Genomic DNA, 72,089 nt, shown 5'->3' on the forward strand with positions numbered 1-72,089 from the left:
CAAAACTCCCAGCATGCATTGCAACATGAATAAATTATGCAGCTGAATTGTCCTATAATTTTGTTTGATTCTAAATATTTGCTTTTATTTTTTGCTGTTGTTTTTGTTATGAATTATTAGCTTTTCAGTGATGTTCTGAATTAATCTGTTTATCTGAATATTTGTGATTGTCACCATTGTTGAGATTCATACGCTGATTGTTGATGTCTGTGTGTGTCATATTAAACTGACTTTTTCGTGCTCATGTTTGATAAAGTCTTCTAACTTATTGTTATTATATTGCTGGATCTCATGCTGCAGTAACACAGGGTTTATGATGTAACAATATTACTGGATCAACACAAGTGTTAGATTCCAAAGACATCAGTGAAACAGGCTAATTCATGATGACTATAAAATCATCACCAGGTAACCATCATCACCTGATCTCATTTCACTTTAGCTTTCTTTGCTGCTGCAAATGTGTTTCACAAACACACTGTCACAGCTGCCAAAAAAGACAAAAGATATAATAAGAGTTAAGAGCCCAACTAATGGAAACACTATTCACTGTTATGGTGACTTCAAATGAAACACATTAGAGTTAAACCTCTGTTAATTCTCAATAAAACTTGTGTAGACGTCTGACAGAAATAAAGTCAGTCTGGTTAGTAATAAGTGAAGCTGGTAATGCTGTTTGTGGAGTTGTTTAATCCTCCTCTGCTGAGATCTTCACAGATTTAATGTCTTCTTTTCTCTTCAGTTGATTTTATCTGAGGCTGTGGCTGAAGTCAGTTGTAGTTCTTGTGTTTCTGCTCGTCTCTTTTTCTGTTCTCTTCTTTCCTTCAGTGATTCTGCTTGTAAACAGACTTATTAAGGCTGAGATGACTTCATATTTAATATACACAGACTTTGTGGTTCAGATAAGGTCCAGTTCTGGTTTATTTCTTTGCTCTTGGCTGACATGTGGCATTGCTATGGCCTGCTTGTGGCCCAGATGTGGCAAACAGGAGCGGTCCGCCCAAGTGCCGTCATTCCACGCCGCATGTGGGCCAGATCCGCATTCCACAAGTGCCAGATGTGGGCCGGATCTGGGCCGAAACAATGTTGCTATCTGGGTACAGATATCGATTTCCTGAGGGCTCCCCCAGAGGGGAGGCTCTTTGGGTTTCGTTCTCGACACCCTGAAGCGGAGGACCGGCAGGGAATAAATCGAAAACAGTTCCGATGTGCGAACGCGAACACTGCCTGGCCGCAAGGCTTTTGGGCGGGCACTACAGCGTGCATTCGCTGAAAACCGATGTGTCCCGAAGCACACTTGAAGCTGGATACAAACATCGATTTCCTGAGGGCTCCGCGGAGGAGCGATTCTCGCTCATCCCTCCACGGGGGGGGACAGCCATCTTCGTCTCGTTTTCGATACCCTGAAGCGGAGGACCAGCAGGGAAAAATCTAAAACGATTTTCGACGTTCGCTGCTCATCATTTTAATTCCTCAGAATTAAATGCAGCCAAAAACACTCGATAAGTGAAACACGGTCTGGATAGGCTGAATTAAAATATCTAACTTCTTAAAGTCAGATAATATATTCCATCATTTCAATTCCATCATTTTAATTCATAGAATTGAATGCAGCCATAATCACCAGACAATACTGTTTTAATATTTATTTATCCGGTCTCGTAATCTACACGCTGCCTCGGCAAACGCGAGATTCGAGCTGTTATAATATATTTGGCTTTCATCCCTCGAGAAGAAAGTCATCAGGTGCGAGGTTGAAACATCCGAAAGCGCACGGATTGCACGCGCGCCGATATATTTCTCAATGAACGCTGCCAGCACCCTCAGGAGCTGATTGTGAATGCCTCGCACCCAAACAGTATTATTTCACAGATCGCGTGTGTCCCTTTTATTGCAGACTCGTAATCTAAGCGCTGCCTCGGCAAACGCGAGATTCGAGTCGTTCACAATATATTTGGCTTTCATCTCTTCGAAAAGAAAGTCAACGGGCGCAAGGCTGAAACACCCGAAACGCACGGCTGTGTGCGTCGAAATATTTCTTAATGACCACAGCCAGCACCCTCAGGAGCTGACTGTGCATGCCTCGCACCCACACAGACTCTTTATTGCAGAGTAGCCGTCATCTACGCGCTGCCTCGACAAACGCGAGATCCGAGCTATAGATTCTGTATTGCAATGTAGTGGGACAATTCTTATTTTTGGGTTACAACAACACCGGCGAGTGTGACTCATGTTCCTCGTTCCCGATGCTGAGCACATCCACTTCCTCAGAAGCAGATAGCTCGAGCATCGGGCACTCGTCACGGGCAGAAGAAGCCACATCGCGGGCTTCTGCGTCGTGAGCGAGCGTTATAGAATCTGCGGATGATGAACAAGAAAGTGCCTCGGCAGTCTCGTTCTCATCCGCGGGGATCGCGAGCCAAGTGGGAGCGCAGCACTCTATAGTACTTTCACAGTGTTCACAGGCAGCCCCCTCGAGAACTGCCTGTGCGTGCTGCGCTCAACAGTGTACACACAACTGATGCGTGTCCCCACCCGTGAGAAATATAGGGCAGGGGTGCACACACTTAGTGTATCTTTCACTCGCCATAATACAGAGGATTTCACTGACAAACAACATCAAATAAGACAGACAGTTTCACAGAGAGCGCTTGCTGAAGAGCAAAAGCTAATGTGTGTGTGTGCCAGTGTCACTTTTATGCATCCGGTTATGCCGTCACATGTTACGTCATGACGCAACACCAATCAGGATTGGATTAGTTTCATTCATACTTCAGAGGCGCACGCTAAGGGAGCGTCCCCAAAGTGTCGTTTTCAACGACGCAGTGCGAGTTCCCTCGAAAGGGAACAGAAGCTGATAATATTCACCATAAAATGATAGAGTCCATTGTGAAGTGGCACAATTATGATTTTGTTCGGTATATTAGGGTAAAATGATCAATTATCATTTAAAGCTGAGAAATGCTCATGTATCATAGCCTGGCTAACGTCAGACCTAGTCTCATTGAGACGTGGTCTGGGAACCATGTTCATTTTCTCGTATTTGAGGCGTGGTTTACGCCTTTGATTTGAGGCCCAGAGCCGTTTATTGGGCGCTACGAATGTCTATCAAATGCACCTGTACGTAGCTCATAGCCAATCGTTTCAATTATACCAGATAACATATGTAGAGTGACAGAAATTCGACGAGGAAGAAGACGATGGGTCAGAGATTTATGAGTACACGATGGCGTTCAGCGACTATTGCCGTTTGTGCAAGACAAACATGAGGGTAGAAGGTATGTATAGATATAAACAAACTGCTTCAGTGTGTCGCACAGATGTCGTCATCATTTTATGATTAATTGAAATACATTTCTTACATACAGCTCCTTTAAGTAGCAGTCATGAGCGCGAGCACATGCAAAGAGTTTGAACTCTTTCTTCTCTGTGTCAATTAACGTTACATGCCTTTGAATGCAGCACTCTGCATATTCACTTTATTTCGACATTGTCTAATAATCCAAATGTAGTTGTATAAGTTACTATTATACAAACCAACGGACAGGCAATGATTTTCGGGCTCAACAGATGGCAGAAATAATGCTTGCCTCTCTTCTGTTTTTGTTGCAAAGATAGCTACTTATGATAATAATAGTCATTTAAATAAATAAAAAATCTAAATAATATAATTTTATATATATGACGACTTCAGAGGCAAAAGCCTCTAAGTACCATCTGAAATTTTCTTCTAAAAGAGCATTTTTATCAAGCTTGTATGTTTATGTTCAGTTATTTCACTTAAATGGCAATGAAAAGTACCTAAATTAATTGTCATTAAAGTGAAATTGCTGAACTTAAATATACAAGCTTGATAAAAATGCTCTTTGGAAAATTTCAGATGGCACTCAGAGGCTTTTGCATCATGAAGTCTTCACACACTCACACACACACACACACACATATATATATAGGCCTATATGATCCGAAGTAACTAGTAACTCGCTACTTGAGTAGTTTTTTCATTGGATACTTTTTTACTCTTGCTCAAGTAACTATTAATATTATTACTTTTACTTTTACTTTGAGTAAATATTTCTATAAGTACTTGTACTTTTACTTGAGTACAGTTTTTGGCTACTCTACCCAGTTCTGTTTACAGGTGAGGCTCATCGAGGTTGATGTCAGACGCAGGAGATGTGACCTCTGGTGGCAGTTTGAGGGATTGTTAGGGATGGGCGATTACAAACCTTTTTATTTTGATCCGATACCAATACTTTTTGTTACAGGTTTAACAATGCCAATGTCAAAACCAGTTATTTCTTAAATTGGTATGTGATTTTAGAAAAGAAATTAATGATTAAAGGCATATCACACCAACAAACTCCAGCTAAATGTCAGGGGTGTTTTGGAGCAAAAAGTATTGAATACAAATAAAGTGATGCAGAAACCCGTGTTTTGTCATTAAAATTTTAATATTGATATTTTTTAATGGAATCAATACCAAATAAGTAGCTTGTGATAATCGATATATATCAATACTGCAGGATCTATGAGCCCTTAAGGTTTGTACAAGCAAATATGAGATGATCACAAATAAAACTTAAAAACATTTAAAGGGAGAGTTACAGGAACACAAAAGACAGAATAACAGAAGCTGATAATATTGAGCACAAAAAAAAAAAAAGAAGACATTTTCCATTGTGAATGCCATTATCAGAATAAAATTATCAATTTATGAATCAATTATGATTTAAAATCAGGAAAATGTTGTAAAATGAGAAAGCGTAGATTGTTTGCCACAACTGAACATCACTTTAGGTGTTTTGACTTCATTTTAACATTATATATTTACAGAATGACAATTCGCCAGCGTTTAACTTTCATTTAAACCCACTGTTACATCATGTTTCTTAAACTATACAGAAATTAATCTCTTGTGACTCATCACTGATGATCCCTGTCAATCATCAGTGGCTCCGCCCACAGAGCTCAGGATTGGTTCATTTGTGCTCCGCCTCTCACTGCAGAATCTTCCTGTTGATCTGAACAAACAATAAGATGAAGAAAGACTGACTGAAGTTCATCAACAACATTATAAAACCTTTCACAAGATACATAAAACAATCACACTATACTGAAGAGAGTTTTATTGATTATATTGAGAAGAGCTGCAGGTTCTGACACTTACTGATGGATTCTCATGTTTAGAAAAGCTCTGAGGATCAAGAGTATTCAGGAGGTCTGCGATCAACGGTCTGTGTGAAAGAGAGTGAGAGATCGGTCATGTGATCATCAGTGATGGAGTATCTGACTTTGACGTCTCACTTACTGTGAGTGTGTCGTACAGGTCAGAGGTCGTGGACTTGAGATCAAGAGCTGTATATGTGTCTTCATTGGGATCAGAGATCTACAGGAGAGACAGAAGGACACACACATTGTGAGTTCATGTTTTAAATGCTGACTGTAATGTTTAGAGGATCTTGATGGAAATCAGTTTTACTGGATCTAGAACTGAAGAATCGGGTGTTTGGACACGAGACTCGTGTGTCTTATACTCTTAATATCTGTGTACGGCTCATAGCGGCTGTAGGAAACATCTCTGCATGCAGGAAAACACTGTGAATAATTGAGATCATCTCACCTCCTTCATAGCAGATCTTCTGTTCATCCTTTTAGTAAGACTGTCAGAAGAAAGATGAATAAACACATTTAATGCCTCAAATAACTGCAATTTCAGGATTCAAACAGAGATGGCGACAAAGAGGCAAAGCTTACGCACTACCGCTTTAAATGTAACACTTAACCTAAATGTAATACAGTAATTCTTCATATATACAGAAGTAGATTTTTTAAATGAACTTCTTACCAAATGTACATCACAAAAGCACCTGATGCTCCACCGAGTAAAACACCGACACAAGCAGCAATACCGACAGTTACAGACGAGAAACATCTGACTGCTGAAATACAGACAAACACACACCAATGTTTAACAGGACTAGATCAGACAAAATATACTGACAGATAAGAAAGTAAGCAGGAGTATGTGGTTAAAATACAGAATATGATTCATAAAACTCACACATGATATTTAAAGTCACAGTATCAGAGTATTTCTCTCCATGTTCATTGATGGACTTGCACTTGTATTCTCCACTGTCATCAGAGCTGATCTTTGAGATGCTGTAGATTCTTCCAGATCCTACAATCGTTCCTCCTTTAATCCAGCTGATTTCTGCAGGAGGGTTTGAGTCACTGATGCAGTTCAGAGTCACTGAATCTCCCTCCACTATTACACCAGATGGACTGATGGACACTGAGACGCTCCTGGGTGAGTCTAACACAGATAAATATTGATATCATTAACAATCATATTAAACTTGACATCACAGATATTTTGAGGATTTAATGTCACAGTGACTGAACCATCATTAACTCACACATGACGTTTAAAGTCACATTATCAGAGTATTTCCCTCCATGTTCATTGATGGACTTGCACTTGTATTCTCCACTGTCATCAAAGCTGATCTTTGAGATGTTGTAGATTCTTCCAGATCCTACAATCATTCCTCCTTTAAACCAGCTGAAGTTCAGAGCAGGAGGGTTTGAGTCACTGATGCAGTTCAGAGTCACTGAATCTCCCTCCACTATTACACCAGATCCACTTATCAACACTGAGACATTCCTGGGAGGGTCTAAAACAGACAAAAATTAAAGTTCAATGAATATTAGAAAATTAGGAAATTTAAACAATGTGCAGATGATCATTTACTCACACATGACGTTTAAAGTCACAGCATCAGAGTATTTCCCTCCATGTTCATTGATGGACTTGCACTTGTATTCTCCACTGTCATCAGAGCTGATCTTTGAGATGTTGTAGATTCTTCCAGATCCTACAATCGTTCCTCCTTTAATCCAGCTGATTTCTGCAGGAGGGTTTGAGTCACTGATGCAGTTCAGAGTCACTGAATCTCCCTCCACTATTACACCAGATGGACTGATGGAGATCACAGGTTTCACTGGAGGATCTACAGATGTCAGGTAAAAGTATTTGTCAGAGACGGCTGGTGGAAAATGTTCTAGGAAAGGCTGCAGTTGGTTATTATTGGACAATTTCAGCAAACATCCCAGTTTAATTTTTCACTGTTTAATGCTAAAACAGTGAAAGTTAAAGCAAAAAAGTAAACAGAAGGAAAAACTATTAAGACTAGAATTTGAGAGGCTTGAAACATTTGAAATACAGACAAATGTTTCACCAAGTTCTAGATTAAAGGTACAATATCTAAGAGTATTGTATCAAAAAGTTAACTCCACATCAGCAACATAAATTCATCAGCTAACCATTCAGAGACGTCCTGTTGCATTCTACATGTTGCCACTTCTTCTTGAGTCTCTCCATCTTTGTCTGACTCCGTTTTAACATTAAAGGCAGAACAGTTTCTGTCATTTTAGTGTGTCTGCGTGAGGTAATAGCAGCTGCTAACACACAGGAGCTCTTGAAACCCCGCCCTCTGCAGCAGCTCATTTGCATTTAAAGGGCCAGGCACAAAACAGTGCGTTTTTGCAAACCCTCAAAAAGTGACAACTTTAACTTGCTATATAAAAATATCTGTGGGGTATTTTGCGCTAAAACTTCACACACACACTCTGGGGACATCATAGATATTTTACATCTTGTGAAAAGGGCATTTTACCACCCCTTTAATAACTGAGTTCAGAATTGTAAAGTTAAAACTTTTTCCATTAATGATCCAAAAGTGTTTTCTTTTTGTTCTTTTTTTTTCTCATATTGTGAATATGAAAAATGTATGCTGTATTTTGAATGTTATGTTGCCTTTAAAAGAATGTGATGGCGGCGGTGTAGGTGGTAGTGTTTCTTTACTCTTCAGGGAAATAAAGGTGAAGTGGTGATATAACCTATTAATCGGACTGGTGATAACGTGAAAAAAAATATGTGAAAAAGTTATATGATTCTGATTTGACATCTTTATGCATGGGAAAAAGAGGCAAGAAGAAAGTTAAACAAGTTTGGCTTGACACAATGTCTTCCGACGCATCTGGCTCAACTGATCAATTCGAGAATTCAGCATCAGCCTCGAGTAGTGCTGGATTTAAACTTAAGAAAGATACCGAATCACAGTGGTTGTTGTCACATCCCTCTCGGATACTCCTCAGAGGCCAGCTGCTAAAAAAACTAAACGCGCAGAATCTAACGTTAGTGGAAACGGGAATGAGAATGTCTTGCCGGCTATTCGTGAGCTTGATTCTAAATTAGACAAAACGTTCCAGAAGATTTCGGCGATTGAAACTACCACCGAGGCAACTTCCAAACAAGTCAAAAGTCTAACAGCGACGGTACAACAGCTTATTTTGGATGTTGGCGTGCATAAAGAGGCTCTCGATCATCTGGAATATGAGGTCCACGCTCTGAGAAAGGAAAACAAATTAATGAAAGCAAGTGTACAGGAGTGTAGACGTTACAGTTGGCGATGGTTTCTAAAGTTGCACGGAGTTGCGGAAAAAGACAATGAGGATGTCCGAGGTGTGATCCTCAACATCTTAGGGAAGATTGCTCCTGGAGTCGGAGACGGGCTACAAGACAGTGTCGATGTCGTTCATCGTCTGGGTCCGAAGAGGACGGATGGAAAGACCAGATCGATCATAATTCTCTTCTCACAGCGCCACATTCGTGACATCATTTGGAGTGCTGCTAAAGGTTGCAAGTTTCTAACTGACAATAAACTGCGTCTCTCGGAGCCGCTGTCTCCTGAAGATAGAGCAGCGCGGGACAAGCTGTGGCCTCTTGTGAAGAAGGCAAGGGAGGAGGGCAAGAAGGCAACCTTTCGCAACTCATTTGCTTTGATTGATGGGAAACAAATCTTCTATTCTGATGTCGTGTAAGCCAAGCTGCTGCTTGCACTTGTTACTTTTCTCATGCAAAAATCGAAAAGATGAAACTTGACGACTAACAATATAAACTGTGCAAAAACTTTTAAGTTGTGCATAAATAGGAAGGTAACAATTTTTGTTCTTCTTTAATTATTGTTACCTTTACTGTTAATCTCCTTATTTGTTTATCACCTCGATAACGATGTGCTTTGGTTATTATCCACCTCTCCCTTTACATTCTGGTAGCTAAGTCTAAAGAAAGTCATATTTTTGTTGTTTTTTCTCATTTTGTTTAGGAGTTCTTGTTATGGAGTATTCGTTTAACTCCTTGTCGGTTGTAACTTTAAATGTTAGAGGTTTGCGGGACAATCTGAAAAGAAAAGCAATTTTTTTGTTTTGTAAAAGAAGTGCAGCTGATCTTATCTTTCTTCAAGAAATTCATTCAGGGGAAACAGATGTTACATTTTGGAGAACGCAATGGGGAAGCTCAATTTTCTTTAGCCATGGCAGCAGCCACTCGGCAGGGACTGCTATAATGTTACATAGATTTAAAGAGACTGTATTAGAAACTGTATGCTCTGATGAAGGCAGATGGGTTTGTGCTGTAATTAAACAAGATAACGCCACCTTTATAGCTTGTTGTGTATATGGACACAACTCTCGTGCATCCAATAGAGTACTGTTCTCTCATCTAGTGGACAAGCTTAAAACGTTACACAAAAAATATAATAATGTTTATTTTATTTTGGGGGGAGATTTTAATGAATGTATGGACGATCACCTGGATAGATATCCTTCTACAAAAGATTTTACCTGGTCCAATAGAAGTTTATCTCTTAGATCTAGGATTGACTTTTTTCTAATTTCATCTTCTATCCTTAAATATGTAAAAGATGTTTCTCACGTCACTGCCCCCTTATCAGATCATAAATTAGTTGCAATAAAATTGAGTGACATCAATGATAACCCGAGAATGAGGGGCTATTGGAAACGTCTCGGTTACGTATGTAACCCTCGTTCCCTGAGTAGGGAACGGAGACGTTACGTCGGATGACGACGAATGGGGTTTCGCTTAGAAAGCCTATCATCTTCGAGTATATAAAACGAGCCAATGGCAATGAAATGCCATGGGTCTGCGGAATTTGCATAGCGTATCTCCGCCCCACGCAGGGGGTATATAAGGAAGTGCGCGAGCAACATGCAGACTATGTCTTCGCTGAGGAGCCGAGACTGAACTCAGGCGTTCCAGCGGTACAGCGGAAGTGGCAGGGAGACGTAACGTCTCCGTTCCCTACTCAGGGAACGAGGGTTACATACGTAACCGAGACGTTCCCTTTCGTTGTCACTCCGAGTTACGTCGGATGACGACGAATGGGGTTCCCAGTGTAATCACGCCACCTCTCGACTGTCTTCCAGTGCCCTGCGTAAGTCTGAGCTCCCTGTCGTGAGACTGGCACAGACGAAGGACTCCTACTTAACACAGGAATACCAAGGTACACTGGGAAGCATATCTCAGTGGAAATATGCAATCATGCCCAACCCGAAGGGGGGGACTTGGAATACACATATGACCCCGAAGGGCTGCATACGGAGTAACACTGGGGTGTCCAGCCGCAGGTGGAATATTTCAACCCCAGGGGTGGCAAGGTGGCTTGCCAAGGGAAAGACACATGCTCAGAGAGGCTTACAGTGGAAATACACATGTGGGGGTCGCCCGGAGGGGGAACCATGCACATGGAGGCACCTAGCCAAGCGCGAAAGCTGCCGGTGGCATAACTCTGGCGATGACGTCGTCAGTGCTGGAGGAGACTCAGGGCTTATTAGGCTCACCTGAGGAAAATATCGCACGTATCACGTCCGTGGAGCGGAATGGCGAGCAAGCGAAGACACCTGAGCAGAATCTAGCACTGGCTAGTTGAAGCGAGTACATGAGAAGAAACTGGCTCAACTCGGAGATTGTAGAATCTCGCGAATGTGTTAGGTGTCGCCCAGCCTGCAGCTCTGCAAATGTCTGTTAGCGAGGCGCCATGCGCTAGAGCCCAAGAGGATGCCACACTCCGGGTGGAGTGGGCCGTCACACCAAGGGGGCACGGTCGACCTTGCTGCTGGTAAGCCAAAGCAATGGCGTCCACTATCCAGTGAGACAACCTTTGCTTGGAGAGAGCCTTTCCCTTCAGCTTCCCACCATGACAGACAAAGAGCTGGTCTGAGGTCCTGGAACACTGCGTTCTGTCTACGTAAGCACGGAGGGCGCGTACTGGACAGAGTAATGCCAAGGCTGGGTCTGCCTCCTCCAAGGGCAGCGCTTGCAGGTTCACCACCTGGTCTCGAAAGGGTGTGGTGGGAACCTTGGGCACATATCCAGGCCGGGGTCTCAGGATCACGTGAGAGTTAGCCGGCCCGAATTCCAGGCACGCTTCGTCAACCGAAAATGCCTGCAGGTCCCCTACCCTCTTGATGGAGGCCAATGCAACCAGGAGCGCTGTCTTCATTGACAGGAACTTAAGCTCCACTGATTGCAGAGGCTCAAAGGGAGCACTCTGCAGGGCAGTTAAAACCACTGAGAGGTCCCAAGAGGGAACGAGAGGAGGGCGGGGAGGATTTAGTCTCCTCGCTCCTCTCAGGAACCTGATGATCAGGTCGTGCTTCCCCAGAGACTTACCTTCAACTGCGTCGTGATGTGCGGCAATAGCGGCAACATACACTTTCAGGGTGGAGGGAGACAGCCTTCGCTCCAACCCTTCTTGCAGGAAGGAAAGCACGACACTGATCGGGCATTTCGTGGGTTCTTGCTGTTTAGAAGAACACCAGTTGACGAAGAGGTTCCACTTCAACGCATAGGCATGTCTCAGTGGGACGAGTCGTGGGAGGCAAACAGATCTACCTGAGCGTCCCCGAACTGATCCCAAATCAGCTGGACCGACTGGGGATGGAGTCGCCATTCTCCAGCGAGAGGCCGAACTCGAGACAGCTCGTCGGCCGCCTGGTTCAGGTGTCCCGGAATATAAATGGCTCGAAGCGACCTCAGATGCTTCTGACTCCATAAGAGGAGGTGGCGGGCGAGTTGCGACATACGGCGGGAGCGTAGACCACCTTGACGGTTGATGTACGCTACTGTGGCGGTATTGTCTGATCGGACTAGTACGTGTTGACCCCTGAGCAACGCCCGAAAGCGGTGCAGGGCAAGGCGTACAGCCAGCAACTCGAGGCAATTGACATGCCAAAGGCGCTGGGGTCCTGTCCAGGAGCCCGCGGCAGCATGTCCATTGCACATGGCACCCCAGCCCGTGGTGGAGGCATCTGTTGACACAACAACATGCCTGGAAGCTCGTTCTAAGGGCACTCCGGCCCGTAGAAAACTGAGGTTCGACCACGGGGTGAAGGTCTGACGGCAGGTCGGAGTCACTGGAACTCGGAGCGTGCCGTGTTGCCATGCCCACCTCGGGACTCGATCGCGAAGCCAAAGCTGAAGTGTTTGCCAAAGCAAAGCGTTACAGCGGCTGCAGATGCCATATGCCCCAGGAGCCTCTGAAAACGTTTCAGTGGGACCGCACTCTTGCCTTCGAACTGACGAAGACAAGTCAGCAGTGACTGCGCGCGCTCGCTCGTAAGCTGCGCGGACATGGCGACCGAGTCGATTTCCATACCGAGAAAAGAGATTCTCTGCACTGGGCAGAGTTTGCTCTTCTCCCAGTTGACCCGAAGGCCCAGACGAGCTAGGTGCCGGAGCACAAGGTCCCTGTGTTCGCAAACCTGATCTCGAGAGTGAGCTAGAATCAGCCAGTCGTCGAGATAGTTCAGGATGCGAACCCCGTGTTCCCGGAGAGGAACAAGGGCTGCCTCGACGACCTTCGTGAAGACGCGAGGAGACAGGGCTAGCCCGAAGGGGAGAACCGCGTACTGGTATGCCTGCCCCTCGAAAGCAAACCGAAGAAACGGTCTGTGTCGAGGAAGAATGGAGACATGAAAGTAGGCGTCCTTCAGGTCGATCGCTGCAAACCAATCCTGTGGCCGTACGCATTCGAAAAGGCGTTTGGCCGTGAGCATCTTGAACGGCAGCCTGTGAAGGGAGCGGTTCAAGACGCGCAGGTCCAGGATAGGCCGTAATCCACCGGATTTCTTCGGTACAATGAAGTAGGGGCTGTAGAAGCCGGACCTCATTTCGGCTGGAGGGACAGTCTCGATCGCACCCTTCGCCAGTAGGGTGGCGACCTCCGCTCTCATGATAGGGGCATTGCCACCGACCATAGTGGAGCGGACTCCCGCGAAGCGGGGAGGAGACCGCGCGAACTGAATCGCGTAGCCGAGCCTGATGGTTCTCGCGACCCAGCGGGACAGCCTGGGGAGCTCTAGCCAGGCCCCCAGAAACTGTACCAGCGGGGTCATACGAACCACAGACGTACCGTCGGTGGTGCAGCGAGGCAGAATGACCGGCCCAGGCGAGGGTGGCATAGCGGCCCTGTGCGGGGGCACGGTCATTTGCCATGTCCTGCCAGAGGAGGCCAGGGGAGGACCAGCGTCCCACGGGGGCGTGCTCTGGCAGGGGACTGGCGACAGAGGGGGATGAGAGGAGCGTGGCCCGTGGGCGGCGCATGCTGTCATCCGAGAACTCTGTGTGCTCAGAGATGAGTGAGTCAGTTCTGTCTTTAACCACATTAGGGTGCTGCCCGTCGAGGGACGAGCAGCGGGAGTGGGAAAACCAAGGATTCTCCCCCGGCCCTCCACCGGGGGAAGGAGCGGCCCTGCTACCGTCTCCTGCACAGAACTGGGTGTCATCTCTGAGCAGCCACCCTCAGGAGCGCCGCTTGGCCTGGCGTTTAGCGGGGCGCGGGGCTGGAGGGGGCTGTGACGCCTTCCTACGGCTTCCTCCACGACGCGACCCGGGAGCAGCGGACTGCTGGGGCCGGTCGGGAGGGGCGGGAGCCATAGGAGGGCGTCCTCGGCGGCGCGCAGGCTGAGGCACCTGTGCCGACGGCTGCGCTGCCGGAGCAGCGGGCCGCCGGGGCAGGACATGTTTTAAAGCCTCAGTCTGCTTCTGTGCAGTCGAGAACTGCTGGGCAAAGTCCTCGACTGCTCCGCCGAAAAGGCCAGCCTGGGATATGGGGGTGTCGAGGAACCGGGTCCACTCGGCCTCCCGCATATCAGCCAGGTTGAGCCACAGGTGTCGCTCCTGGACCACACAGGTGGACATCACCTGACCCAGGGAGCGTGCGGTCACCTTCGTCGCCCGGAGAGCGAGGTCGGTGGCGGCACGCAGCTCATCAAAGAGCCCTGGGTCAGTCCTCCCCTCGTGCATGTCACGCAACATCTGGGCCTGGTAGACCTGGAGTGTCGCCATAGCATGCAGTGAGGAGGCCGCCAGCCCCGCAGCTCTATAGGCCTTCGCCACAAGCGTGGAGGAGAACCTACAGGCCTTGGAGGGGTGCTTAGGGTCGCCGCGGGAAGAAGCACTCTGAGGACACAGTTGCATCGCAACAGAGCGTTCAACCTGGGGAACCCCAGTGTACCCTTTGGCGGCCGCCTGATCGAGAGGAGGCAAGGCGGAGGAGGTCGCCGAGCGATCACGGGAAGACAGGGGTGCCTTCCAGGACCTCGTGACCTCCTCATGCACATCCGGGAAAAAAGGCATTGGGGTTGGACGCCGACGAGGGTCAGCGGCCGCACCCAAAAACCAATCGTCCAGCCGCGAGCGCACTGGACCAGGTGGCGGGGACCACTCTAGTCCAATGGCCGCGGCTGCCCGGGAAAGCATGGCCGTCAGCTCGGGATCTGACTCGGGCAATGCTGGTACACCCGAGGGTGGCAGCACAGCCGAGCCATCACTTCCCGAGGACTCCTGCCCACCTTGAGATGCAGCGATCGACATAGAATCTTCATCTGGAGCGCCGAATGAGACCCGCGGCAAGTCAGAGGACTGTACCGCGGTCACATTCGGAACACTCGCGGGTTGCACGGAGGTAGAGGGGGGTGTGGAGCGTGGAATAGTCGGCGCTTGGTTCCACACCGTCACCCTCAGGTCACCCTGGCCGCCAGCCGAAGTACCAGCTCTCGCGGAGCTCGTAGATCGGGATGCGGATGAGGGGACTCTACTATACAGATCATTGAGTCTCGACCGTAACCGTGCGATGGGCATGTTCCCGCAGTGGGAACATGACTCATCCACAAACGCTGCCTTAGCGTGCTCGACACCCAGACACACAAGGCAGAGATTGTGCCCATCAGAATCAGAAACTAATAGACCGCAACCAGAAGTACACGGGCGAGGCATCTTTAAAAAGACGTGCACCGTGTAAGCTCTTTTAGAAAGGAGATTTCTCCGCAAATGCTGAAGCGACCAGGGAGAGAACACACACACACTGGCAAATCACTGCACAGATAAGCAGGGAATGTGCACTCGCTGGAACTCGCTGTCACACCAACACTTGGAGAGAGGCTCGTCTCGAAGAGAAAGAGATGATAACTCAGAATTGGCTGTGGAGTGAAGTAATGAACTTGGCTCCGAAGCGAAAACATAGTCTGCATGTTGCTCGCGCACTTCCTTATATACCCCCTGCGTGGGGCGGAGATACGCTATGCAAATTCCGCAGACCCATGGCATTTCATTGCCATTGGCTCGTTTTATATACTCGAAGATGATAGGCTTTCTAAGCGAAACCCCATTCGTCGTCATCCGACGTAACTCGGAGTGACAACGAAAGGGAACTTAATAATACCTTGTTACAAGACAAACAATTTAATAATAGTATCATCAATCTTACCAAAGAATTATTTACCGGATCAACCAGAGATTATAAAAAAAATTGGGAGTTCTTTAAATATAAAGCTAGATATATTGCAGTTAAAAGAAGTAAGGAACTTAAAGATATTAAACATAAAACTGATTCAGAATTGGTTAATAGACTTAATGTATTACTAGCTAAAGATAAGATTACAGAAGAAGAAGATATGGAAATAAAAAAAAGCTTATTTAGAGTTGGCCAAAGGTGCATATACTATGTACTGGTCTAAATAACATTATTTCAGAATCTCAGTCGGGATTCATGAAAGGCCGTCACATATCTAATAATATAAGGTTAGTATTAGATGTGCTAGATTACGCTAATTTAATTCATTCAGATGGTCTCATACTTTTTCTTGATTTTCAAAAAGCTTTTGATTCCTTAGAACACAAATTTCTTTTTCGCACTCTAGAGTTATTTGGATTCGGTAAATTATTTATTGATACTGTAACCATGTTGTATAGAGATATTAACAGCTCAGTGATCGTTAACTTTGATACATCCAAAAGGTTTGACATCCATCGTGGAGTCAGACAGGGCTGTCCAATCTCCCCGTTTTTATTTCTTTTAGCCACTGAACTACTTTGTCTAAGGATCAACCAAAATGAAAGTTTGATAGGAATCTCTATATTTGATCGAGAGTTTAAAAGCACAGTTAGCTGAGGACACCACACTATTCTTGGAGGATAAAAAAACAGTTACCTAATGCTCTCGAATTGGTGGAACAATTTTCATGTGCTTCGGGTCTAAAACGTAACATTTCGAAATGTGAAATTATCTCAATTCATGATATAGATGAGAGACATCATTGGAGGGGATCCCAGTTAAAAACTGTGTAAAATATCTAGGTATCCATATCACTAAAAATCCAGTTACCAGACATCTTTTAAACTTTTCTGATAAAATGACAAAAACTAAAAACGTCTTTAACATCTGGCTTCAGAGAGATCTTTCATTATATGTGTGGTGATGTGATCCACCATGATAGGGATTAGGGGCGGGTTCAGTATGCTTGGCGGATATAAAAGGGATGAGAATGGCGTCTAAGGGAGCGCGTCATTCTGGGTTCTGGACGTGACGTCATTTGGGCGCGCAGTGTTTAGGATTGGGAGTGCGACTGCGGAGTATCAGACGCGTCGCTTAACGCCCGTCATGGCGAGCCGGTAATTTGCACTCTACGGAGTACACTGGGTGGTGCGAGTCACCAACAAGCGTGATACGAGGAAGGTGCTGCAGCAGGCTTGGTGGGGGTAGCTGGGCTTAGTGACGACCGATTGGATTGTGTCTCCCCTTGCCGGAAACTCCTCGACCATTTCTCAGTGACTATTACTGGAACAGCGCATTTGCTGCGATCATCTGACTGACATTTTCTCTTATCCCTTATCTGTCTTGAGATGGCCGGAACAATAGCGCATTTTCGGCCGTAGTGACGCTTTCCAAACCTAGCAAATTCAGTGCTGATCTCTGGGCTGGAGTACAGCGGCGAATAACTGGGTTGTCATTTCTACTTGCTCTTTTAGCAGAAACATTGTCATTTAAAGTATTTACGTTTGTCAAATTGTTATTGTCTGTCTTTGAATGTCTTACATGTATTTCTAAATCCTGAGAATGGTATACTTTTAAAATGCTGTAATCATTAGGCGACGCAGTGTTGGAAAGCTATTAATGAGCGTTGGCCAGTGAGTGGTTGCTTTTATCTTTTTTTGTAAACAACTGATTCCATCTGTCCACATGTGATAAGGGTTCAACCAAAAGACTATTACGTGGAAAGTGCGTTGGGTGTGTGTGTGTGTGTGTGTGTGTGTGTATGGTTGCTTATGTCTCAATTTGTACTCTTTTCTTTTACCCAGAGTTGGGGTGCCAGTTCAACGCCCACGTCCTCTGGTGTGGTGGTGTGCTTCTCGCTTGCTGTGTTCACAGGGGGTGATTGGGTGCTGTGTGGTGAGAGCACTAGTTGCAGTGTTTACTGGGTGGACGAACTGAATCCCCAATTCTGAAACGGATAAGTGTTATAGTTGGCGTATTTATTCTAATGTGTGTTTGTATTGTGTATTTTGGTACTTTTCTTATCTGTATTTAATAAACAATTTGAAACGTTTCCTTGTTGTCTGTTATCTGACCCAGTCACCGCGTATCTGTGTGCTTTGCACTTGATGTACAAACGGGTCCCCGGCCCATTTTCCGGGGTGGCGTAGTCTATTTTGTGCCATAATTGGTATTGTGTTGCGCTTAAAGGAGCAAACTGCCACATATGGTAGAATCCTTTTATCTAAGGTGGAAGGGCTCTCTCGCTTTGTATACCCTGCTCTTTCTTTGTTTATCAATGATAAAGCTATAAGGGAAATTAACAAAATATTTTTGGATTTAATTTGGAAAAATAGGCCTCACAAATTGAAAAAAGAAGTACTCTCTAATTCGAGAGGTGAAGGTGGCCTTGACTTTTTAGATTTTGCTGATACTATAAACACCTTTAAAGTAAACTGGCTGAAAAGATGCCTTGTGAACCCAGTGTCGTTATGGTTTTTCATTCCTAATAATATCTTCAACAAACTGGGTGGCCTGTCTTTCCTATTAAAGTGTAATTTTTTACCTAGCAAGTTACCCATTTCCTTATCTAACTTTCATCAGCAATGCCTTCTTTCGTGGAAATTGTGTTTTGTCCATTGCTTTTCCCCCCACAAAGTTCTCCTTTGGAATAACGCGGATATAACCGTTAGAAATAAATCTCTCTTTTTCCCTAGATGGTTTAACAATAATTTTAATTGCATTCTATCTGTCTTTGATGATTCTGGTCATATTCTAACTTACAAGCAATTTTTGAATCACCATAACTTTCCAGTTCCACACTGTTACACTTTTCTGTAATTTCTACAGTTATTTACTGTAAATCCCCCAGTATTATACTGCTATTTCTCTTTACAGTAAATAACTGTGATTCCCATTGCATCATGGGAATTTTCTATGACGTCTAACACCACATACAGAGACTTACTGTATTTGTTAAATTTGCTGTATACTACTGTATTTGTCTAACACCACATACAGAGACTTACTGTATTTTTTAAATTTGCAGTATACTACTGTAGTTGAGGTAACAGCCTCTCTGGCTGGTACCATTCCATCGTGCTTTTTATTTCCTATTTTTTGCCTTACACCGCGTGTCTACAACGCTATAATAGCCAGAGGCTGTCTATATTGGACACATTGAAGCGACCGGACCATTAATACAAAATGCAAACCTGTTTGTCCCTCCCTTGTCAGAAATAGCGCGAGCGCTTGGACTCGGAGTACCGTACGTCAGAAATATAACGGCCGCGGCGCATAACTATACACTGTCTGGGGTTTGTCGTGTCGTGCGGAGCATCCAGTGTAATATCACTGGGTTCAACTTCTGACTGTCTTTTGTTGGACCGCGCCGTTCGTGTCTGGCCTGGGGAAGAGACGGAATTCACTTCACCGAGAGAGAGACCAGCAAGCAAGGTAAGAAACATTCTGTGTGTGTTGACAGGATTGTGCCCAGTTTAACCTATGTTATAACATTACTCGTCGTCAACATGGTGGTAACGAACTTTACCACGGTAAACTGCGCTAACGTTTCATTTTACAGACTTTATTAGAGAGACTTCTAGCAAGATTCCGGAGGTAACGTTAGGCCATTTGTGATATATTTTGAGATAAGTTTGCTGAAATGATTAGCAATATGTGAAAACTGTGCTTTGGAGCCACTGGTGCAGACTAGGTACAATATCTTATAAAATCTCTATAAAATTGGCTAACTTTATATCAAATAAGTGACCTGCATCATGTCTAACTTTATATTTATTACACAGCAAATGAACCAATCAGAAGATGGACCATTGTCTTTGTTCAGTCTCACCAGATTAAATGTATCCAGGTAAGCACTGCAGTAAAACTCCCACTTATTCATTCATACCAAATCTAGAATTCTAAACAACTTAAGTTAATATTTTTGCATTATTTTGATATTTTATTAGGCAAAAGACTCTCTACCATTGCAGTCCCACCTGACCAGGAAGGTCCTAACATCAGCGCACTGTAGGAAGGAGAACGATCATCACTCAGTGATTTCTTGCATGTGTCTTACTGTGTATTTGTCTCAAACAGGAATGGGCTAAAATCATCGATTTCAGTCTTTCTCTCTATGGATCTCAGCATTTTTGAAGAGAATTTAGGATTTGTAGTATTAAAATACATTAGTATTAAAATTTAATCTGGCATAATTTAATTTAGTTCTTTTGTATGCTATTTATTGACAAAAGCATATATATTCTTAAGTTTTTGTAAAAAAAGAAAAAGAAGAAAAAAAAAGGAGGTTAAAAATAATTTGACACTAATATTTTCTCTCTCTCTCTCTCTCATATATATAGTGTTGGAACCGGGATCTCCTCTGAAGGACAGAGTACATTTGTGTTTGTGGACACGCACACAGTCCAGGGAACATTCTGATGTTGTCAATCAAGTTCTGAACAGGAACCAATCTTTGGAGAAGGTCATTTATTCAAAGGTGGACAAAACCATTGTGTTTGCTTTTTAAAGATTATTTTGATGATGCTTTTTACTCCTATGTTGTAGAAAAGATGGAGGAGTAGACACTAGACAGTCAGACATTGATAATAAAAATAAATGTTTCTTGAGCATCAAAGAGACTTCTTTCAAAAACATTAAGGCAATTAAATACTTTTTTTGGCCACCAGTGCACATGAATCCAACACATTTTTGTAAATAAGTGAAATTATTTTTAAGGTGGGGTTATGTGTCATGTATTGTGAAAAGAACTGTGTTTTGTCCTGTGTTGGACATTTCCTTTTTGACTGCTTAAAAATTTATTTATATTCTGCAGTTTTATGAATGTAATGGTTGATATTTCATTATAATAATTGTATAAGCTAAACAACCAATGACTCTACATTCATTTTGTCAAATGCTAACGTTTTGTTTATGATTTTATGTATGTTTTTAACAATGTGTGCAGTGAAGGACAGCACAAAATGTGTTAATTTAACACGTTTACACATCTTTGTGCTAACCTTTCTGACATATTTACTTTGTTAAAATCATTAACACAATGAATGAGTTAAAATGAACACAAAAAACGTTATCCCTAAACTCACCCATTAATGTGTAAACATTTCACACATCATTTCCAGCATTGGCAGACTGTTTATTTTGTGATATATGAAATGTTTTAAATAAAAAAAATGGTATTTTGTGATAACTGTGTCTAATTGATTTGTATGTCAGTAGTACTTATGTAGGATAAAAATAAAATTAATTATATATCAAAATTATGAAATCTAATTTATATTTAGTACAAATAAAAATAATTACAGTAGTGTACTGATTAGCTTCGTTTTTACAGTAATGTACTGTAGTACACAATTACAGTACCATACTGTAAAACTGAAATACGGTTTGGTACTGTAACTCTTAATTACAGTAACTTACTGGCAACAGTGTTGCCAGTAAGTTACTTTAAAAAACCCTGGAAAAGTCTAACAGTGCACCAAAGGAATATAATACCTTGATAAAAGCTATCCCAGCAGGCTTAATTCAGCTAATTAAAAATCACCTTAACTTCAGTAAAGGTAATAGTGTTTATCCGGCTTTACGCTTGGGCGAGATAGATTTTTTAGATCGAAAATGCAACAACAGACATATTCGCTCAATTTTTCAAATGAAGAGAAAGGTTACTCCAAGGGGTAAATTCTATTGGGGATCCCTTGTAACGAACATAATTTGGAGAAAGGCCTGGCTTTTGCCCAGTACATTTTGTGTATCCAACAAAGTTAAGGAAAATCATTATAAAATCCTTCATAAAATCTATCCTGTTAACTCTTCCATTTCTAAATATTCTGATATTGATGAGACTTGCTCTTTTTGTGGTTTTGTTGAGGGAACTGTCCCTCATTTATTTTGTGAGTGTAATGTAACCAATAGATTTTGGGCTAATTTAAGTGCTTTTGTTTTTGGCCCTACAAATGTGACCCACACCTTCATTCTTAAAGAGATTATCTTTTATTATGAAAACCCAAAGCGGATGTCCCTTGAACATGTTGTTAATTTCCTTATCTTGTATGCAAAATTCTTCATCCACAAGCAAAAATGGCGTAAGTCTCCTTTGAGCTTCCCTCTTTTTCTGGCTGACCTTAATTCTTTTATTTCTTCCCTTAGACTTATAAATAACAAAAAAAGTGCAACATTTTTGATGCATTATGATGATTTATTCAAAGATATGACTTAACCTTATTGTTATGGTTTTTTTTTTTTTTTTTTTTTGTATGTATAATTACATAATGTGCTGTATGCAAATCCAGGATAATTATGTATTTTAATTATTATTTTTTATTTTATTTTCTCTTCGTATCATTGTTTGTTCATTGTATGAGATACAACCTTGCTTCACTTCCCTGAGCTTGTAATTGTGTAAGTTCTGCAATAAATTAAAAAAATAAATAAATAAAGACAGAAAAATAAATAAAAGATGTAAGCACAGAAAAATCGGCAGAGATATTTCTGAGAGAAAATAACAGTGATTTTGACGTAAAACTAGACAAAACGTCTAGAGATATATTTATTTTATTTGAACTGAACTATATTTTGCTGTTACGAGTGATTTTGAGTTAGTGTTGAGTGTTTTTATCGTGGACACGGCGATGACACGGACTGAGCTCATCACTGTGTGGAACAAGATGGCGGAGCCTCCCAGCGAATCCTGATTAAAGCGAAACCATCGAACGATTTCATCGGACCCTCTGCTCAGTTTTCCCCGGACAGAGGAAAAGAAGTGTGCAGGATGACAGAGTGAACTGACGTTTAACTCTTTTCTCTTCTCTTCTCAATCGACAGAAGTCTATTTTCCCCTTTCACCACGACGGTAGGCCTGAACTGTTGCATCTAACGTTCACTGGGGTATGGTCGATATTTTTTTCTCTTTTGAATTCAGAGACTGGTATTTGAAAAAACACTAACGTTACTGAATCTACAGATATTTGAACTGTTTATCTATTGACAGTTGAATTGGTCTTTATCAGTTGTTCATTGCCTGTTTTTATTTTTACTTTAAAGAGAAGGGTTTATTGTGTGAAATAATTGAAATATAATTGTTATTTTTATTTCTGAGTTGAACTGGGAAGAAAAAGGGAAACTAACCCCGTGTGGATTTCGATTAAGAAACCTAAAATCTAAAATTAGTTCAAATAAGGAACTACAACACTAAAATATAAATATGTAAAAAAGATAATATTGAAATAAGAGTTAAAATAGAGAAAGTTTGCAATAAAGTAGATTTCAAAAAGAGATTAAAATGAAATAAATATAGGCTAACTCCTATAAGCCAGTTATTTTCGTTTACAAAGTTTTAAATATGTATATTTTTACGACAAAACCGCACGGATTACCCTCAGAAGGCCTTCGTTTATCCCCCTGGAGCCGGATGGATTACTTTTGTGAAGGATGCATGCACATTTTGGGACTTGAAGGAGGTGGACCCCATAGCTTCACACTATAACCACTGAAAGATCTAAGACATTTTCTAAAATAACTGAAAATGTGTTCGTCTGAAAAAAGATTGACATATGCATCTCGAACGGCTTGAGGGTGAGTAAATCATGGGTTAACATGACCAGCGTCGGCCAATAGTGAGGCTACGTGGTGACGTGCAACACAGACGCGCTACGCAAAAACACTACGTAAACTAACTCGAGGCACAGAGAGAGAATGAAATGAATAGTGGAATAAAGTCGTTTTTTTTTTTTTTTTTTTTCGCACAAAAAGTATTCTCGTCGCTTTATAAACTTAAGATTGAGCCACTGGAGTCACTTGGACTATATTAACGATGTCTTTAATATATTTTATGGGCCAGCAAGTTATAGTGTCCATAAGCCTGTGGAGGAGTGAGCCAGCTCTCAGATTTAATAAAAAATATCTTAATTTGTGTTCCAAAGATGAACGAAGGTCTTACGGGGTTGGAACAACATGAGGGTGAGTAATTACTGACAGAATTTTCATTTTTGGGTGAATTGACCCTTGAAGTTTACAAAAAGCATCATAGAAGTTTAAGTTTATGAAAATGTAAAATATATATTTTTATATTTTATATAAATATATATTTTACAAAACAAAATAATTCAACTAAAACTTCAAGAAAATCAAAGCTAAATATCTGAACAAATTCTGAGACAAATTTTAGGTTGATATCAAAAAAAAGAAAAAAAAAGAAAAATCAATACGATTTTTTGAGCGCAGTACCAAACTTTTCCACTAGATGACATCCAGACTCCTCTGATGACCATATAAGGACTCTTCGATTTCCATATAAGGATTGAGTGATCTTAACTACAGTCTGAACGCTTTCAAATGCTATATAGTTGGTCAAGATTACTTTAGGTTTAGACTAAGATATTATTGTTATAAATGTATAATGGCAAGTGTCCCACGGGTGTTGGGGAGGGGCAGTCTTAAAAATAGTGGTTACATTTTTTTTTTATAAATCATAAATTCAGATATTTATTCTTTGTAATGTTTGAAGAGGTCAATCTGTACTCACACATGACATTGAGCTGAACAGCAGGAGAGATGTGAGTGTGTCCGTCTACAGCACAGCTATATCTGCCTGAATCCTCTCTTCTGACTGACTGCAGCAGGAGTTCATTGTTTCTGTCTCTTCTCTCAGTTAATGGCTGTGAGTTTCTGTACCAGATGAATGTTGCTCTGTCAGTCAGAGCGCAGCTGCTTTTACATCTCAGAGTGACTGAATCTCCCTCTGTCACTCTCTCAGGAGACTCCACCTGAAGATCTGAACACAACACACACACATTATATCTAGTGCTGCTGTCATACACTGATTATTATTCAACATAATGCACAGAAGAAGAGATAAACCTCATCAAACTCACCTGTGACAGTAAGAGTCACTCCTGGTTTACCAGTATATCTTCCATCTTTATCAGTGATGAATCTGAAATAGTACATGTCTTCATCCTTCAGTGTCACATGACTCAGTCTGATGGTGCAGTTCTGCTGTTTATCTCCCAGATACTGAAGCCTCTGACTGTATTCAGGGTCCTTAGACAGATCTGGAGGATCTACACGTATTTTAGTCCAGAACACTTTCTTGATCTGATGTCCAGTAGGGTATTTATAAGTGCATCTCATTATCACTGTTGAGTCCTTTAGTGCACAGATGTGTGAAGGACTGTAACTCACACCCCAATCATCACTAGAAACCCCTGAAACACAGAATTCATCAAACTGTAAATGTTGTTTTATCTGTTATATTGGACCATGAAAACATGACAATACTTTATTACTATTTGAAAACAGCGACTCATTACAGGAAATATAAGATAAATGTGAATAAATAATCTCAGTGTGAATTACTTTAAGACAGAGGAGTGAAGAGAGAACCAAGAAATCAGCCAAAAACAACAAGCTGCACAATTACAGTTTTTCTGAATTGCTAAAACACATTTCTTGAAACCATCACTCACTTTCTCAAAACCTTAAACACAAAAGCAAATGTTCAAAACTCATTCAGAGAATCTCTGACTCTTCTGGCAAAATCAAACAATGCTTTCAGATCTTACACACATCAGTCAATATTAGAAACACTACAGATCATTCGTTAGACACTACATGACAAATGGAGAACACAGAATCCAAAGCATGCAGTTACAGGACAAATATTTATTTATATATTGTAACAAAGTAAACAAAATTTGCAATTACATAAAGTAGTACTGACACCTGACAGTGGTGAGTGAATAAATACTGTATGCACTGCAAGTACTGTATAGTATTGTACTGAATATTGTATAGTATCGAATGTCTGTATATTCAGCATTTGCATACTGTGAAATACAGTGACCAACTGCAGAAGCCCAAAAGGTTACAGTAAAAAACTGTAAATGAAAAGCATGTTACTGTAAAGTACAGTCAGAAGAGTTGAGCAACTGCAGAATCAAGGTCAGTGAGAGAGATTTATTCTGCTTCAGCTTCACGTCTTCATGTCGGTCCGGCCGGAGAATATCATCTCTGCAGGAGAAGAGAAAAACCCTGAAGCAGATCCAGCCTTGACAACATTCTCCACACCTTCCTCTTCCTCTTCCTCCTCGTTCATCACCTCTTTCACACACTCTTCCTCCTCTAACTCACACTCTTCCTCCTCTCATACTCACACTCTTCCTCCTCTTATACTCATACTCTTCCTCCTCTAACTCACTCTTCCTCCTCTTATACACACACTCTTCCTCCTCTTATACTCATACTCTTCCTCCTCTTATACACATACTCTTGTTCCTCTTATACTCATACTCTTCCTCCTCTTATACACATACTCTTGCTCCTCTTATACTCATACTCTTCCTCCTTTTACACTCACACTTTTCCTCCTCTTATACTCATATTCTTCCTCCTCTTATACCCATACTCTTCCTCCTCTTATACACACACACTCTTCCTCCTCTTATACTCATACTCTTCCTCCTCTTATACCAGGGGTACCCAATCCTGCATCTCCAACCCTAATTAAACACACCTCAAGCAACCAATTAATGTCTTCAGGATCACTTGAAAATTGAAGAGGTGTGTTTGATTAGGGTTGGAGATGAACTGTGCAGGACAGTCGATCGGCAGGAGCAGGATTGGGCATCCTTGTCTTAGGGCGCTTTCACACTTGGTTCGATTGCCTGTTCCGACCCGAGTTCGATTGCTCCCCCCTCCCCCTGCCCCCTGATGGACTGTGTTCACATTATATTATTTGTATCGAACCGCAGTACGCTTGCGTCATCAAGTTGCAGCTGATGCGTAATCGTGTTGCTTGGTAACTGCTATGAATGAAAAGGCGTCAAAATGGATAGAATTGCTCGCTTCACATTTGTTCTTCTTTTTTTGAACCTTTGGTTTTGTTTTCAAAGAAAAGATACAGAAAGAGAAACACATTTGTGTCTGTCTGCCGCAAAAGTATCGTTGCAAAGACAGCGGGTTGTCCTCCAAAGACAATTTTTGCGTTGACAAGCAGAAATCATCTTTCTGCTTGCAGTGCGTCAATCCCGCTTTTAGTCAAGGTAAGTGTGACGAGACACACACACACACACACACACACACACTCACTCACGAAAGAGCTTACGTTATTACATTATACGTCATCAATAGCGGTTCACTTCCGCGATTTGGTACGATTGCGTTCATATCAGCAGCGAATTGTACTGGAGTTCACATGAACCGTATCCCACACAACCTTTTTAAGCGGACTTTTAAGCGGAGTACGGTTTGCGGGTGCGCAGCCGAGTTCGGAAGACAGCGTTCACATCATCCCAACGAACCAAACAAACTCTGATGTCATTCGAACCCGGGTGCGCACCAAAAGTGCTAGTGTGAAAGCGCCCTCTTATACTCATAATCTTCCTCCTCTTATGCACACACTTTTCCTCCTCTTATACTCACACTCTTCCTCCTCTTATGCACACACTCTTCCTCCTCTAACTCTTATATTATTTCCATCCATTATTGCAACTTTCAACATTCAATGCAACATTTTGAGTCAATTTAGGCACTTAGTCTTGTATTTTGTACAGTTGGTTTGGTCTCATCACTAGAAATAACTTTGAACAATTTTGAGTCGTTGTGTGTAAACGATGACAACTGTGTTGTAGTTGTGTTTAACTTTTGCCTGCCTGTGTTTAGCGTTTTGAAACATAAGTGCATCACAGTGAGAAATGTGTTTTAATGAGTGAGAATGACAATATAAATATTTAACATATACACATTCACTTCCGACAACAAGAGCAATAGATATTCACGATCTAGTGCTAGAGCAGGGCTGTGAACTGTCACACTTTCAGCCTGAGACTCTAATCGACACGTTTCACACACTCTCACGCCACACACACATTTTCTCACGCAGAGATAACTCGCAGTGACACTGACCAGAGGTGTATAGTCCAGGGGTCAGAAAGTAGAAGTCCTGCCATATGTTTATTCCACCCATGAACTCAGCAGCTGATTTCACTAATTAGTTCTCCTGGCTGAATTATTAAATCCAGGTGATTGGATCAAAATTACGGTGGCCCACAGAGCTCAACACGCAGCAACTGAAGAAAACACATGCAAATAGAAAAACACCCGCAAATTAAGAAAACATCTTCAGCTGCAACTGTTGCGTGTTTCTGTATTTGGTTGTGTTGTGAGTATTTGGAGCACACATGTGTTGTGAAACTGATGAAGATGTTTTCTTAATTTGCAGGTGTTTTTCTATTTGTATGCGTTTTCTTCAGTTGCAGCGTGTTGAGCTCTCTAGGCCACCGTACAAAATACTGAGGAGGACTTTTACTTTCTGAACCTGGACTTTACACCTCTGGCACTGACAGACAAGACAGAGCTGGTTACTTTTCAATTCTCAGCTCTCAGATTCTGTCAATATTATGAAATTAAAAGAATAAATATTGTTTTGGTGCTTGTAAATGTAATTGTAAAGTCCCTCCCCCTAAACCATGTGACACAGACTAGCAAGTAGCAAAAGACTATTGGACATTTCTAAAAGGGACGAGCGTTTGACATGTTCAACACAAACTTCCTGTTTCAGAGAGAAATATGTGAGAACAGGACAGAAGAAAGTGCAGATCAGCCGCTCATGAGGCCTTAAATAAAACATCAGAGTGTTTCTAATGTGAATGTAAGAGAGACTCACCGTGAATCATGAGCAGAAAGAAGATCAGAGGAAGAGGAGGAGCCATTCTGACCCACATCAGCATAACATATATCTATAATACAGCATTCAATTCAATTCACATTAATAAGTTATGAAGGCCCTATTTCAGAAATGTACATATTACAAAATCACAGTTAGCTAAAAAAATATAAAAAAATAAACAATGTAATAATTTAAGGCAGAAACAATGAGCTCATTGAAGTATACTTGCGTTAATATATTCATCTCTTAAACAAGTATATGTAAACATCCTATTCTTAACATTTCTCATGTAAAGTGTGGTGAGATCTGGTATACTCTCACTTTCCTGATTAACCCCTAGTATCAATGTGTCTAGGCGGTCTTTTGCTGTCAGATCAGAATAGGTATTATTCCCTCACTTGCTTGTTATAATTTATACCAGTAAATCTAGGTGTAGTCCCTACACTCCCAGGAAACAGTGCTCTTTTTGCTCTTTTGCTATCTTTTGCTATTAGAACTGTTTTAATAGCTGAAGTAAGACTTAACAGTGATTGTCTTTAGAAATAAAAAAATATTTATACAAAAGATAAAAACACTGGTTACACAAAAATTAATATTCGTAGCAAATCAAAAGAAAATGTTACAGGATATAAAACTTCAGCTTATTCAATCTCAACAGGGCAGTCCTGTATGAGTGAATATTACAAAGGCTAATTACCTTGTATGCAGTTCAAGCAATTGGAGTAAATATTAACTTGTTCTCATCCGAGGTTTTCCAAGTTACAATAATACAGCAGAGCAGTTTAAACCAAAATAAATTTAGCTAGAATTAAGCTAGAAGAGATCTAATTTCTCTCTAGGGATGCAATCGACATCAAAATAAAATATGCAGCCTCGAACAGTCAAAAAGCAGTCATATTTATACGGAACTGGGTTACATTGTTAATATGCAGTTTCTTGTTTTTTTTTCCAGAGGAACTAACGCATGTGACATCAACCTTCTTCTGATGTCGACATTGTTCCCCATATATGGGCATTCTTGTGTCCTTTCCGTCCTCTGTGCTTTGGGCTTCTATGTAAGTGTGTGCATGCATATGTATCTGGAAGTGTGTTTGTAGGTTCATAATATCTATCAAAATTCAAATATTACACTACAGAAGACACGTATGTTATATGAGCAATAATCATTTAAGCAAGAGTGTGTTTGTCTTACTGTGTTGAAGCTCATCAGATCAACAGCAACCAAATGACTGACTGTTTTAACACAAGCACTTTATCTTTACAGTGAAGCTTTGTGTGGTTAACACTGTTTATTAATGACCAGCGACAGAAACATCACAGTCCCTCCCTCAACAAGAGAACAACATTACTGAACTAAACCTACTTAAACAGAAATGATGATCTTTTTCTGTAAGTTGAAGATGAATAATTGTGAAGATGAATGAAGATGAATGTTGGGCCCCGTTCACACTGCAGGCAAAAGTGGCCCAAATCTGATTTTTTTGGGGTCAAGTGACCAGGTCAGACTTCTTCATAGGTAGTGTGAACACTCAAATCTAGCCCAGATCTGATTTTTTCAAATCAGATTTAGACCACATACATATGTGGTACTGAATCAGAACCATATCTGATTTTTTTCAATGCGACCGCAGTGTGAACAACCAAGGCGGATTTGATGCGACTTTTACGTCAATCTACGTCGACATTTGTCACAATTATGCGCCGGTGAAGCCTTAGACACAACAGACACAGACAGCCTGACATTAAAAACTTGACTAGATAATATGGAGAACAGCGATGGAGCGAGTCAATGGAGGGAGAGTGAGGTGTTAGACCTAATTAGTATATGGGGAGATACTTCAATTCAAGCTAAACTAGAAGGATCCTACCGTAACAGCCATAAACCTGCAAAAGGCAAAAATTGCCAATTTTGCTCTCTTTCTCTTTTTTCTCCTCCTCAGCACCTGCTCATTAATGTTATGGCTTCCATTACACAAACATTTTGAAATAAATGCGAATATGCTTACTTCCTCCATAATCTCCTGAACTTTAGTGCAACCGCGTGCTGCGTCTGACGTCATTGTTATTGTTCTTTTGCGCATGCGTGTTAGTTTGAAACCTCAAACAGTTCACACTGCAATCAGATATAGGTCACATTGTAAAAGGTAATGTGAACAGCCAATCAAAAAATCGGATCTGAGCAAAAAATCAGAATTGAGCATCAAGACTTGCGGTGTGAACGGGGCCATAGTGATTTACAGGTGAGGCTCATCAAGGTTGATGTCAGTCGCAGGAGATGGTGACCTCTGGTGGCAGTTTGAGGGATTGAACGAGCACATATGAGACGAGATGTGTCTGACTGCAGAACTATATACGTGACTGCAGTTTCAGGCCAGCAGCTTCAGACCGGACGTTAGGAGCTGACGATCACCTAAAGCCTGCTTTATACCAGAGATGGTCTTATTACTGGGAGATACCAGGATCTGTGGCTCTACCATTGTAAAGTGTAACTGCTGAATTGGATCACGTGTGCCTTGATAACCAATCACATTACAGCCTTGACGTCTGTGTCTGAAATCTCCCCCTATACCCTTAAATAGGGCATTATTTGAGGGAACAGCCATTTGTAGTGGTGTCTGAAACCATAGTGGACCTTATCGAGTGCACGTGTTCAATCTCACAATGCACCGCAATAACAAGTGTAAAGATGTACGCTCAATGGCTACAGAATACCCACAATGCACTGTAAGAGTCATGTCGAATTAATTCCTTGGTCTGACCAGAAGATGGCGCCGCAGCCGAATCATTCATCCATCCATTTTCCAAACCGCTGGTCCAATGTGGCTACAGCGTAATATCATATCGCTGTAAGGTTTCAGGCTTGCCAAAACCACTAACCCTTACTTCACAATTACTATAAACTCCAGCATGACGAATACCCAACCCCACCACTAAACCTGACCTTAAAGGAACACTCCACCGTTTCTTGAAATAGGGCTTATTCACCTTCTTTCCTACATTTAGATAGGTGGGCAAATGCATTTTTGTCTCAGTGCATGCATTGTTTGCATTGTGAGCAGTCTGTCAATCCCACCTTTCCAGTAAATACGACTTGTGATTGGACTGTACGTCAGCAGACAGCAAAGCATTGGCCAAGAGCAGAAAGCCCTCCCTCCAGGGTTTTTTTTAAGTTGCGAGGTTGCGAAGCTTCATTTTCACTCAGTCTGAGTTTCAGAGTTTCAGAGCAGAGCTGCGTGACAACGCTGCCACAAATCACGTGAGTCGCAAGCTCGCAACTGTGTGGGCGTATCTCCGCAAAGTGGGTGTCATAAACTCAGCTCTGAAAAAATAGTCTGCAATAGGAGTGCAAATGTAATGTAATGTAATAAGTTTCGCCCTTTCGAACCTCAGTTTTCAGAGTTTCAAAACTGTTTTTCACACATTCGCACACCAGTTTTCAGATCACCATTTACAAGGTTTCAAATCTGGAAAACAAACTATACACTGGGAGAACAGTGACAAATTCGAAACTCTGAAAAATTGTTTGCGCAACATCGTCATTTTTTTTTTTTGCAGTTCTGAAGAAGGAAATCTCAAAAACAACATAATGTTTGCAGAGATATTTTTCATTTTTTTACATTTTGCAAGCTTGCAAATCTTATTTTTCGATCTTGCAAAACTTTTTTTGTACGATTTTGAGTTTTCGAACACTTAGTTTCAACCTTTCAGAACTTTATTTTCAGTTTTGAATCATGGCAGGATATTAATCCCATAGCGAAGCACTGCTACTTGGGCACAGAGATATCACGCAAGACTGAGACTGCTGGTCTGGCGCTGCTGTGGCGTGTGGCTCTGCGCTGGGCTAGTATTGTATGAGCGCATCACTTATATATATATATAAATAAAATTACACACAAAAAATTAAACAAATATGAAACAGACTTTACATCAGTCCAGCACACAATTACTGTCATTCTCTCACAAAGAGTCAAAGAGAACAAATGAGTCTTAATGTGGGTGATGAACATGTTTATATTGGCTGTGGTCTGAACAGAAGGGTAAATTATTCCACAACTATACAATCATCCAACAATTGTTCATTAAACGACTGAACACAGGCTTTGTGTTCGCTGGTCTCTATCACTCATTTGACGCTGCTGTAGATCACTGATGCATCTTCCACAATCTGAACAGTTGATCGCCTAAACAATCAAAACAAACAGGAGCACAACAATATTATAGCCCAGATTATATGATCTGTGGTTGTTAAAATAGTACTGGTTAAGTTGGTTCTGGTAAGGCTGGTACTGGTTAAGTTGGTGATGGTTAAGTTGGTACTGGTTAAGTTGGTAATGGTTAAGCTGGTGCTGGTTAAGTTGGTGCTGGTTAAGCTCGTACTGGTTAAGATGGTACTGGCTAAGTTGGTACTGGCTAAGTTGGTGCTGGTTAAGTTGGTGCTGGTTAAGCTCGTACTGGTTAAGTTGGTACTGGTTAAGCTGGTGCTGGTTAAGTTGGTGATGGTTAAGTTGGTACTGGTTAAGTTGGTGCTGGTTAAGTTGGTGCTATAAAGTTGTTTTTCTCACCTCACTGCAGCATCAGGCTGATGAACTCTTATATCGTCATATTGACATTCATTCTCCTCTGCTCTCTTCGTCTCTGTCTTTCTGTGATGTTGGACAGTTGCGTACATAATGTCCTCAGTATCTCTGGATTCAGGAGTTTTTCCTCTTATTTTTTTGGGTTTCACACTGGCATACAGAGCATCATTGGCTGAATCCAGTTCAGAAAGAGGCTTATCATGGACTGAAACGCTCTGTGACGCATCAGAATAGAGATCATTCTGAAATACAAGAACATTTTCAATTAATATTAATGTAAGTTTAATCAGATTAATCTGAAGATTTTCAGTACCAAAGATCAAGTATCAGGTTAGATCAAATCAATGTAGGGATGTAAAATACAGGTACATTTCATTGATTCACACATGGAGTGGAGAAGAATAGGGCAGAATGAGTAAATGAAGTGACATGTTCATTCATCACACTATATGTAAATGATTATGCAATTAGACCAACAAACCTATAAATACCTACAGTAAATATATACAGTACAAGTATTCCATTAAACCATGGAAAAATTAGTTAAATGTTTTCATTAGTTTTATTTATTAATTAATTTTTCCTGGACTGTGTTGATAAAGACTTTGATAATGTTAGTTTGCCATCAGTTCGTACAGTTACAGTCTGAGACACAGATAACGGCTGATCGACTGATTTTCTGCCTCTGTAAAGTCGTGTTGTGTGTGGATGATTTACCTCTTTCACTGTGAGATCTTCAGCTTTAACACTCCTTTGTTTCTTCCTGTTATAATCACAGACATTAACAGCATATGGACGAATGTATTAAATTAAGAGAAAATATGAACACTGTTTGTAAAGATTACTAATAATCAAATACAAATTAGCTATTTTCTTCTACATTAGACCAAAAGTGAACTTATACAATCACTGCATTTTTTTATTAAACCCACATAATGAACAGTATGAAGATGATGATGAAGATGATGATGAAGACTAGTCCTCCAGATGCCGCTGTGATCACAATCACATTCCTACCAGCAACATGATGAACTGAAAGAGGAAGATCATCATGATTAACTCTCCAAACTGATGAATGATGTGAAGATACAGGAGTGTGTTAATAAAAGCTTCACCTGTGACAGTTACAGCGTCTGATCTCTGAGATCCATGTTGATTGTGAGCCTGACAGTAGAAGCGTCCACTCTGTAGTGCACTGAAACTCTGTCCAGATCCAACAGCTGAGGTTTCATTCTCCTTAAACCAGCTGAAGTTCAGAGCAGGAGGGTTTGAGTCACTGATGCAGTTCAGAGTCACTGAATCTCCCTCCACTATTACACCAGATCCACTTATCAACACTGAGACGTTCCTGGGAGGATCTAATACAGAAAAAACCCCATTAAAAATCGAATTAAATTGTTCTGGAAAGGCTGCAGTTGGTTATTATTGGACAATTTCAGCAAACATCCCAGTTAAATTTTTCACTGTTTAATGCTAAACAGTGAAAGTTAAAGAAAAAGTTTATGCAAAAAAGTTAACAGAAGGAAAACCTATTAAGACTAGAATTTGAGAGGCTTGAAACCTTTGAAATACAGACAAATGTTTTACCAAGTTCTAGATTAAGTTTGAGAAAAATTCTCACAAAAGTTTTTTCTGCAATTATTAAAGATTTTTTTTTACTTTCCTAATTTACAATGAATGTATATGTAATGTGCAACCGCAAAAACTGAGAGGAAAAAAATACGTTACATTTGTTTAGTTATTTTTTATATATAACTAAAGTCAATGTGCGATACCAAACAGGACCACATGGAGATGCCAAAAGACCACTTGGGGTGAGCGGGCAATACTTCCACACATGCTAGCATGAAGAAATTTAGGGTGACACTCTTGTGTTGTCCGTTCAGACCAGTATATGCTTGTCTTGCAGCAACAGCAGAAACCAGCGGAGAGCAAGGAATACTGTGAGCAACTTGAGGCAATTGATCTTCCACTGGAGTCGAGTTTGCTCTTTCCCAGTTGACCTGAAGCCCCAGATGGCTGAGGTGTCTGAGCACCAGGTCCCTGTGTTCGCACAACTGATCTCGCGAGTGGGCCAAGATGAGGGCGACCTCCGCGACCTTTGTAAATATACGGGGCGACAGGGAGGACTTTGTACTGGTATGCCCGTCCCTCGAACGCAAAGCTTAGGAACGGTCTGTGTCGAGGGAGAATTGAGAAATTAAAGTATGCTTGTGAAGGGCCCAATTCAAAACCACGACTCTTCGTGGGAACAGTGAAGCAGGAGCTGTAGTACTTGAGTCCGGTCTCGGACTTGCTGGTATTCGGACTCGGACTTGTCTCGGTCTCGGGCCGGCCACTGGTCTTGCCAAATAGGGCTTTTGGTCTCGACAGAGTCCAGGTGTTTTTATTATGTTCAAAGTAAGCACACATACGGCGCTGCTTGATGAAACTTTTTTCATTTGATTGGTTCAACTGCCAGGCAATCGGTGTCCTCAAATGTAATAAGTTAGCTTAACTTATTGAATTTGATGTTGTATTATTGTTTTAGCGGACTCGATTAAAATAAGTTCAGAGTACTCATAACGTCCCGGGTTACGTATGTAACCCTAGTTCCCCGAGGGAACGGACGCTGCGTGAAAACGCTGCGGGGAACGCCCCAGCGTGACGCGTCTGAAGCATGAATGAAATCAGTCAATGGAGAGATGTCATAGCGAGTGACGTCACCGACCAGGAAGCTATAAATATCCCTTGAGTAAAAAACGCCACTAGCTTCACAGTCTCTGAAGCAAGCGCCCCAGGGGATGCAGGGAGTATGGCAGGACATGCAGCGTCCGTTCCCTCGGGGAACTAGGGTTACATACGTAACCCGGGACGTTCCCCTTCAGGAACTACCGCTGCGTGAAAACGCTGCGGGGAACGCAATACCAACGTCCCCATGCGAACAAATCCCCGTAGTGTGTGCATTAGGGAGCACAAACTGACGAGAGAACTTGGGCCCCAGGAGTGGAGCAAAAATCAAGACTATAGAACTTGATGAAAGTATGTGGTGAGGACCAGCCTGCCGCATCACAAACATCCTGAAGGGCTACTCCGGAGAGGAGAGCCCTGGAAGCAGCCATACTCCTAGTGGAGTGGGCCCGTACAGCCAAAGGAGAAGGCTGACCGGCCGACTCATAAGCAAGCGTGATGGCCTCAACCACCCACTTGCTCATTCGCTGTTTAGAAGTGGGACCCCCCTTGTTGGGGGACCCGAAGCAAACAAAAAGCTGTTCAGACTTCCTCCACAGGGCAGTTCTGTGGACATAGGCGTCTAGAGCCCTAACTGGGCACAACAAATTAAGCTTCTCCTGGTCTGGCGTAGTAAACGGAGGAGGACAAAAAGCCTGCAGTATGACGGGCCTAACTGAAGTGGTTGGGACCTTAGGAACATAACCTGGCCTCGGGTACAGGAACGCTTTAGCCATGCCAGGCGAGAATTCCAGACACGAGGGAGCCACTGACAAAGCCTGAATATCTCCTATCCTTTTGAGAGATGAGATAGCAAGCAAGAATAGAGTTTTTAAGGTGAGGAATTTCTCAGAAACTTCTTCAAGGGGCTCGAAGGGAGCCAGGGAGAGGCCATCCAAAACGATGGCCAAGTCCCATGGTGGTACCCTCGTGCGTACTGCTGGCCTCAGCCTCAAGGTGCCACGGAGGAAACGAGATACAAGTGGGTGTCTCCCAAGAGGAACTCCACTCGAAGGGACGCGGTAAGCAGCTAGGGCCGCCACGTACACCTTCAGTGTGGAGTGGGATAACCCTGTAGAGAGACGGTCCTGCAGAAACTCCAGCACTGTACCAACCGGGCAGTTAACTGGGTCCTGCTGGCGCTCTCCACACCACGAGGTGAAAAGATTCCACCTCGCAGCATAAAGTCTCCTAGTGGCGGGAGCTCTGGACTGGAGGATGGTCTCAACGACCTCAGTCGAGAGACCAAGATCTATGAGCTGGGCCCCCTCAGAGGCCAAGCCCACAGCCTCCACAGTTCTGGGCGAGGGTGTAAGATGAGCCCGCTCGCCTGAGACAATAGGTCCCTCCTGACCGGTATCTCCATGGGAGAGCCGTCGAGAAGGGACACAAGGTCCGAGAACCATACTCGGGCCGGCCAGAACGGGGCTATCAGGAGTAGCTTGACTCCGTCCCGGCGGACCCTCTCCAGAACTCCTGGGAGCAGAGCAATCGGGGGAAAGGCGTACAGGCGAGACCTCGGCCACGCCTGTACCATAGCGTCCAGCCCCAGTGGGGCTGGGTGGCTGAGAGAGAACCACAGATGACAGTGTGATGTCTCTCTGGAAGCAAATAGGTCTACCTCGGCACGACCGAAGTGCTCCCAAAGGAGCTCCACCACCTCGGGGTGAAGTCTCCATTCCCCGGGCCTCGGCCCCTGTCTCGACAGGATGTCTGCCCCCTGATTTAGATACCCCGGGAGATAGATCGCTCTCAAAGATAGAAGTTTCTATCTCTAGGTCCCTGGGACCAAAGAAGGATCTGACTGGCTAGTTTGCACAAAGGGCGCGACCTCAGACCCCCCTGATGGTTTATATAAGAGACCACTGATGTGTTGTCTGTGCGTACAAGAACATGGTGGCCCCTTAGGTCCGGTAGGAAATGTTTCAGAGCCTGAAACACCGCCAACATTTCTAGACAGTTTATATGCCATAGGAGATGATGGTCCTGCCATAGACCCTGAGCTGGGCGACCACTCATGATCGCCCCCCAACCCGTGAGAGAAGCATCTGTCGTTAGCACTAGGCGACGACAGGAAGCTCCCAACACAGGACCTTGGGACAGAAACCAAGGATCGCTCCACACGACCAGGGCTCGAAGACAGCGTCGCGAACACAGGATCGTGCGGAGCGGATTCCCCCTCGGGGAGAACCCCTTGGTTCTGAGCCACCACTGCAGCGGTCTCATGTGCAGCAGGCCGAAGGGTATAACGCTGGACGCTGCTGCCATGAGACCTAACAGCCTCTGGAACTGTTTTACAGTGATTAGCTGGCCTAGCTTGATCTGTTTCACTGCGGCGAGAATCGAAGCAACACGAGCAGGTGACAAACGTGCCTGCCTCGTCGTTGAATCCCACACTACGCCAAGAAAAGTGGTTCTCTGTACTGGAGAAAGCACACTCTTCTTGGTGTTCAGTCTCAACCCCAATTTTTTCACATGAGCGAGAACGACATCTCGATGCCGAACCGCTTGATGTTCCGACTGAGCTAGGATTAACCAGTCGTCTATGTAGTTCAGGATGCGGATGCCCTGGAGCCTCAGCGGGGCTAGAGCCGCATCCATACACTTGGTAAAAGTTCGGGGTGACAGTGCTAGGGCGAACGGAAGGACCCGGTATTGGTACGCTTGGCCCCCAAACGCAAACCTCAGGAACTTCCGATGTTGAGGAAGAATCGATATATGGAAGTAGGCGTCTTTTAGGTCTATCGTGACGAACCAGTCCTCGGACCTGATTTGTAACATGATCTGTTTGAGAGTAAGCATTTTGAACTTTAGTCTCCCTACAGTGCGATTCAAGAGACGCAGATCTAAAATCGGACGTAACCCCCCATCTTTCTTCGGAACAATAAAGTAACGGCTGTAATAGCCTGACTCCCTGCTGGGAGGAGGAACCCGCTCTATAGCCCCCTTTTGAAGAAGAGTGATAACCTCCTGTTCCATTATCAAAGCCTGCTCGGGGCCCACCACAGTGGGAAGGACCCCTCTGAACCGAGGTGGACGAGACCTGAACTGAATAGCATAACCTCTTTCGATCGTTTGCAGGACCCAACGAGACACATTTGGAAGGTTTTTCCACTCTACCAAAAATTCTACTAAGGGAACCAGCCCCTCGGGGCTGGCCTCTGTTTGAATAGTCGGCGTGACAGACACAGCGCCCTGTAACGGCACACCGGCAGGGAAACACTGGTCTGAACACACTAGAGCCCTCCTCGGAGGCGGCGAGCGTCCCACGGGAAAACACTCGCCGGGCCCTTCTACGCCCTGTTTTGGCAGGGTTAGTAGAACAGGCCCCTGAGGGAGCCGGGAGAGACAGGGCACCATTAAAGGAGGTGGACTCGAGTCTCTCACGGCGGGGACCACCCTCAGAGCCCAGGTGCTGACAGCGTCAGGACCTTTTCGACGTGGCCTTCTTAGCGACAAGAACTGTTCTCATATCAGCCCTGTCGCGAGGAGGCCGTGCCTGAGAACGTCCCGTCTCATCCCTCCAGTTTGTCTGCGGGGGGGCACGAAACGCGACACTCTTTTTCTGCTGTGCTCTTCTCTTCTTAGCAGCCGAAGTACTCGGTGGCTGGGGCTGCCCTCGCTCAGCAGCCCCAGAGATACGGACTTTGAGGGGAATAAATTTATGAAATGCAGCCGTCTGCCTTTTATCTTCCTGGAACCTCTCAGTGACAGAATGAACAGCATCACCAAAGAGACCCACAGGCGAAACGGGAGCATTTAAAAGAACACTCTTATCTTTTTCTCTCATAGAAGTCTGGCTCAGCCATAGATGTCTTTCCGTGGCCACCAGGGCTGCCATAGACCGGCCAATAGATTTAGCGGTCTCCCTGGTGGCACGGAGAGTGAGATCAGCAGACTGCCTGAGCTCATTAACAATATCCACGGTAATTTCCCCCTTATCACACGCATCTTTAAGCAGGTCGGCCTGATAAGCCTGCATAATAGCCATAGTGTGTAAGCAAGCCGCCGCCTGGCCAGCCGCCGAATAAGCTTTCCCGACCAGCACTGATGTATTTTTTAAAGGTCTGGAGGGAAGGGCCGGTGTATTAAGAGACGAAGACGAAACAGGAGAGAGATAGCTAGCAAGCGTCTCCTCCGGTTTCGGCATCGTTATATAACCTGCAGTTTTAGCCCCACATATATTGCCATAAGTGTTAGACTGTGGTGTATATATTCTGCTTGAAACTGGCGAAGCCCAGGTCTTCGACACCTCAGTGTGAAGATCTGGAAAAAAGGGTAAACACCGGCGAGAAGGCTGAGGAGGTGCAGACAGAAAACGATCATCCAGTTTGCTTTTATAACTAGACTCCTGCCTGTCAGTTGGCCACTCGATGCTGAGCTTTTCTACAGCACGAGATAATACATCCATCAGCTTATGATCGGCACTTGTATGCTGGAGTGACGAGTCACCAGTCTCTTCAGATGCGAAGCTTTCGACATCCAGCTCCTCAGAACTGGATAATCTAAGCTCCTGGACATTATGTGCCTCGACCGGGTCGGAAGTAGCCGCCTCAGCGCGCGCTTCCAGAACCGGGACAGAGGCACTGGATCCCGCCGGAGATGGCTGAGATAGGGCGGAGCCCGTCTCAACGTCGCCGGTGAGATCCATCTGCGAACCCCAAGTCAAGCGTCGTCGCTCTGCCTCAACAGAAGCGGGACCCGAGCCTCGGGGAGCCCGCAGCAGACCACTCTCCTCGAAGAGTGATCGCCGCGAGCGCAGAGTCCGAAGAGGAAAGCGCTCGCAATGCTCGCAATCAACCCCCTCGAGGGCTGACTGGGCATGCTGCACTCCCAAACAAGCAACACACAGTTGATGTGAATCCCCCCTAGTAATAAATCTGGTACAAGGGGGAACACATCGCCTGTATTCTTGCTCGCTCGTCACTTTGACACTCATAACTGGTTTTTTTATATATATATATATAGTGAAAAACTCCTGCCTAGATTCCTTTTTAATCTAGAAACAGACAAACACAATCGACAGATTCAGACACACACAGAGCGCTTGCTGAAGAGCAAAAAAGCTAGTGGCGTTTTTTACTCAAGGGATATTTATAGCTTCCTGGTCGGTGACGTCACTCGCTATGACATCTCTCCATTGACTGATTTCATTCATGCTTCAGACGCGTCACGCTGGGGCGTTCCCCGCAGCGTTTTCACGCAGCGGTAGTTCCTGAAGGGGAACTATTGTTTTTATAAACTTAATTGAATTGAGGCAATCGGTTTCCTCAAATGAAATGAGTTAGCTTAACTTGTTGGGTTTTACAGTGTGACAGGAACAGAATGTGAGGCTGATTAGACAGTCGAAACGAATGTGTGTGTGCCTTTAGGCCTATATAATTCTTTTTTTGTTGTTCTTTGAATTAGTCAATTATTTTAAATAAAATTAAAATCAGTCATTATTTCATTATTACATAATGATTTAATTTCTATAGGCTATTTTTTTTTTAAATAGAGTCGGCTCTTCAGATATGTGAGCCAGCTCCCGACGTTCACCTACAAGAGCCGACTCTTAGATCCGGCTCATTCGCGAACGACCCATCACTACTAATAACCAATCACACACTAGATTATCTTCGCACAAATGCATGTACTGTTAAGTATACTGTGCAGAATGGTTCTTATGAATTTCTTAAACATCTTCCTGATGAATTTATTTTAAAATTCTGCAGTTTATTCTCAAATAAAAAGAACATAGGCCTATGTTAAATTACACTGTGTTCATTGTTGTTTAACCAAACTTTAATGTTTTCTGAAAATACGTGTCTTTCCTATTAACCCACGTCCAAATAACAATATAATACAATACAATATTTTTTTTCAGGGAAGGCATAAACCAACCATAGGGCTACACTCTGTAATACTGGTCACTTCTTTTCTACAGTACTGTAGCCTACTGTACATCTGGAGTTAAGCTATATTGCCATTTACTTGTTCAAATGCTCAGTACTAGTACCTAGCGGTGGTAATAGTAGTGGGTTGGTATTTGTATATCAGTTCTAACACTGCTATTATGAGGTATCACCATATGTCATCATTCTGTTTTATTTAGATTAGAAGATTATATGATATCAAGGGGAATGTCTAAATTTAAAAATCCTGGGTGTTGTGACACAGTTTTTGCTTTTAGATCAACAAATAATAACCCAAAATGATTGTCTTGATAATGTCATGAAATGACTTTTTTTTCCTGTCCTGGACTCGGTCTTGACTCGGACTCGAACCTATTTGGACTCAGTCTTGTCTTTGACTCGAACCTCTTTGGACTTTGTCTTGACTTGGACTCGACTGGTCCTGGTCTTGGTGGTCTTGACTACAGCCCTACAGTGAAGTAGGGGCTGTTAAAGGAACACTCCACCGTTTTTTGAAATAGGGCTTATTCACATTCTTTCATACATTTAGATAGGTGGGTAAATGCATTTTTGTCTCAGTGCATGCATTGTTTTAGTTTGACAGGGTCGGCGCTAGCTTAGCTTAGCACAATGAATGGAATCCTTTGTTGCCAGCTAGCATGTCCTGAGTAAAAGTGATCAAAAAAAACAAAAAAAAAACACGTAATTACTTCTTGTGGCCTGCGTATTCACAACGAGTACAAATAGCGATGCAGATTAACACTAGGTGATTTCCTAGGCAGATATTGACTTGGGACTATATTATGGGGAAGCACAGGCGAAGCACGGCTACTTGGGCGCAGAGATATCGCGCAACACATGAAATCCCACGACTTCCGTCAACATACCGGTGTGAATAGTAGCTGCCTGGCTATTTTCCCAACAGTACATGAATGGAGATGAACATGGCTGATTTTGTGTGAGCCAGAACCATACCAATATACAAGAGTTTACAGAAAACAAGTGGAAATAGAACGACAGGAGGAGGTTGCGATCGCTCAACAGCCCGAGGACGTGAGGATGAGAACTAGGGATGTCCCGATCAGGTTTTTTTGCCCTCGAGTCCGAGTCCGAGTCATTTGATTTTAAGTATCTGCCGATACCGAGTCCCGATCCGATACTTCTATAATGCAAAAAAAAAAAAAAAAGAATAAAGAAGAGCGAAAAAAACAGATCCAGGATGTTCCTTATTTTTTATTTAATTCACCTTATTTTAACATTCAACAACTCTGTTAACAAACAGAGCACTTCTGTGAGGTAGCTTGAACAATCAAGTAATAAATAAATTCTTCACTTTTGGACTTTAGTGCAACAGTAAATATTAAAAAAAGTCTAATATATAAACAAATAGCACCTCAACTTAAAATATCCGGTAGGCATGTAAACAAATAAAAAATAAAAGTGCCACAGTGTTTGCAAAGCCAGTAATGTGCTTTTAGGAACTGCACTCCTAACTCTTACGCCGGTTTCACACTGCACTGTTAGCAGAGCGTGCAGCGCGTATTTTTTTCGCCGCCCATGTTAACAGATTAAACCAGGCTTTAGAGCATTCACACCGCGCGCAGAGGCGGCGCGGCAGTGCGTAGCAGAGCAGGAGTGCCGTGATCGTTTCGGCGCCGAGTCTATTTTTGCTGCGCCGCTTTTGCTGAATTAAAGTGACAATACATTGATCATGGCCAAAATACACCGCAGTTTTATCCAAAAAGTGCATTGATGATATCTATTGTGTTTTAAACAGTCAATCAAATGACCAACAGCAATTTAAAAAGAAAACAAATGTCCAAAAACAAACTTGTTGCCATAACAATAAAAACAAAGATGAACCAAAAGTTATATAAATGAAATTATTAATAAAATAAGCTTCTTGACAAGTCTTTTCTCTTAAATGTATTTGAAAACGAAAAAAAGCAATGCCAACTTATCCATTATAGACTCTGTCTGTACACAACCCACGGTTCAGCCGCGCGTGACAAACGCTGCCAGTATGAAAGCAAAACGCGCGTGTCCTGCTCCCATACCTGCGCTGCTCCTGCGCTGCTTACACTCTAATAACGCGTGCAGTGTGAAACCGCCGTAACTCTGTGTCACCGCATAATAGAGGTGTTAAAAAATAATGAGAATATAAATACATATATATCCGAGTCCTGATCGGGAGGTAACGTCCGATTCCGATCGAGTCTGAAAACACGCGATCGGGCCCGATTTCCGATCACGTGATCGGATCGGGACATCCCTAATGAGAACCAACACGAACTGGTGGTGTGAATGTGGGGGAATATGCCGACTGAAATAGAGTGTCTGTGCTGTGGCGAGTGGGACAAGTTTCTGCCATCGATAACCAGGCTCAACGTGTCAGATCAAGATGAGCGTCCCCGCAGTTGTGTCACAGCTACCGCGGATTTCACGGCGTTGATTCATCCGGCAGTACTCGATTTTTTTTTCCGGTGTGATAAAGTGAACTGGAAAAAACGCCCCACGCCGAATAGACCAAATGGACAGCTGTCCACAGAGTAAGTGACTATTTTAAACATGACACATGTATAGTAAACTGCTTGTAGCCTTCTCCTCTCTAGTAGTTAATAGTTATACTAAAACTCCTGAGTCAAAAGAACCAGGCTAACTCGGTGAGAGAAATATAGCTAACTTAGCCCTCAGTCATTTCATTTTACAGGTAACGATAACAGCGATTTTTATTTTAGTTTGGTTGTTCATGCTAAACAGGTTGAATTCAACATGAGGTTATACTAGAGGAGGCTAACGGTCACGCGTGTTGTTCTTCTGTGTTTTGACTCGTTGCACACCGGTATGTTGACAGAAGTCGTGGGATTTCATGTGTTGCGTGATATCTTTGCGCTCAAGTAGCAGTGCTTCGCCTAAGTAGCCGTGCTTCGCCTGTGCTTCCCCATAATATAGTCCCAAGTCAATATCTGCCTAAGAAATCGCCTAGTGTTAATCTGCATCGCTATTTGTACTCGTTGTGAATACGCAGGCCACAAGAAGTAATTGCGTGTTTTTGTTTTGTTTTTTTTTATCACTTTTACTCAGGACATGCTAGCTGGCAACAAAATCAATGCCTCTTCTCTCACAAAAAGAAAATAAATACAAAAAAAAAACGTCTCATACACAAATGCACACACAATAGATGGTGGTGTCTGATTAATTACTGAGATCTTATGGCACCACTTCCATTTTAGTACTGTTTATAGTTCATGTGTGCAAGATTGCACATCTTTTTTGTACCTTTCCGCCTGTAATAGGACATTCACAGATTGTTTTTGTTCTTGCCATTGAAACGTTCACTGTGTGCACTTTCACTGAAGATGTTGAAAAAACAAGTTGTTAATATTTTTGATATTCTATGTAAAAGATTAACTGTCTTTAGAAATGTTCATTTATAATTGTATTTATTTATTTATTTATTTATTTATTTATTTTTCCAAATCATATATATGGTGATGTTCACTAATTTCAAAATCAACATTTGAATAAATATCTTATTACTGTGTGTCTGCCTATATTACTTATTACTGTGTGTCTGCCAAATTAAATAATTTCACTTAAATGGCAATAAATATTACCTATTAATTGTCATTTAAGTGAAATTACTTAACTTAAATATACAAGCTTGATAAAAATGAGCATTCTATGAGAAAATTTAAGATGACACTTAGAGGCTTTTGCATCTGAACTCTTCATTTGTAAATCCGGTGACGCGTGCAATGATTTTTATAGTGTTTTCTGACAGTGTCAACTCGGCTGCAAAAATGAAGTTGACGATCGCCATATAGTGAACGCGCCTATAGAGAGAAATGCACATAATGGATTACATAATCACAGAGTAGCCTTTTTCTTTTTGAATTATTTTGTTTAAAGACATTTCAAGCTTTGTGTATTTTATGTATTTCTCATGTCTGTGTGAGGCATACAATGAGTTTCGTTAAGTTAGGATGAGATGCGCTCCAGTTAACGTGCAATGCAAGTGACCGCGCCTCCATGATAATATTATTGTCTGTTGTATTTGCTTATTTGCTTAAATCCAGGCAATTGGTTGATGAAAAAATGATTAAAATTAAGATACAATTTATACAAAATGAAACTCACTTTAAAGAAAGGTTTTCTACAAAACAAAACTTAATGAAGTGGTCAAAATCATGTCTGACCTGCTCCATGTCTCTCGATATATTGTGCAACCTATCTGCTGTTCACTTTTCATAAATCAACATACATGGAAAAAAACATGAAAAAAAAAAATAACATTATAATATTATAATAACTAATATGAAACTAAATGTGCTTATTTAATGGCTACAACAGTATAGGCCTACAGACTCTCTATTTGTACAAATTTCTGCACATTCATTTAATTCTGAATTTTGCACACACAAGTTGAAAGGCAAGGCAAGGCAAGGCAAGTTTATTTATATAGCACATTTCGTACACAATGGCAATTCAAAGTGCTTTACATAGAAGAAATTAAAATAATAAAAGAAATAAGAATAATTAAAAACGGTTTAGAAAAATAGAAATAAAATACAGTACAGTACAAACAGTCGGACGAAACAGTGGCACAGTGCTTATTCAGTAAATGCATAGCTAAACAGATGTGTTTTGAGTCTGGATTTGAATGTGACTATTGTAGGAGCACATCTGATCTCCTCTGGAAGCTGGTTCCAGCTGCGGCTGGCATAATAGCTAAAAGCAGATTCGCCATGCTTTGAGTGAACCCTTGGTATTTCTAGCTGATATGATCCTAATGATCTGAGTGATCTGCTGGGTTTATATTCAGTGAGCATATCTGCAATGTATTGAGGTCCAAGGCCATTGAATGATTTGTATACCAGTAATAATACTTTAAAATCAATCCTAAATTTAACTGGGAGCCAGTGTAAAGACCTGAGGACTGGTGTGATATGTTCATATTTTCTGGTTCTGCTCAGAATCCTGGCGGCAGCGTTCTGTATGAGCTGCAACTGTCTGGTCTTTTTGGGAAGGCCAGTGAGGAGTCCATTACAATAATCCACCCTGCTGGTGATGAAAGCATGAACAAGTTTCTCTAGGTCTTGTCTGGAAACAAAGCATCTAATTCTTGCAATATTTTTCAGATGATAGTATGCTGATTTAGTTATTGCTTTGACATGACTACTGAAACTAAGGTCTGACTCTAGTGTCACACCGAGATTCCTGACTTGATGTTTAGTTGTTTGACCCCTAGAGTGAAGGTATGCGTTCACCTTGAGAACTTCATCTTTGTTTCCAAACGCAATGACTTCAGTTTTGTCTTTGTTTAACTGAAGAAAGTTTTGACACATCCAACTGTTGACTTCATCGATGCATTGGCACAGGGAGTCAATGGGGCTGTAATCGTTAGGCGATAGGGCTAAGTAGATCTGTGTGTCGTCTGCATAGCTGTGGTAGGCAATTTGGTTCTTTCTCATTATTTGGCTCATTGGGAGCATATACAGGTTGAACAGGAGTGGCGCAAGAATTGAGCCTTGAGGGACTCCGCATGTCATGGATGTCCACTCAGACTTATGATCTCCTATACTCACATAATAACCTCTCCCATCTAAGTATGACCTGAACCATTTTAGGACTATCCCAGAAAGCCCCACCCAGTTTTCCAGCCTGTCAAGAAGTATGTTATGATCGACAGTGTCAAATGCAGCACTGAGGTCGAGTAATACCAGCACTGATAATTTGCCTGAATCAGTATTTAAGCGAATATCGTTTATTATCTTTATGAGCGCTGTCTCTGTGCTGTGGTGCGGTCGGAAACCAGATTGAAAATTGTCAAAGTATCCATTCGAGCTTAAGAATTTGTTCAGCTGATTGAAGACAACTTTTTCAATGATCTTGCCTATGAAAGGAAGATTTGAGATCAGCCTATAGTTGCTTAATATGGTCTTATCCAGATTGTTCTTTTTCAGGAGGGGCTTGACAACTGCAGTTTTCAGGGAGTTTGGAAAACTCCCAGAGAGAAGTGAGGCATTTACCACTTCTAGAAGATCTGCTTCTAAACTGTTTAACACACTTTTGAAAAAAGATGTGGGAAGTGTGTCAAGAGCACAGGTTGATGTTTTAAGGTGCTGTACGGTTTCTTCCAAAATTTTGCCATCAATTTCTTTGAAATCAGACATAGTAACTATTTTCTCAGGTGGTTTGATCTGTCTGACCCCAGGGCAACTCAAAGATGTGCTGATCGCCTTTCTGATATTATTGATTTTCTCAGAGAAGAAAGAAGCAAACTCACTACACTTGTTGTCTGAGAGCATTTCACTGGGAATCTGGCTTGGGGGGTTTGTCAGTCTCTCTACAGTAGCAAAAAGAGTGCGTGTGTTGTTTAAATTGCTGTTTATAATATTTGAGAAGAAAGTCTGTCTAGCTTTGCCTAGTTCCTAGTTCTAGTCCCTGGCTGTTTTCCAGGAAGTCGTCCTTGGGTGCTGAATCTTCGAGCAGTTCTAATATGTCTGTCTGTGGTGAGCTCTGTGGGAGCAGAGGTTGTTGTGGTGGAGTGGTGTTATCATTGTCCTTGTGTGATATGTCAACCGCATGTCCATTTTGCTGCTGAAGTGAAGTCCCGTCGTCATTCATACTGTGTCCAGGTGTGTGTGTGCCATTCAGATTGAGTTGATTGGCACACACTGCAGAAGGATGATTGAGGGAGAAGTAGATATTGTCCTTTAACACTCTTGAACCAAGTTTGTTTGGGTGACGGCCATCCCTATGAAAAAGTTGTCTCTGACTCCAGAAAAGATTGAAATTGTCAATAAAGTTCACTCCTTTTATATAGCAGGTTTTTTGCAGCCATGTATTAAGCCCAAGCAACCGTGAAAACCTGTTTGTTCCTCTTGCTGGGAGTGGACCACTGATGAATGTTTGAACTTTAAGTCTTTTAAGTGTTTCAAAAAGTTCATTGAAATCCTTCTTAAGGAGTTCTGACTGCTCTTTATGAATATCATTCTTCCCCACATGAACGATGAGTCGTTTTGCAGTCTTATGTTTCATCAGAATGTTCTGAAGTTCCTTGTTTACATCAGAAGTTGTTGCTTGTGGAAGGCAGCACGTAGTTGTATCCCTGCTGCTAATGTTTCTGATTATGGAGTCCCCCACTATCAGAGTCCTGGGCTCGGCTGCGCTCTGAGCTGAGTGCCGCTGTCTGCTCGACCTTGAGTGCCAGTTAGCATCAGTGTTAGCTACTGGCCCATTCAGTCTGTGTTCGATCACATTCATCACATTTGGGGATTCCTCATTTACATTCATTAGCACTTCAAATCTGTTCTCAAGATGTATAGGCAGTGGTAGAAGACCAGTGTTTGCAATCCTTGTCAGAGCTGTATCTGGGGTAGAGGATGCTACTGCGGCAATATGTGATGCTCGTGACAATCTGATGTCTCGAGTGCCTTTGGGTCTCGCTCCCTGTTTGTGCCATCGATTAGTAAGTCGATCGGCTTGTTTCTCTACCTGTCGAGGAGCACTAGTTTCATGGGACTCACCGGCTATATGCTGAGGGTGTCCATGACGAAGCTCTGTTGTGTGCTCCGCCTGGTTTGGTTGTCCCGTAAGTAACTTTGTTTCAAGAACTGCAATCCTTTGTAAAAGTCTGTGGCAGTTGGTGCAGCAAGTAGACTCTTGAACCAGAAGAGGCATTTTCTCTTATCCTTGTAGGCAGTTGTGTTTTCCTTTCCCGGAATGTAAGCTGGTCGGGTAAAAGAATTCTGCGTTTTTGTAGTAATCCAAACTTTGTCGTATGAGCACTGTGCTGATTTGCTGAAGTTAAAATTAGGTGATAAAAGGAAATAAAATATAAAAATATAGGAGATAAAATGTAAAAGCGATAGAGCAAAGCGCGGAGCAGTAAGCAAGGGCGTCCGAACAGTAGCTGAGCAGGAAGAGAAAGGCATTTGTTCAAATCAAGTTCAGGATAATTGTGCGTTCATTTATTAATCATTATGATACTAAAATCATAACAAAATAGGCTATGCTATGTACAAAAAATTAGATGAGCCAATGAACTGCCGTAGCCAAGGCGACAACTATCTAGTGTATATACTTCGCACGACGGTGTAATTTACTTCCGGGTAAAGATGCCGATCAGTCAAATGAAATTGTCACGGTACGATTATTGAGGATGTAGGCGCAAGTGCAAAGTAAAAGAGAGTTTATTATAAACAGGTAAACACACCACACAGGAAGGAGGAATGATGTAATGTCCAGATAGCAAAAATGATGATCAAAGGATAACGGTGGTGGAGAGTGCTGGATGATTGGTAGTGGCGTTGGTGGAAGATGATCAGTGGTGAAAACCAGGAACAGACCGGAACATCCACACGGAGACGACATGAAGAACAATAATCCAAACACGAGACAACACGGTAATCCAAATGAATATAGTAAATACATAAAACTACAACACCATTAACACAGAAACTGAAACTCAGACAATGAACCAGCAACTGACACAACACAAGACAGAGTATATATACACATGACCTAAATGAGTGGCAGCTGGAACAATGGAAGCAAGGAACAGGTGTAATCAGAGTTAATGAGTCCAGGTGAACACAATCAACACAGAACCAAACACAGAAAACACAGAACACAGTATATACTGTGACAGAAATACAATAAACGTACAAATAAATATTACAAATTAAAAACCGATCGGAAATGTCGTCCAATTTTCTAATACTATTATTTGATGACAACAATACATTTGGAAAACAAAATACAGCCATTTCTGCTTTTTTTCTTTTAAACAAAAAACCAAGCTGCACCCTTTTTTAAATTTCATCTTTCATTCCGAAATAGAATAATGAATGAACGAAAAAGTACACGGACCCATATCCTAACTCTTATCTGATCTTTGGAGGTGATTTCAATGTCGTCCTGGACAACAGGTTAGATAGATGGCCTCCTGAGGCTGGAAATCTAAGTCCTGATTATGTAACTACGTTTATGGAGAAATTTTCTTTAATTGATACATGGAGAAAATCTCACCCAACACAACAATGCTTTACTTGGAGTAATAATTCTTTATCTAGTCAGTCCAGGATTGATTATTGGCTTACATCTAAGGATTTAGTTAATATTGTTACTGATACAATACCATCTCCATTCTCGGATCACAAGGCTATTTCAATAAGTATTCCCTTTAGTTCTTCTGTAAATTTAACTCAAAAGTCTGGATACTGGAAATGAAATAAATCAGTACTTCAGCATAAAGAAGTAATCACTGGCATAGAACAAATAATTTTGACAAAAATTGAAAAAAAAAAAATATTGTAGCAATTGGCAACTTCTTAAATTTGAAGTCGGAATATTTATTAGGATGAACTGTAGCGAGTTTGCAAAAAAAGAGGAAAGCTGAAGAGGATAAAATTGTAGTCTATTTAAAATATCTACTTCATTATCCAAAAGAGTAGAAGAGTGATCAGAATTCGATAAAGCAGAACTTACTGAACAGAAGCTTAAGCTAGAGGAGATTTACAAACAAAAGGCTGAAGGAGCTTTTATTAGGTCTCGAAGGAATTGGCTTGAAGAGGGTGAAAAGAGCTCTGCTTATTTCTTTAGACTTGAGGGGCAACAAGCTAAAAATAATCATATTGAAAAATTGAGGATTAAAGATAATATTGTGGAGGACCCTGAAATTATTGCAAATTTTTGTTCTGAATTTTATAGTAATCTGAATGCTTCTAATTTCTGTCAACAATCCTCATCTGAGTTTTTGGAGTCCTTACATAATATGAAGCAGATTAATAATGAAGAGTTCAATATATGTGAAGCCCCTCTTAGTTTACAAGAAATTACTGATGCAATTAACTCTTTGAAAAATAATAAGTCTCCGGGAACAGACGGGTTAACGAGTTTTATAAAGCATTTAGCAAACTATTATCCCCTTTTTTGCTTGAAGTCTTCAAAGAGAGTGTAGAAAGAGCCCTGCTTCCTCCGACTTTGTGTCAAGGACTTATAACTTTCATTTCAAAACCAAATAAAGATCCCGTATTGATAATTGGTGGCCATGCAGTTACATTGCTAAATAACGATTATAAAATGATTGCTTTGGTTTTATCCAAAAGATGAAAATGTGTTTTGAATTATTTAATTGATGAATTTCAATCTGGCTTTCTACAAAAAAAGGCATCTCTTTAATAATATGCGTCTGGTTTTAGACATTCTAGATTATTCAGATTTTTTCTCTAATGATATTCTTATTCTCTTCTTGGACTATTATAAAGCCTTTGATTCCCTGGAGCATGAATTTTTGTTCCAGACTCTTCGCAAGGTGGGATTTGGTGACTTCTTTTGTAGATCTATTAAAATGCTCTACACTAATTGCAATAGCTCTATCAAACTCAGCAGTGGAACCTCTCCTAGATTTACTCTGAATCGGGGAGTCAGGCAGGGATGCTCAATCTCCCCATATCTGTTTCTGATAGCTAACGAACTTCTAAATTTGCATATCAGAGAAAGCCCTTTAAAAGGAATAACTGTTGGTGACACTTAAGTGGTAATAAGTCAGTTAGCTGATGACAGATTGAACAAACTGCTTTTGTTCAAAAGCAGTGTACATCCACACTCTCTGTCTGTCCTCCTAGACCTGAACATACCTCTGTCAACACTATCTGTTTCTCTGGGTTAAAGCCTAACCATTATAAAATTAGATCCTTGTTTTTAAGAGAGATTATTTATACGCCTTATGTTATTTTCTACTGGAACAGTTCCTTTAATAATGTAAATTGGACTCAAGTTTGGTCATTACCTCAAATATTCCTCCTTACAAATAAGGTTAAGGAAATCTCATATAAATTAATTCATAGAGTTTATCCTACAAAGGTATTCCTACAAAAAAATGAAACTTTCTGTGAATGCTCCACTGAAACAATTTCTCATTTGTTTTGGTCTTGCCAATATACCCAGTATTTTTGGAATAATGTGGAGGTTTTCATTGCTGATAATATTTTAAAAACATTTTCTTTATCTTATAAACATGTGATTTGGGGTTATTATATCAAGGATCGCTCTTTAAAGGATGTTGGTATTATTATACTGTATATATATATATATATATATATATATATTTTTTTTTTTTTATGTAAATTTCAATATTCATAAATGCAAGTTTACAAAAGGCAAACCTCTTTTTATGGTGCTTGAAAAGGAGATTAAAATGTATGTAGATGTGATGTCAAAATCTAACAATAGTAAAGCAATTAAAACAATTAATATATGCTCCTCCTTTAACATTTTCACATATTATAAAAAAATTAATATAATGAATGGTGCTGACCTGCATTTAAATTGCATTGTAATATTCTATGGGATTGTTATATGTTTAATGTATATCTGTTTGTAAACTGATGATTATTATTTATTATTATTATTTTGTATTATTATTATTATTATATTTTATTTCTCCCTTGTTCCTTCTTGTTGAGGCATGTGAAATATTTTTTTTTTTGTTATATGAGATATGGCACTGTACATGCTACCTGCTGTTGACAATAAAGCAACAAAAAAACAAAAAACAAAAAAAAAAAAAAGAGACAAAGAAGCTAAAGAAGAACTCGTCCGGTTCCCAAGGTTTTATTGCTATAATCCTAAAGTTATCTTTAGGCTGTCCCAATTAAATTCTGCATCCTCCGAAGGCCGTATTCGAAGGCCGGTTGCGTCATCGCGGCGCGACGAAGGCTAAAGCGACGCCAAATGCACCCTTCGTTTCCCCGTGAAAGGAAGGATACATAAATGGACACTTTGCGGACTATCCTACCCCATAATTCATCGCGCGGCGGTGACAACAGCATTTTTATTAAAAAATAAATAAATAAATGACGACCGAGAGTTCGCTGGTGGACGGCAATTCACATTTAAATGTAAGTATTATGTTTTCATTTACTCAAATAGCTAGTGAAACCTGAGTTAAAAGCCACAAGTTTTTCTTTCTTATAAACTTCATCTTAACTCCTTCTTCACCATTGCGTGGCTTCATTTGTCAGGTGGTCTGAGGCAAACCTTGTGCTAATGTTAGTTTAATAATTGTTTCAGGGAGCAAGGAGCAGACAGCTCAATTTATTAAACTGCAATAAAAAAAATATAAAAAAAACTAAATAAATTAAATTAAATTTTATTGTAATATTTGCACTAGTCTGTCTAACTTGTGTAAATAAGAAATATCACTCACCCTATAAAGCCCACAACAATAGGAAAAGCAGTAGATAAGGCAATGGGGTTTCACTTTTATGTGTTTTTGTAGTGCTGTCATGCAAGCTATGTCTACAAAGGTTTTAACCAAATTTGAGTATTCATAAATATGATTTCTGAATATGAATATGATTTTAAAAATACAAAGTAAGAAAGTTGAGATCACATCTTTGCTGAAATGTATTGTGCTGTTGTTAACAAGCCATGGTTAATTTGCTCTGCCTTAGGATTGCACGTGTCCTGGGACAGGTGAGGGTGTGAGTGGGAAACCCACTGCTGAAACTTGGCCCTGGTTTGTCCTCATGGATGAGGTGTTGGGACAGAGGCATTGCACCCTCATTGCCTCAATCCCTGAGGACACACCAGGGCCGAGTTCAGCAGTGTGTGACCAAGAAGAGGAAGAGCCAGGGGCAGCACCAGCACCAGCACCAGCACCACGATGAAGGCGAGACAGAAAGGACGAGTTTTTGGACTTGATTAGAGAAGACATGGGACTGCAGAGGCGAGGAGAGCACAAGAGAGCACTTTTCTTTAACTTTTTTCACTTATATTTTTTAAAAGGAAAAAAAAAATTATGCAACTTTAAATGTGTAAATAAAAGAGAATTCATTGCTCTGGACATTGTTTATTTTTGTAATGACAGTCATAATTTCTACATGAAACAAATTCTTCTATTATGTTTTTCCCCCAACTATTTACAACATACTTTAAACATCTCAAAATCAACATAAACATTTAAATTTACAGTACATAAAATAAGAAAAAATGATGTAGACTTTTATTCAGCTGAGTGGGAGACCCTGGTGTGCTGCTGGACCGGGATGGGCTCCACAATAGAGACCCTGGTAAGGCCTCCTGCTGGTGGGACATCATCTAGGACGGTCTCCAGAGTGTTTGACTGCATATTTACACTATCCACTAAGTTGTCTACCAACAGGTTTGCAGGGCTGACTCATGGAATAAATATTGAGATACTTTATTACACTAAAGTACTTTTAATAACCACTAATACCGCATTGGGGAAAAACTACTAGTCATATATTTCAAACCTTAGTTAAGCAAAATTATCTTGCATACTCTAATGTACTTAAGGTATCAAGAGTAAAAGTAAAGGAATTCTGGAGGAAAAAAACCTTGTCTGGGTTTTTATGATGGTTCTGCTTTTATATTACTGCATATGTTGCATTTTACTTCTGAATATTTTCAAGGTTGATACATTTAAACTATATACTTTTGTGTAGTTTATTGTAAAACAATGCATCATATTGTAAAATAACATAATTTTGTAGTGTTGCTGTCCTGTGTGGGAAAATCACTTCGAGTATTAACGATGTAGTTCCTTACACACCACCACTGGTTATTTTGAAAATTAAAGTAAATGTAGGCCTATTGTCACAATATTAACAAATTGTTGCTAACTACAGCTCCGTCCCATTTCAAAGGGCGCATCTGAAGCGCTCGGACTGGTCTAGCCTACGGACGATTGTTCTTGTCGCCTAGCAACAGTGACTGACAGCTGCCGATGAAGAGCGGGAGTAACATTCGCACTGGACTTTTTATATTCAACTGAGTTTTATATTCAAATAGGGTTGAAATCCTGTGTAAATATATTTACCAAGGTCCATTTATGTGCATAATAAAAAAGAATACACTAGCCTACAAAATCGCATCAAGGTAAGATAGGCCTATAAATGAACATTTGAATCTTCAGCTAAGCTGAAAGTACATGACCTGAAACATCCTTAATTCCATGTCCTCCAGTAAAATATAAAACATAAAAATGACAATAGCCAATTCTGGCTCCATAGCTGTTTACTCAATTATATCAAATGAATTATCAGCATGGCAGCATACACTCGCACCGTTGCTTGGCGCCTGGAGCGGTAATCGGGAACACCTGGCTGCGCAATTAGGAAATCCTATGAAGGCTACATGGTGTGCCGTTCGGAGGACGCATAGGCTGCATCGTTTGAAGTCCGCAGCCTTCGAAGGATGCAGTCTTCACATTGGGACACAGCTACATACAGCTCTTGAGCTCAAGTCCATGACCTCTGACCTGTACGACACACTCACAGTAAGTGAGACGTCAAAGTCAGATACTCCATCACAGATGATCACATGACCGATCTCTTGCTCTCTTTCACACAGACCGTTGATCGCAGACCTCCTGAAGACTCTTGATCCTCAGAGCTTTTCTAAACATGAGAATCCATCAGTAAGTGTCAGAACCTGCAGCTCTTCTCAATATAATCAATAAAACTCTCTTCAGTATAGTGTGATTGTTTTATGTATCTTGTGAAAGGTTTTATAATGTTGTTGATGAACTTCAGTCAGTCTTTCTTCATCTTATTGTTTGTTCAGATCAACAGGAAGATTCTGCAGTGAGAGGCGGAGCACAAATGAACCAATCCTGAGCTCTGTGGGCGGAGCCACTGATGATTGACAGGGATCATCAGTGATGAGTCACAAGAGATTAATTTCTGTATAGTTTAAGAAACATGATGTAACAGTGGAATTAAATGAAAGTTAAAAGCTGGTGAATTGTTATTGTCTAAATATATGTTCAAATTAAGTCAAAACACCTAAAGTGATGTTCAGTTGTGGCAAACAATCTATGCTTTCTCATTTTACAGCATTTTCCAGCTTTTAAATCATAATCGATCATTTTATTCTGATAATGGAATTCATTCACAATGGAAATGTATCTTTTTTTTTTTTTTTTTTTTGCTCTCAAAGTGCTCAATATAATCAGCTTCTGTTATTCTGTCTTTTGTGTTCCTGTAACTCTTGCTTTAAATGTTTTTAAGTTTTTAAGTTGTATTTGTGATCATCTCATATATACTTGTAGAAACCTGAAGGGCTCATAGATCCTGCAGTATTGATATATATATATATATTGATTCTCACAAGCTACTTATTTGGTATTGATTCGATATGATTGATATTAAAAAATATCAATATTAAAATTGTTAATGACAAAACATGGGTTTCTGCATCACTTTTATTTCAATACTTTTTTTCATGTTTGCTCCAAACACCCCTGACATTTAGCTGGAGTTTGTTGGTGTGATATGCCTTTAAGTTTTTTTTTTTTTCCTAAAACTAATTTTTAAAAATCACATACCAATTTAAGAAATAACTGGTTTTGACATTGGCATTGAATAAAAATATTTACATTGGTTGAAAATGTAACAAAGTATTGGTATCGTATCAAAATTAAAAGTTTGTAATCGCCCATCCCTAACAATCCCTCAAACTGCCACCAGAGGTCACATCTCCTGCGTCTGACATCAACCTCGATGAGCCTCACCTGTAAATCACTATCATTCATCTTCATCATTTTCTTTAGTTTTAGTCCTATTGTTGTCTTGTTGAAGGAGAGGAATTTACAGTTAAAGACCAGGAGCAGATATGATGAATGAAGACCAGGAGTCAGAAGTGCAGTCAGTTGATGAAAGTTTTCCTGAAGAAAGTTTTCAGTTTCATCAGCAGAATCAGCTTCAATACTCAGACAGGAGTTCGTAGGCGTTAATACTCTCACATAATCATGAAGATACGGCATTATTTCAGGTTGAATGATTCTGATTGGCTAAGAAATAGATACATTTAGAAAATATCCACACATGGACTGATAAAGCATATCTCCATCGGTTATACAGCTGACACCAGAACCCTGAGTCAGAGACTCTCCTGGGTCACAGGACTGCGTTTCGAGGCGCCATGCAGCTTGTTGAGAACAAGTTTAGTCTCCCCAGGGTGCCAATACTGCAGTGTAAAAGGAATACTAGCACACACACACACACAAATAAAGATACAAAGCTTCTTCAAGGTTGAAGTTGGTCGAACTCTGGCTCCTAAACAAGTCATACTTGTTTTGGGGAAAGTTTTAACAATGTTAATTTGGTGATTTTTCTGTCCATATAGTGCCGGCCTTCAACAGTTACTGAGGGTTTGCTCTCAGTGTGGCTCAGACTTTGACTTTAAATATAATGCAAAGAAGATAATATTATGATTGTTAGGAGTACCCTTATGAAAAAGTATACTTAAAGTTAATTTTATAAAGTATACTTAATGTTCAAGTATATTTTTAAGTATAAATTATGTAGCAAGTATACTAATGTCAATATGTACTTGTAGTAAACTTCTAAGTGTACTATTTTAACACCGCTTGGGACTAAATTGTTAAGTTAAGTGTACTATAAGTGTAACAGTAGTAAACTTTAAGTGCACAACTAGTTCATAATTATGTTTCTCATTTGTACTGCAAGTGAACTTATGGGTATAATAGTAGTTTACTATTTTAACACTTGTAGCAACTTTGAAGTATACTCTCAGTAAACTACTAGTTTAGTTGTTTTATACTAAAAGTTTTCTTTAAGTGAACTTAATGTGGCGATACAAGGGAATTGTATGATTATGGGCACACTCTCAAATACAGAGCTATAATGAATCACGACTACGCCATCCCAGCATTAACCCAGCTGGGGAAATACCCATAAAAAAAAAAGGGCACACAAGTTCGTTTCTCCCTCCCACAATCACAAGACACTGAGATGTGAATACGTACAAAAATATATATAATTCTTTATTTAATGATCATAAATTTAAAAGGCTACTAGAGTCAGTCAAACAATGGGGCTGGATGGCAAGGCCACTACTTTGTATATGAGCAACGAAGTTCAGTCAATAAACAGACAGTTCGACTCTCGTGACGGAGCTGGGGTGCACCATTAGCTGGGCAGGCTGAGCAATAGGCCTCGAATCAGCCCGCAAGGAGTACACCGTGCCCAAAACTTCCAAAGCACACACACACTCGTGAAATCCACTACAAGAAAACCTCTACCGCACACTCAAAGGAGAACTTCTGTTCACCATGCACAGGATGGCTAGCCTGCCCGCTTTTGGGTCACCCCTGCTCCTGTGAAGGAAAAAGAAAACCAATTAACAAAATACAAATGCAGCCTATGAACAAACAGCATTAATTGTTAATATTGCCAGCAATAGGCAATTAACGCCAAATAAACACACAGAAACAAAGTACCGTTGCTACTGACCGTAAAGACAAAGAACACAAAATCAAATGAAGACACAAATGAAAGCAAAACACATGAAAGCAAAACTAGAAACAAAACAGCTAGAAACAAAACAGCAGCGCCTGATCAAGCGCCCTCTTTAACGGCCGATCAGCCGGACTTCCGTTCGAATATCTGGCAGACCATTCCCTCAACCCATTTATGAGCAGTAAAGTAGCAGTCACTCACAGCACGCCGGGTTATACGTGTGATCGGTTCCCTTTTCTACACTGGAACTACAGCAGCAATGTAGAGGAACAAAAACTCTTGAGCAGTACAACATTATGAAGCTGCAGACTCGGAGCCTGCATCTACAGTCCCGCACCCAGAGTCCCGCATTCTCAGACCCCTCGTTTTTCGAGACAGCGCCTCCTGCTGTTCGGAAGATCGTATAACACCCTTATCCAAATGCCATTGAAAACGTTAGGATGCAATATTACGGTCTCTTTTTATTTAAAGTTATCCAAATAAATATTTGCGTTCCCTGCTTAATGCATGTGCCAAAAAAAAAAAAAAAAAATCATTGGGTTTTCAAACTAACTAATTACCCAGTATTTATTTTTTTAACGTGGGTGTAATTGAAAGAAAATTACTGATGTAAAGGATACAAATACAGATTGAACTATCTTCTGAAAAATATTATGTGATATTATATTGCTACAATGTTTTAGTTTGTTTTTGTACAATGTTTCAAATTCCATTTTTTCTATCAGTTCAACCTATAATGGTCTAATTAACATTATACCATGCTAACATTACAAAACCTGTTTTTTGATATTTTGAATGTGAAGCAAAACTCAAATAATAGACAAAACACCAATAATAAACAATTCTGTACTTTATCTAACAATCACCTTGATCACCGTCATCTTGCTGTAAACAGGACAAAGCAAAGAAAAAAGGAAGAAAGAATTGTGTTAGTGACTTTACATTTCATCTTCAATTGCATTAAAAAAAACTCCTCATTTATAAGTCTCTTTGGATAAAAGCGTCTGCTAAATGAATAAATGTAAAATGTAATGTAAATGCATAAGGTAAAATAATTACTTTCTGGTATAGGCAAATGTTGCTTATTTTCTCATTCTTTTTGCAATCACCCTGTCAAATTCCTCAACTTCACTAAAATAAAAGATGAATGCCATTGTCAAAAATATTGTGTGATAATAAATAATATTTTTATTGTTTTATTATTATAAATGGCTGGCAACAAGTTCATATCACAGTTAAATTAATATTGATCAATTTTAATACTTACGTTTTATAAGAACTAATTTAAGTAGTCTACATAAATTATATAAAGTAAAATAATTACCGGCATTAATTAATTCAATTTATAGTTTTAGGAGAAAAGGTCCGATAATTAAAAAAAGGTAAAAAGGTAAATCTGATTAAATAATTAATGATGACATTCTTTGATATTAACACACTTAATGTATTTAATTGGTCTACTTTAATGTCAACTAAATTTAATCAAATTTTTACAATGGCTTGTCTACAAAAAGTCCAAGGTTAAAGGCTAACGTTAGCTATCAAAATATTTTCGGGGGAAAAACATACATTAACGGCTCAAATTTTGTTACAAACTATCTTCACAAATATGAACTATTCATATGTTGGTGTATCGATGAGCTATAAAGTAGTTTGATTAAAAAAGAAATCATTGAATAAAACTGACGATACTCACGTTTCGGCTTAAGTTCTTCAAATGTTTATCCGATCCAATTTGATAGGAGGCGCTGTCTCGAAAAACGAATGGTCTGAGAATGCGGGACTCTGGGTGCGGGACTGTAGATGCAGGCTCCGAGTCTGCAGCTTCATACTACTAGCAGTACGCTCCGTACCTCCACACAGACACCAGCTGCGCGGAAAAGTCAGCTCACACAGAGCAAAGGAGCACCAGCAATCATGACCATAGATATCATATAAAGGCTAGATGTCTCGTCCGCGCTGCTGGCCAATGGAGCTCGACATCCGCACACGGCGGCCATCTAACCACAGGGTGCTCGCTCACTCATAACATGGTGCATGTACTTTTAAATAACCATAACTTGCTCAATTTTCTACCGATTTTCAAACGGTTTGGTTTGTTATAAACGTCAGAGATGTAGCTATTATACTGCATACATATGAATAATTATGTTCAAAATGTTTAAACATTCAGAATTATAGCCACGTTAATAACGTTTGTAAGAAACCAAACCGTTTGTAAATCCGTCCAGATTTCAGCGAGATAAGACGATTTGTGTGCGTGCTGCTCACTCACCTTAATTCACAGAGCCCTGTCCTAAGATGGCCGCCGGTGATGCCGGAAGTGACTCCGCCTTAAGACATCTAGCCTTTATATGATATCTATGATCATGACACCCAGATGAACGCAAGGATGACGCCATATCCTACCACTCTGGAAATGCCCTTTATATAGTCCAAATAAGGCCCGCTAAATAATCATGGGGCGGAGTCATGCTTAAAGGAGCACTTCACCACATTAACATTATACTTATAGTTTACTATTTATATATATTTTTTGCACTTGCAGTAGGCCTATACTACTATGTTCAAATGTTATTTTTTATACTTGAAAAATACCTTTAACTGTACTTTAATTTTAAAAACATTTTATTAGCTTCATACATCCTTTTTTATCAACACTTGAATGTTGGTAAGTTTCATAAATAAAGGCAACATTTTTATGGGGCGCCGTTTGTAAAGCGGCTCACGCTGAAAATAACAGCAACATTTTGTCACATTTAGCTTCAAACAATGTTTAAAAAACTGGTATTAATTTTTGATGGTCACTTTTTAGCACATTTACAACAATATTTGTCAACTTAAAGAAATTTTAAATACTTAAATCTAAATATTAAATGTTACACCTAAATGTTAAATGTTAAATCTAAATGCTAAATCTAAATGTTAAATCTAAATCTAAATGTTAAATCTAAATATTAAATCTAAATGTAAATGTTAAATCTAAATGTAAATGTTAAATCTAAATGTTAAATCTAAATCTAAATGTTACATCTAAATATTAAATCTAAATGTAAATGTTAAATCTAAATATTAAATCTAAATGTAAATGTTAAATCTAAATGTTTAATCTAAATCTAAATCTAAATGTTAAATCTAAATGTTAAATCTAAATCTAAATGTTAAATCTAAATCTAAATGTTAAATCTAAATCTAAATGTTGAATCTAAATCCGGTTACCGGCATTTTGAATTTGCATATTAGTTAAATATTTAGTTTCACCTGAAACATTTAGATTCAACATTTAGATTTAACATTTAGATTTAACATTTAGATTTAGATTTAGATTTAACATTTAGATTCAACATTTAGATTTAGATTTAACATTTAGATTTAACATTTTGATTTAGATTTAGATTTAACATTTAGATTTAACATTTACATTTAGATTTAACATTTACATTTAGATTTAGATTTAACATTTAGATTTAATATTTAGATTTAGATTTAACATTTAGATTTAGCATTTACATTTAACATTTAACATTTAGGTGTAACATTTAATATTTAGATTTAACTATTTAAAATATCTCTAAGTTGACAAATATTGTTGTAAATGTGCTAAAAAGTGACCGTCAAAAATTCATACCAGTTTTTTAAACATTCACTGTTAGACCTTACCGGGTTTTTTTACAGTAAAATACTGTTAATTGTACAGTTCTTTACTGTAATCTAGTTTGTTTCTGTAAAAATGCACTAAATTATAGTTAACTAATTACACTTGCAGAAACCGACTGCCTTAAATTGACCAACTGTCATTTAAATGTATTAACTAAAATTTATAATGCATTTATAACGTGAGCAAAGTATTACTGTGAACTTCTTTCATTTGAGGCCACTAAAAAACTATTGTACATAAAAAGATTTCCACTGGACCAGCAACTACACAGTCACCGCCTGTTAAATAAAGCAACATGCAGCATATCATCAATGTTTGTAGATCTTCTCCTGGACTGAAGCACAGGCTCTACTCTTCTGCACAACGGTGACCCAAAAAAATACATTTTACAGTAAACTACTGGCAACAGTGTTGCCAGTATAAACCTGTTTTATAACTTACAGTTTATTACTGTTAAAATACATTTTGTGGGTGTGTCTTTTTTATCTTACACAGTTAACCCTTTCAACCCCACAGGGAAATCCACACTACGAGTAAAAAGTAACGATGCAGTGAGATAATTAAGGGAATATGTAAGTGATTGTTGAGCATTAGTGATGAACACCTGCTGTTAATAAGCAGAATCACTGAAGAAAAGAGAAACACAAGAACAGAAAATAGAGAAACAAAATAACTATGACTGACTTCCAGCCATTACACATTATTACACTTATTATTAACCAGTATGACTTTATTTCTGTCATACAGAAGTTGTTATTGAGATGTTTAATTGAAAATGTTTGGTTTGAAGTCACCATTACAGAGATTAGTGCTTGCTTTAGTTGGGATGCTGATGCTAAAACATTAGTTTTTCTTTTGCTGCTTGAGCTGTGTTTTTGCAAGTCACACTTGTGCACACACAGTTTATGAATGACTGCAGTTATAATGATTCTGATGACAAAATCATCATATTGCCTGTTCATTCACTAAGGAATTCATTCTCACTTATTCAGAGATTAATCCTCAATCAAAAGTGTTACATTACCACCACTGTGAAAACGCAGCAATAAGATACAATGACTCTTTTTTTTAACACATGATGCATAACCAGAGAAACAGAGCTACACTGTGTTTTAGAAACACAGAGATATCACAATTTAGCACATGAATCTCAACAATGGTGGCAATATTTCTTTATTATTATTATTATTATTATTCATGCAGCAGTGCATGCTGGGAGTTTTATATTATCCTGGAACCCAGCATGCATTGCGACATGAAACTTTTCACCATTGTTGAGATTCATGTGCTGATTGTTGATATCTGTGTGGGTCTGAGCCAAGCAGGAGTAAAATAAAATTGAATGCACTATATGATTACAATATTCTTCAGATGACCTGATTACAGTAATATTGATTTCATTTTGTAGATTCACAGATATATGCTAAATATGAGTTAACTATAATTTCAAAGACAATATACAGGAAAAATCTGAAAATCAGGCATGTCCAGGATGATTGTGACATCATCACAATAAAATAAAAACACCTGATCATCTTCCTCTTGACTTTTTCTTGCCGTAACAAATGTGTTTTATAAACTCACTGTTACAGCGATCAGAGAGAGATGAAAGGTAAATAGTCAAGGGACAAGAGACCAACTAAAGCAAATACTGATCTCCATCATGGTGACAACAAATTTTATTATTAACTAAATCTCTGTTAATTCTCAACAAGAACTTTTGTACATGTATGAAAGAAGTAATCGTAAACTGGTTTCACACTCAGTGTGGCTAGAAGTCAGTTGTAGTTTTTGTGTTTCTCTTTTTTCTGTTCTTGTTTCTCTGTCCTTCAGTGATTCTGCTTATCAGGAGTTCATCAGTTTCTCAATTCACTCACTTCTTTTCATTCACTCAGTCTAGGGGACTATATTAGTGAACTAATGTAGGGAATAGTGAATGAGGGTATAGGGTGTGATTGGGAAAACAGCCTCTGAGTGTCGACTTTGAGCACTGTTCATTTACAGTATATTCCTGTAGGCTACTTTTATTTTCTACAGTATATTACTGTTTTAATGGAAAATGGTATAATATTGTCAGAATTTTACAGCAAGGGTTAACAGTGTTGTTTGAAGCTAAATGTGACAAAATGTTGCTGTTATTTTCAGCGTGAGCCGATTTACAAACGGCGCCCCATACATTTTAAACAAAAAAGATGAGAAAATCTCATTTTTGTCAAAGACTATACGCCTTGATCAGATTCAGAACGATGATCAAACACAGATGGAGTAGATTGAGTCCGACACCCCCACAGCTTCAGTCGTTTTCTCTTCATGGGTTACGCTTCATTTCATTTGGTCATATTAAGCAGTTTTGATTTACAAGCTGTTAAATGTTTGATGATCACAAGCACCGATTTGACTCCGATTTTGGGCATTTCGGCAATCTCGCAAAACCTGTCAGCGAGTGAAAATCAGGCCTAAAATCATGCAGTGTGAACTCAGCTTACGTTTTGTTTTCTCACCTCTCTCGCTACAGAGGAAACTGCATTCATGGCCATATTTAGAGTTTCACTAGAAGTGACACAACATGGTCACTGTGATAATGATAAGCATAGAAGATCTGATATTATAAAACCTTTAGACATAAGGATGAAACTTCCGTATTCTATCACTCTGTTAATTATTACTGAAAAGTTCTTAGTGTTTGTTTTTTACCAAATTGCTATTAATTTGTCAAGATTTATCAAATCCACAATTAATCAATTATTTTATTAGTTCTTTAGTATGTGGACATCATCATCATTATTTTAAACAATAAACAAGTTATGACACAATAGTTAAAAAGATAAATTTGCTAAAATGAACCTAATTAAACTGTTCCTTGCACATACTGTAGCTCCTCTGGAAGCTTCCTCACTCCACGCTCCTCACAGTGCAATAAATATGCACAGAAGTTTGAAAACATTATAATGACTGAGTTTCACCAGTTTAACTTTTATCACTTTAGTCTAATGTTGTCTCTGATGTTGCGATATTTAAACTTTGCCTCTGCTATCAGCACTGGTGGAAGTGTCATATCCTGTGTTCAATATAACGTGTTTACCACATAAAAACCCAACGCTGGTTTTACTCTGTTCATTTGTCACTGGTCATGAGTGTTGGTGAAACGGGTAAGAGCATCATTTACTAATCAATCTTTAGATTCAAAAGTGCATGTGTTAATGCAGTCAGTCATTTGGTTGCTGTTGATCTGATGAGCTTCAACAACATTCGTAATTAAATGAAAACGATTATTGAAAATGAAATGATTATTTCTATAGATGAAGCTCATAATAACACATGATTCCTGACATGAGAAATATCTTCTGTTCATCTAATGATCAGTTCATTTACACACACTGATGTTGAGCATTAATAATCCTCAGATGTGCAGAGATCTTACTAACACACAGAGCTGTTTAGGGTGATGAACATACACTGTTTATGAGCATATAAGTGATGTTTAATGCTGTATTATAGATATATGTTATGCTGATGTGGGTCAGAATGGCTCCTCCTCTTCCTCTGATCTTCTTTCTGCTCATGATTCACGGTGAGTCTCTCTTACATTTCAACTTCTGAGGCGCTAAAGCAACTAGTTGCTGCTCGATTTTTCCTTTTATTCTGATGTTTATAGTGAAGGTTTTTTTTTTTTTTTTGATGATTGAGCAGTTTTCTGTGGTATGTTGATGTGTTTACTTTTGAAGCATGAAGTTTGGTGAGGCATGTCAATGGGCTTGTCTATTTTATAAATATCCAGTAGTTTGTAGTTACGTCACAGTCTTGAACATGAGTTGCTAATTTGCTACTTGCTAGTCAGTGTCAGGTGGTTCAGGGGAGGGACTTTCTCACTCATCGGAGTATTTGACTGGACAAACATCAGTGTATAGCCAGATCATATTTTATATATATTTTGATATCATTGATTCTTTAAACTATTGTTGATTATTTTCTTAGTCTTAATTGTCATGTGTTTGAAATTGTTATAGTGTTCCTTCTGTTGATAGCATGTTGTTTATGACTGACACCTTATTTCTGTTTTCACACTTCCCACATAGCAACATTGTGTCGGCCCAGATCCGGCCCACATCTGGCACACGTGGAAAGATGATCTGGCCCACATGCAGCGTGGAATTACGGCACTTGGGTGGGCCACTCCTGTTTGCCAGATCTGGGCCACAAGCAGGCCATAGCAATGCCACATCTCAGCCAAGAGCAAAGAAATAAACCAGAACTGGACCTTATCTGAGCCACAAAATCTGTGTATATTAAATATGAAGTCATCTCAGCCTGTTAACAAAAAGAATCACTGAAAGAAAGAAGAGAACAGAAAAAAGAGACAAGCAGAAACACAAGAACTACAACTGACTTCAGCCACAGCCTTAGATGAAATCAACTGAAGAGAAAATAAGACATTAAATCTGTGAAGATCTCAGCAGAGGAGGATTAAACAACTCCACAAACAGCATTACCAGCTTCACTTATTACTAACCAGACTGACTTTATTTCTGTCAGACGTCTACAAAAGTTTTTATTGAGAATTAACAGAGGTTTAACTCTGGTTCATTTGAAGTCACCATAATAGTGAACGGTGACGGTATGTTTGTCAAACACATTTGCAGCAGCAAAGAAAGCTAAAGTGAAATGAGATCAGGTGATGATGGTTACCTTTATAATCATCATGAAATAGACTGATTCACTGAGGTAATTTGAATCTAACAACTGTGTTGTTCCACTAATATATTCTCATCACAAACCCTGTGTTACTGCAGTGTGAGGTCCAGCAATATTATAACAATTAGAAGATTTTAACGAACATGAAAAATGAATCCACGGTGACACACAGAGATATCAAAAATCAGCACATGAATCTCAACAAGGGTGACAATATATATTTTTTTTTTAGATAAACAGATTAATTCAGAACATCACTGAAAAGCTACTAAATGTCACAAAAAAAAAACAACAGCAAAAAATAAAAGCACATATTTAGAATTAAAATAATAGGACAATTCAGCTGCATAATTTATTCATGTTGCAATGCATGCTGGGAGTTTTGTACAATGATGGTACCCAGCATGCACTGCAGCAAGGTACTTTAGATTGTCACCATTGTTGAGATTCATACGTTGATTATTGATGTCTGTGTTTGTCATCAAACAGTAATTTTTCGTGCTCATGTTTGTTAAAATCTTCTAACTGATTGTTATAATATTGCTGGACCTCACGCTGCAGTAACACAGGGTTTGTGATGAGAATATATTAATGGTACAACACAATTGTTAGCTTCAAATTACCTCAGTGAAACAGTCTATTTCATGATGATTATAAAACCATCATCACCTGATCTCGTTTCACTTTAGCTTTCTTTGCTGCTGCAAATGTGTTTGACAAACACACTGTCACAGCACCCAAAAAAAATAAAAGATATATTACGAGTTAAGAGCCCAACTAATGGAAACACTATTCACTGTTATGGTGACTTCAAATGAAACACATTAGAGTTAAACCTCTGTTAATTCTCAATAAAAACGTTTGTAGACGTCTGCCAGAAATAAAGTCAGTCTGGTTAGTAATAAGTGAAGCTGGTAATGCTGTTTGTGGAGTTGTTTAATCCTCCTCTGCTGAGATCTTCACAGATTTAATGTCTTCTTTTCTCTTCAGTTGATTTCATCTCAGGCTGTGGCTGAAGTCAGTTGTAGTTCTTGTGTTTCTGCTTGTCTCTTTTTTCTGTTCTCTTCTTTCTTTCAGTGATTCTTTTTGTTAACAGGCTGAGATGACTTCATATTTAATATACACAGATTTTGTGGCTCAGATAAGGTCCAGTTCTGGTTTATTTCTTTGCTCTTGGCTGAGATGTGGCATTGCTATGGCCTGCTTGTGGCCCAGATCTGGCAAACAGGAGTGGCCCACCCAAGTGCCGTAATTCCACGCTGCATGTGGGCCAGATCATCTTTCCACGTGTGCCAGATGTGGGCCGGATCTGGGCCGACACAATGTTGCTATGTGGGATGTTAATTGGTTAACAGTATGTACCCTTACTATATACAAGGACAACTGTAATAGATCTCATGGGACATTCCATGTAATTTTACAGTAAAATATTCTTAACTGTAAAGAAACGTTACAGTAAAAAATACAGTAGAAATATTTATGTTTTACGGCATTGAACTAGTTTACGGTAAAAAAAAAAAAAAAATGTGGTTGCCAGTACTTTACCGGAAAAAGTATGATATTACAAACAAATTTGTCAGAATTGTTAATTTTGTTGTGATAATGAGTCATTTTAGCAGTAGAGATATTAGCAGAGAAGGAAGAGAGGAGGGCTTGATAGAGACCAAGGTCAGGATCTTTCGATTTGCGCCACTTCCTCTCTGCACCCCAAGAACGATGTTCACGGAGAACATCAGATAACCAGGAGGCAGAGGGTGTGGCGCAGGCTGGCCTGGAGGAAAGGGGGCATTTGCTGCACAAATAATGAAATCCACTTAAAACTAATTAAACAATATTGCTTTGAAAACAGCAGTGTTTTTGAAGTGTTGCTGTAACATCAGTGACTCAGTATGTATCTGATATAAGCCTGTAGCTCCTAAAATTTAAACGGTTTATCAACTGAATCAAAATTGCAACAAAAATGTAGGGGAAAATTTTTTAATTTCCCCTGGTTTCCATTCCTGAACATGGTTATCTTACCCATGTGTGTGTTTCCTCATGGGAAATGATAAGAAAGAAATATTAAACTCTTTTTTTTTTCTTTTTTTTTTGCCAAAGTGAGGTCTGCAAGAAAAGCCCTGATTTACAGGAAGAGACATCAGGAGTCTCTGTGTCTGTGTGTTTATGTGTGTGTTGTGTCTTTGCACTTGTACCATTGGAGTGAAGACAATGAGAGTAAAAAGTAATGAAAATGAGGATGGAGAAATCAAAGGAAAACTTATTTATATGTAAGAATGTTCTTGATCACTCGAAGCATCACTTTAAAGCGTCATCAGCTGCACTCAAGGAATCTTTCCTTATGTTGTTAACGTTTTAAGTAATATTCTGTATAACTCGTCTTTTATTTCATAGAAACGTAGGGATCAGAACATGACGCATGTCAAACTCAAACCTGACGTGAGAAAAACAGTTCAGATGAGTAGAATCCTCCACATTCCCCTTATGTTTCTCACACTGTTGAGTAAATAGTTGAGCTAAGTTAACTCAATTAATCCACTCCAGTGGTCAACTTAAATATTTTTGTTCATCTAATGACTACCAGGTAATCTTTTCATCTTAAAACTTCTTGTCAAGAAAACCAACAAAAAAAGTGGAGCCAACTTGAAAAATTAAGGCAACCTATCCCACTTAACTTTTTAAGTTAACTCAACTAATTCACTCCAATTAAAGTCAACTTAAAAACTTTTGTTCAAGAAATGAGTAGCAGGTAGTGTTTTGAACTTAAAACTTCTTGTCAAGGCAACTAAACAATGTTTAGCATTTAGCAATGCAAGCAGCTACAATCCTTGTTTTTTATCTCAATGTTTTATTTTCAGCGTTAACTACACGACATGAACATCATTTGCCTCTTTAAACTATATGCAGACAGTTTACCCGTTTCACCCGGGCAAATAAGGCGTGAAAGTTGCAATGAGAAACGCATATACCCCTCAGCACTCAAATCTCAAACATGGTGATGATCAACAATTGTAATTCAGTAAAAATATGAACTCTGAAACATATAACAGCTAAAGATAATTTTTTATATAATAGTTACCACATATTTTTTTCAAGCTGCAATGCATGCTGGAAAGTACACTGTAAAAAAAAAACGTACCGTAACATTTACCGTACCTTGCCATAAAAAACAAACAAAAAAAAAAAAAAACTGTAGCAATATTTATGTTTTACGGCATTGAACTTAAACAACTTCTGGTTTCCAGTACTTTACAGTAAATACGCTACAAAAAATATTTATGTTTTACGGCATTGAACTGAAGTTTACGGAAAAAAAAAACAATGGTGACAAAAAGAATATTCAATTAGGAAAAGGACATTTCTAAGACAATTCAGATCATAATTTATTCTTACTGCAATGCATGATGGGAGCCATGAATGAGTTTTGATTGGTGGCACCCAGAATGCACTGCAACGTGCTTTATAGTTGTCACCAAAGTTAGTTAATGCATTCATGACCTCGAGACTAGATTACTGTAATGCTTTATTAGCCGGTTGTCCTGCATCCTCAATTAACAAGCTACAGTTAGTCCAAAATGCAGCCGCTAGAGTTCTTACTAGATCAAGAAAATATGATCATATAACACCGATTTTATCATCACTGCATTGGTTACCTATAAAGTTCCGTATTAATTACAAGGTATTGCTACTGACTTATAAAGCCCTAAACGGCTTAGCTCCAGTCTATTTAACGGATCTTCTATCGCACTATAATCCATCGTGCTCTTTAAGATCACTTAATTCAAGGCTTTTGGTCATACCTAGGATATCCAGATCCACCAAAGGAGGGAGAGCATTTTCACATTTGGCTCCAAAACTCTGGAATAGCCTTCCTGATACTGTTCGCTGCTCAGACTCGCTCTCCCAGTTTAAAACTAGATTAAAGTCGCATCTCTTCAGCCAGGCATTCATATAATATTTTTAATCTTACAGTTCAAATTACAATCCGGCCTCTAGTTAATAAACGCCAGAGGAGAACTGGCCCCCGACTGAGCCTGGGTTCTCCCAAGGTTTTTTTTTTCTCCATTAGGTCACCTGATGGAGTTTTAGGACACCATTAGGTCACTTGATGGAGTTTTTCGGTTCCTTGCCACTGTTGCCTTTGGCTTGCTCAGTTGGGGATATTATGGGGATATTTAATTTGATTTTATCAATCAATAAATTCCACTAGAAACAAACCTTGTTGTATTATTTTAATTTAATACTGTGAAGCTGCTTTGATACAATCTGTATTGTGAAAAGCGCTATACAAATATACTTGACTTGACTTGACTTGACCATTGTTGAGCATCACAGGCTGATTCTTGATGTCTGTGTGTCCAAATAAAATACTTTAGATCAGAACAACTTTTAAGAAATCTTTTGGATTATATTGAAAATGTTGAAAATAGTACACTGTTTTTGCTGTGTGAGTTTATGGGTGGAATAAACATATGGCAGGACTTTTACTTTCTGACCCCTGGACTTTCCACCTCTGTATTGTTACTGATGTATTTTCGCCATTGAAACATGGATTGAGCAATTTTACTAAATACACAGTAAATTCCCCTGTGTTAAATTAACACCACTCTGTGTTCATATGGGAACCATCAGCAGGGTGTTAAAAGTAACAATGAAGCAGTGTTAGAGTTAATCAGATAATTAAATAATTAATTGAGTGATGATTTTTGGATTATTGAAGACACCTGATGATAACAAGCAGAATCACTGAAGAAAAGAGAAACACAAGAACTACCACTAACTTCCAGACACAGCCTTAGATGAAATCATGAAAAGACATGAAATCTCTCTTATTACAAACCAGTTTGACCTTATTTCTGTTTTTTTATGTTGTTGTCTTTGTAACAGTGTTTACCAAAAC

The 72,089-nt window shown here is 40.2% G+C and overlaps 1 protein-coding gene and 1 long non-coding RNA gene across 2 annotated transcripts; both read right to left on the reverse strand.

Moving 5' to 3' along the window:
* Positions 1–4,438: 4,438 nt before the first annotated feature.
* LOC311077780 (B-cell receptor CD22-like) lies at positions 4,439–29,307 on the reverse strand. The gene is made up of 12 exons (XM_084106395.1): positions 29,063–29,307; positions 28,363–28,435; positions 24,572–24,904; positions 24,223–24,471; positions 6,762–7,016; positions 6,423–6,680; positions 6,065–6,319; positions 5,849–5,942; positions 5,624–5,663; positions 5,312–5,389; positions 5,171–5,237; positions 4,439–5,024 (listed from the first exon to the last, which is right to left on the reverse strand). The coding sequence occupies exons 2-11, from the start codon at positions 28,424–28,426 to the stop codon at positions 5,205–5,207; spliced, it is 1,659 nt and encodes a 552-aa protein (XP_083962521.1). The 5' UTR covers positions 28,427–28,435; positions 29,063–29,307; the 3' UTR covers positions 4,439–5,024; positions 5,171–5,204.
* Positions 29,308–33,873: 4,566 nt separating this feature from the next.
* On the reverse strand, positions 33,874–34,294 carry LOC311078051. Its single transcript, XR_014605036.1, has 2 exons — positions 34,058–34,294; positions 33,874–33,974 (listed from the first exon to the last, which is right to left on the reverse strand). It is a non-coding gene; the product is annotated as an uncharacterized lncRNA (long non-coding RNA).
* Between the last annotated feature and the right edge of the window lie 37,795 nt (positions 34,295–72,089).

The sequence above is a fragment of the Abramis brama genome (genome assembly GCF_963993115.1).
Source record: "Abramis brama genome assembly, chromosome: 2".
NCBI classification, from domain to species: Eukaryota; Metazoa; Chordata; class Actinopteri; order Cypriniformes; family Leuciscidae; genus Abramis; species Abramis brama.

Excerpts from the sequence above, each read along its gene's own strand:
- LOC311077780 (XM_084106395.1), bottom strand. The coding sequence starts at position 28,426 with ATGCTGATGTGGGTCAGAATGGCTCCTCCTCTTCCTCTGATCTTCTTT. Across the intron at positions 5,390-5,623 it reads GAAGATCTGCTATGAAGGAG|ATCTCTGATCCCAATGAAGA; the intron begins GTGAGATGATCT and ends TCTCTCCTGTAG. Across the intron at positions 5,238-5,311 it reads ACCTGTACGACACACTCACA|ACCGTTGATCGCAGACCTCC; the intron begins GTAAGTGAGACG and ends TCTTTCACACAG.